The 72089-nt window shown below is 37.1% G+C and overlaps 1 protein-coding gene across 2 annotated transcripts; it reads left to right on the forward strand.

Moving 5' to 3' along the window:
- Positions 1 to 27546: 27546 nt before the first annotated feature.
- On the forward strand, positions 27547 to 56531 carry STIM2 (stromal interaction molecule 2). 2 transcript variants are annotated; one of them, XM_010576876.1, is made up of 12 exons: positions 27554 to 27674; positions 38879 to 38993; positions 46069 to 46180; positions 46840 to 46955; positions 48318 to 48495; positions 49411 to 49588; positions 50202 to 50369; positions 50578 to 50678; positions 50915 to 51153; positions 54794 to 54995; positions 55271 to 55419; positions 55808 to 56470. In XM_010576876.1, the coding sequence occupies exons 1-12, from the start codon at positions 27612 to 27614 to the stop codon at positions 55843 to 55845; spliced, it is 1659 nt and encodes a 552-aa protein (XP_010575178.1). In that variant the 5' UTR covers positions 27554 to 27611; the 3' UTR covers positions 55846 to 56470. The 2 variants fall into 2 exon arrangements, with proteins under 2 accessions (XP_010575180.1, XP_010575178.1); XM_010576878.1 differs by lacking the exon at positions 55271 to 55419 and having other exon boundaries at positions 27547 to 27674; positions 55808 to 56531.
- The last annotated feature ends 15558 nt before the right edge of the window (positions 56532 to 72089 follow it).

Below are 72089 nucleotides of genomic sequence, written 5' to 3' on the forward strand. Positions count from 1 at the left end.
TGGGATGGTTACTGGTGGGGTATAGGGCCCACAGAGGAGGGAAGCAGCCAGCCCCAGCAGCAGCTGTTGCTGCCCACACTGGATATTTCCAGCAGTGAGCCTCCTTCCTTCTCCTTGGCTTTTCTGCTTGGCTGTTGTTCATGCCAAGGCTATTGTTGTTATACTGGACTCTGAGAAGGCGGTGTCATTTGGGAGCTGGTGTTTCAGACCATACAAACTTCAAGATGTGGTGGGAACAGCATGCTTGGGTAGCAATTACTGTGTACAGTTTCCTGCTTCACCTACTCATTATTTTCATTTGTTGTTTAACAGTGTTGAGTTTGTAGGGCCCAGAGGTGTTAAAGTGCATACCCATGATGTTACTTGATCAGAAGCTTTAAGGATGGGATTCATTTCACATCTCTTGAGGTGTCAGCATCTAGGCTCCTTCTATAACAGAGTAAACTTGTTTTGCCATGAGTTAGAAAGCCCTGTTTGCGCACGTGGATCACACCACTAACTCTACTTGCTGTGTCAGTTAGATTTCTCTTGAGTGCGAAGAGGACACTTACTTCAGATACAGGGAAAAAATGTTGCTCTCCTGCCTTTATATGAGAACTGTTCTAGAAGCTGTGCCTCATCCTGTTTAAGGAGCCTTTAACCTGTTTGTATCTAAACTTAGATGCTTTTTAAGTCAGGTGTTTTTGCCATGTTTCTTTATGTGTTTAAGTTTTTTGAATGCTACAGAATGAATAATTACTGCTCAGGTTGGATATTAATTTGGTATTTATGTTCACAGTGCTTCTTAAGTGCACTTAAATTTTGTTTTCTATCTCATTTAGGTTTAAAATGTTGCAGGATTAGGTTTCAGCCAATCAGTAATACTACCTAGGAAGCTATAATTAATATGTTACTCAGGGGAGGTGGTGTTAACTCCTTCTCCCCATCTGTGATAGTCTTGTTAGCTGTAATTTATTACTTTCAGAAGGTTTGAGACTTCTTAGTAGATACTTATTTACTAGAGAAGATGATCTATGCTTGAATTCACTTCAGCTTTTGAACTGTTTTGCAGACTTCATCTGAATGGTTGGGTTGCAGTGTAAGGAGATTCATTTTTTTAGGATGTAATGTTTCATAATGTGGTTTGTAAGATTCTTTTAAATGTCTTATCTGTTGAGTCATGCTGTTGTATTTGTCTTGCCTTGCCACCTCCACCCCAACAAATCTTATGCATGTTTTGTATGTTCTGATTGTGTACCCCAACCTCCTTAACAGGCCTTCTCACCTCATTTGATTCACCACTTATTTTTTGCTCCAGTTTAAGAATGGAAAAGGAATACTGAAAAGCTGAATAGAGCCATTCTCTATTGCTAAACTTTTGATGCAGGAATTGTGTGGGTCTTGTAAAATGTTGGGTACAACAGCACATAACTGAAAGTGCCATGTAGGTTCCAGAAGGAATTCCCATGCTTTGCTAGATTTTTTTTTTTTTTTTTTTTGTGGCTATAGGGTGCTTAGCTGGTTTTACACCTATCTGCCTATGTTTATAAGGAGTACCAGAAGTAAAGAGTAGACTGCCATCAGTTAATGTAGTTCTGAAACTCTTAACAGGAATATTTTAGATCTGTAGATAAGACCGAAGCACAGCTATGGAAAAAGGAAAGAACAATTCCACCTCTGCATTAATTGCATCTGGGAACTTCAAGTAACACTTTGTACTTCATAGCAGAATGTTGTGCTAAATTAGAAATTGTGATATTCTCGCCCACAATTGTTCAGTATCATGCAACTGTGATTGGTTTAGTCACAAGCAGAATACTGGTCTGCCTACTCTGTCTTTGCAAGCTACCATAGCATTGGAGTTGCTCTTAGTGGTTCATTACTATTCATATGTGTTTTGCAGTAGGAAGGATGACAGCTGTGGGCAATGTCTTTTTTCTGATGGCATAGACTTGTCTTTGAAAGATATCAGAGAGATGGAGAAAACCCAAAATCTTCAAAAATGTTTGGTGGCATATAATTTGCAGCTTGTTAGGAGGCTGCAGTTGTCCTGTGTTGGAGGATCTTTCAGTAGTTGTTCAGAATATCTGATAGGATTGTACCTGAGTTTCTGTTCCCTTTTTGGACTAACATTGGAATCTGCAGAGAACTCTTACCTGTTATATCTGACTAATGCAAGTTGTAATAAATCAACATTTATGCTTAAGTTCTGTACTGTACTTCTAAGCACAGCTGAGTGTGTTTCATGTAATTAAGACTTCGAGAAATCTGCAGGGTAACTCTTTATATGCAAGTCTTTTAATAACTCAATAGTATATTTAGAAGCAGTGATTTGTCCAGTATAGAATGACTTATTCTGTCATGTAACTTTTTTTCTAATTAAATCCACCATCCCCCCCCTCCCCCCTCTTGGGCAACACTCTGGCTTTGGATGCCTGTCCAACATTACCTTCACTTTTGGTCACATCTGTTATTTACCTCCTCAGCTGAATATCCAACGGAACTTGCTAAGCAATGTGTTCAGAAGAAAAAAAAAATCCGAAAGTAGATTTCTGTGCAACTTTTGCTTTTATGTCGTTTATGAGGTGGTTCATTTCAGATAGGGGGTGAATGATATGAGGGTGAGTAGTTGAGAAATCCGGAGTTTGTTCCTAATTAATAAATATGATGCAAAGCCATTTATATTATTTAAGGCTTTATTACTGTCTGAATTAATTTTGACTTTTTGTGGGTTTTTTCCTAATGAATGAACGTCTGTATCTTTGCATTCAGAGTTGATGGTTGATCCAACGCTTAATGTTGGGAATGATTTTTGTGTTTAGTCTAACACACTTAATGTATGCAAAAGGACCTTTAATTGTGGTATTACAACTTTAACATCTCCTCTGAACTGGGACCTTGCTTGTGTATAGTGATGTTAGCAAATAACTGAATAGTCCAGGAATATGAAATACTCCATAATTAAAAGTAGTGTAGTCAGCTTTCAGCAAAAGGTGTGTCAAAATTAACTCCTCCATTCTGTCCATGCACCTGCTTGGCGTAATTTTTAATGTGCCAGCCAGCTGTCACTGCTGCCCAGCCAGGTTGTAGAAAGAAGAGAAGAAATAGGAAAATCTGAGGCAATAAGAGTAACTAATGAGAGGTTGCCAGTATGGCCTCATGGACGTTCAACAGAAGATGGATGCTGGCTGAACGTAGGTAGAGAAACTAAATAAAAGTTACCAGTGGAATGAGGGATGGGCCAGGGGAAAGCTCTGTCAAGGGAGGGTAGCAAAGACTGTGCATGTTGCACAATGCATTGCAAAAGTGCTGCATCTGTCTAGAAAAAAATACCTTGGCATTAATGGCATTTAGACATACAAGTCATCAGGATAGATGTGGTGACAGATTTCTTTTGTGTAGGGTTTAAACAGTTGCATATTCAGTTCCCAGCAGTACACAAGTTGGGGAAGCTGGGAAATGTTCCTTTGGATTATTCCTTGTCTCTCATTCTTTTGGTGTGTTTGTTCATGTAAGTAAACAATATTTTATCATAGCTGTTTAAGAAACAAGTATAAAACAAAACAAATGCTAAATTAAGACACATCTTTAATTATGTGGTTTATTTTTATGAGAGAAATGTGGTGATTCTGAATTTTTCCACTCTGAGGGTGCCTGGTATGTTACACTGTGTATTCTTTATTCCACTCACGGCATACTCTCTTGTATACTTTTGTTATGTGACTGGAGGTTGTTAGCTAATTCACTGATAAAGCACCTTTTGTTTTTAGGGTAGGATTTAGTAATTGTTTTACTCTCTTAAAAAACTTGGTTTAGCAGAATTTGTGTTAGTGTATGCATGAGAACTGATAGTCCAAAAATTAATAGTACTGAAATTATGTAGCAAGAAACCCTAAAGGCTTTTTTCACTTTTCTGTAAGTAATTTAGCCTTACTTGTGAGTACTTGGTTACTTCCAAAGACTTGGGTAACAGACAAGGAGGATTGTATGCATGTATCATATTCTTCTGTTACCTAACTTTTAAAAAGAATTAATGGAATCAAATTTTAGATGTGACTGCAGATCTTTACAGACCACTGAAATATTGTATTTGGAACAAAGTGATCTTGGGCAATATTTTTACTTCTTTTATAAAAGAGCAAACTTAATTACATTTCTACAGAGCATCTATCACTGTCATCTGTTATTCAGAACCCTTTTGCTAAAAATTCACTTCCTGATAGGATAGAGGATTCAATTTCTGTGGCATCAACTTTTACTAAAACATTGGTGTTTGCTTCTTTAAGAGAAAAGCTGTGTATATTATTCATGCTCTTGTAATGTGGAAATCCATGGAGGCTCTTTAGGGAATTGTAGTTTTTTTATGGAGATGGCTCTTTGAGACAACAATTGATGGTATTACTCACAAATATGCTTTTAGGTATATTGTGTGCTTCTCCCCCCTCATTGGTCCAGAAGCGTCTGGTTAAAACTTTGTTTAAGAACATAAGCGTTATCTTACTAAATCAGAGATGTAGCTTATTTAGCTTATTTATCTTGAAATAACAGTCTAACTGGGGCTTGAGAAAAGGCTTTTGTAAGAAATCTAGCAAATAGTTGCAGCACAGTGATTCAGTATAACTTTTCCTGACAGAATACATTTACTAGTTGCCTTATGTCCTGAAGTGTGAAGACTTGTTCCAGACTGCTTGATTTTTGTCTTGCCTATTATAAACATGGCTTTATGTTCCATCACAAATATCTCACTTTGAAAAAAGTTGGGTGTCTTGGACATGATGATTGGTAGAACTCATTGTCACAACTGTGTATTACACTATGTAAAGGCAGGCTGTGGTGTTGTTTTTTGTTTGTTTTTTGTAGCTAGTAGCTTTTCAAAATACTATCAATCAGAAGAAAAAAAAATCACTACTTGGTTTATTTTTCTCTACTTTGTTTTCTATCCTATGCCTTTTGCATATGAAGAACTCCCCTTTCTTCCTTTGGAATTATGCTCATTCTGTTTGGAGATGATCAGAACAGCACACAGTACTCAAGCAAGGAAGGTGTAATTACCTCTGCATTTCTCTGTTTAGTAACTTCTAATAGCTGCTTATCAAGTAAAGAACTTAACTGAGTTAACACCAATTAGCAATCTTTCTGGTAAGAAATTCTCTGCTAAAACATTCCAATGTGTATAATGACCTCAGGTGATTTACTGCACAGATCAGCAATGGTCAGTTTTTCTGTGCCTTCCCCTCTACATTTCCCTCTCTGCAGCTCAGGCTTGGATTTCTTTTCAAATTGTCATAGATGGCATTTGCTGTTAACACGCTTTACTTTGTCAACAGCAAAATTCAGTAGGAAGGAAGAAGATTGTTATGCTCAGTATAATTTCTGGATTTGAACTTGTAGCTATTCAGCATTGACAGGGAAAAAGGGAAGTCTCAGTTTTTGCTTTGGGTATAAACTGAGAAAGCCTCTGAATATAAAAGATTTGCTCCATACATTGTCTTTAGTATTTCTCTGCTGCATTTGTATCCTATCTCTGAAAAGTTGTCTTTTGTTTGGTTTTACATGTTGTACCATCTCTTCTATTGAGTACAACAGTTTATGAAAAAGATTTTGTAGGATTTACTGGCTGTTGAGTTTGTCTTTGGGTAAAATACTAGATTACCTTCAAGAAACAAAGTCAACATTTTCCAGACAGAGCTGAATGTAGCTGTTTTTCTCCTAGAACATATTTATGCAATATTTATTGTATCGATAAGGGAAGAGAATACTCAAGGCACTCTGGTAGGCTGAGTAAAAGGAAGGGGAAGTGTAATTTTTCCTTATTTGGTAAACATTTTCAGTTAAACAGCAAACAAATTGAGGACATTCTGTCAGGAACCTATTGGCTCCGTGTGAACAAGCATTCCTGTGGATCCAAACTGAGATGAACAAAGCAACATTTTCATCATTTCTGCTAATAAAATGTTTTACCTACCAAATGATGACTACTACCACCTTTTTTTGAGTAACTCCTATTAATAAGAAATATTTTGTTTACATGTTGTGTAAATTTACATATTGTGAATGTTTATGCACAAATCTTTGATAATGTTGCTTAGATTCTAGTGAGTTATGGTATGTCCAATTCAATATGTAATTATGGGAATGTTATTTCCTTTAGTTTCATTGCAATTTTTTGTCTCTCATGTTCCCTAACAGAAGGGGAAGTATCTTTAAAAAAAACCCAACCAAACAACCACCCCAGACCAACCACATATAAACATGTGTTTTCATCATGCAAAAAATGAAATTCTGTTTTTGCTTTTTGGGAAAACAAGAACAAATAGATAAAGCGAAATGCTTAGAAGTTTGTGGGTTTTTTGTTGTTACACTGTGATGTGGTTTAATGGAGGGAAGTTCTAGGTGGGATAAACAAGTGGCGAGACTTTGATGTACTTGTTTGTCTTTTTAGCAAGAATGTCCCTAACATCTTTCACCAGAAATAGTAATTTGGAATAAAGAATACAACCACCATTTCGGAGTTAAAAATAAGTGCATTGAGTTTGCATGGCAAGGTTTTGGTAGCGTGGGGACTACAGGGGTGGCTTCTGTGAGAAGCTGCTAGAAGCCTCCCCTATGTCCAACAGAGCCAATGCCAGCCGGCTCCAAGACAGACACACCACTGGCCAAGGCCGAGCCCATCAGCGATGGTGGCAGTACCTCTGGGATAATGTATTTAAGAAGGGGAAAAAACCTGTGGAATTGCAGCCAGAGAAGAGTGAGAATATGTGAGAGAAACAGCCCTCCGGACACCAAGGTCAGTGAAGCAGGAGGGGGAGGAGATGCTCCAGGTGCCGGAGCAGAGATTCCCCTGCAGCCCGTGGTGAAGACCATGGTGAGGCAGGCTGTCCCCCTGCAGCCCATGGAGCTACACGGTGGAGCAGATCTCCACCTGCAGCCCAGGGAGGACCCCATGCCAGAGCAGGTGCGTTCCTGAAGGAGGCTGTGACCCCGTGGGAAGCCCGTGCTGGAGCAGGCTCCTGGCAGGACCTGCAGATCTGTGGAGAGAGGAGCCCATGCTGGAGCAGGTTTTCTGGCAGGGCTTGTGAACCCCACAGGGGGACCCACGTTGGAGCAGGGTGTGCCTGAAGGACTGCAGCCCGTGGGAAGGACCCACGTTAGAGAAGTTTGTGAAGGACTGTCTCCTGTGGGAAGGACCCCATGCTGGAGCAGGGGGAGACTGAGGAGTCTTCCCCCTGAGGAGGAAGGAGCGGCAGAGACAATGTGTGATGAACTGGTCGCAACCCCCATTCCCTGTCCCCCTGCTCAGGAGAGCTTGAAAGGCAGGGCTTTTTAGTTCATGTACATCACTTAAACAGATGAACTACCACAGCAAGACAGCTTTAAGTATCACTCTGGCATTTCTGCCCTTGTGTTCATCAGCGTCTCTGATGGCATAAGGATGTTCCTGTATCAACAGTGTTGGCATGCTTATACCGATTTAAGATGATCTTCCTTTACAGTGAGCGGCAATCGTCTTTGTACATCTAGAAACTTGCCTTTGTCCCTGTGATGATATTTCCTTTGTTCTCCTCTCTGCAATGTTCTCTTTGAAGAAATAGTTGTCAGAAATTAAAAAAACAAAACAAAATTCTGTTCTTAACATTGCTTGGAGGAGTGTGTATGTGTGCAAAAATTACTTTGTCTGGTTCAGTGGAAGAACCACTAACTGATCAACAGTGTCTAGTTATGCATATCTGCCATTCTATTGGTGAAAAAATGAGTAACTAACCAGAATGAACCACTGTAACATTGCTGGCAGTGGGAAGGATAAAGAGCAATAAATTGTTGACGTTGTTTTTACAAAAAAAAAAGGTAGTTTTGGAAAGTGAAGTGATTTTTGAGAAGAAAGAGGGAAGTAGTGGTCTTTGTAATCAAGTAAGAGAACTGATAGATGGCTACACATGACAAATGATATTTATGGTTTAAAAAAAGGTTAGGAAGATGCAGTAAGATGATGAATTTGATATCAGAACATCAAAGCTATCTGTCAGTAGTTTGATAACACTCCTTTCACAGATAAGGAGATTGATGAGAAACTGGAATGAAAACCTTGTGACTGGAAATGAAACATGGAAGACATTGAGAGAAAACCTGGAAATGGAAGAACAATACAAGCAAAGTAGGGAATACCTACCTATGTGTGTGTGATGAGGTGGAGGGAGAACTGACACAAATGAGAAAAGCAGCAACCTAATTTATTGTAGGAACTGACAGCATTGAAAGCAGAAAGTAACAAGTTATAGTTGGTTTTCTACTAATTCTTAAATATTGAGCTTGTGTATAGTAGGAATAAGCATTGTGTGCTTCTCCTGTCACCTTGATTTACATTAAAATCCTTGTCAGTAGCCATAGCTGTCTAGCAGTATATGTAGTATCTCGTAAGCTCGTTTTTGTGCTAGATAACAAGTTCAGTGTTTGGAGTACTAAGTATTTCTGTAGCTTCTTCAAATCATGCTGTTTTCCTGGCTGTGAATTGAGCATGCAAAACCACAGGCTGGTGGTTCTAGCCATAGACTGCTCAGTGATGTGCTAAAAGTGATTATGTCCGCTTTTCAAGTCCTGCCTGAGGCATGTGCAAGCTGAGTTAAATTATTTGCACCCATACAGAAAATTTCAAGACTGACTTATGAAATCAGTTTTCTGTTGTCTTCCTGATTAGTTAATGATGTACCACAGAGGCTGCAGCTTCAGTTTGCGCTGGGCTTGTGCTGCAGTTTGTTCTTCTGTCTCATGCCCAGGCAAGGGACCCTGGGGTGGCTGGGCAGTGGAGCTTTGATCAGAGAAGGGAGGATGCTAATGAGAAGATAGGTTTTTGAGTCAGTTTGCAATCTCAGAGGTGACAGAAAGGCACGATGCAATGGACATGGCTGAATGTTTGGCCCGATTTCCTTGTTTCTGTTTGAAACCTCTGAGGTGTGGCTTCTATCTTCGTGTGGGTGGATGATTCTCTAGATGGCAGAAAGTGATTAATCAAACTAGAGTACGGAGTGCAGGCAGAGCTGGGCTGGCACTGTAAGGTTTGCATCAAGATGCTAGGGATGACTGAACAAATTCTGGACTCTGGCATCATTTCGAAGAAAAACCTAACATGAAACTGTTGCCCAGCTTTATTGTTTTTAAATTGCCGTCAGGCTTTATTTAAACAAGGTTGAAAACCATTCTCAAATTCTTCCTCCCTTGCGGGTTTGACTAGGCTACTGCAGGTGTTTTGCTTAAGTAGGTCAATGGGCCTGTGCTTAGTTATTGGTATATGAACTTGGCATATATTAATGTAGTTTATTATGTAGCAATACCTACAGGATTAAAAATAAAAATATTGGGAGAAAAGGTATGTCTTTAGAGGTCATTTATATCAAGATGTCCCTTTGAAAACTGTAGCTAAAATCCTGCTTGTCTTCATTTTAATTTATCTAGCAGCTTGCTTTTTGGTACTTTGGATATCTTTTATTTAGCAATTATGTACACACTTATTTGCCCTCATGAGTGTACTGTTTTTTGTACATATATAGAAGTATACAATTCTGGCAAATGCTGATCTAATTTGAAAAGTGCAAGTGGGTGTTTAAGCATATATATGAGATTATCTCCTTTTATGACAGCCCTCACCCTCTTGCTGTCTCTTTTTTGGAGTTGTTCCAAATTGGCCTGGGGTTAGAAAGCCCTTTCCAGCAAGAAAAGGGTCTGCTTGTGTTCACTCAAGGAGGTTTAAAAAAAAAAAAAAAAGTATATATATGATGTTGCATATTACAGAGAGTCGGCAGAAATTACTTGTTACTTGTCTTTAGAATAAACGGAACACTTGCTTTTAGAGTAAAAGTATGTGAAAATGCATGTTCTGGAGCTGGGTATTTCATTTGTCGCTTCGCTGGTCTGCATTTGTGGAAATTCTTCTGTTCATTTGACCTCTCGTGGAAAGGCACACTTAAATGATGGTGAAAGAAATTATTCTTTTCAAGGCAGGGCTTTGGTAGCAACATAGGGTTATGTTTTTAGTAATGTAGATCCCCCCCCCCCCAATCGTCTCTGCAGGTATTTGCAGAATTCTGTTGTCATTTGAAAGATTGTGCTTGGCTCTCAACTTTCCTGTTATTGAAGTTGGGTTGGGTTTTTTTGTTTGTTTTACAATTTCTGTAAGTTTTTGGCATTCTCTATTTGAAATACTAGATACTTAATTTTTGCCTTAGTCTAGTAGTCTTGCAATCTTGCCTATGGCTTTAAAATAGTGGTGCAATATTTACTTGAATTACCAAGCTAAAAGAATTCTATTAATCAGGTTTTGCTACAAGACATAATCCTTTGTAAGGGATCAGTAAATCAATAGCTCATGTGATCTCATATGAAACAAGGGAATTTAAAGAACTCCAGTGTTTAAGTTTGTTTATTAAAACTTGTGTTGAAATAATTACCCCTTTAAAAAACAAACAAACAAACAAAGAATCTTTTATACAGTGCAGAGATTAAATTTTACTGCCAGTAATTTACATTACCTGCTGACTTCTATATTCTTAAAACTTGTAGATTAAAAAAAAAAAAAAAGCCTGGTGAAATGTCCAATTGTTTACACCAGTAAATTTAGTAAACTGAAATAATGTTTGGTACACTGATTTTTACAGTTTGCTGCTTGAGACTGATCAAATACTGTTATTTAAAAATGCTAATAGCTTTACTCTGCTTACTAGGTAAGCTATTCCTGGCAAGTATTAGAGAAAGGGTTTTAGTTAATTGCATTAAAGCCCACCTTTCAATAAATAATGCTCGAGTTCAGTGTACAGTTACATGGAACAGCTGATTCTGTTCTAGAATAGGCTGTAATGAATTCTTGTTAAGAGTGTTCTGTTTAAACCCTGAGCTTGGTTCAGGGTTTGCACCTTCTGTAAGGTGCTGCCGCAGGTAGTTAAACACAAATGAGCTCTGAATTTTTCCTGTTGAGATAGAACTCCTTTCAGTTTATGAACTGAACTCTATTGGAATAGATGTGGGTATATTTTCAGGGTGTTGGTTGTATTAATTCTGCAGATGTCCTTAATTTCAATTTATCTGTTTTTGCTTCCTTCTCAGTTTTAGTGCATTTCATATATGCAATAATTTCTGTAGCTTTCCAATCAAAATATGGGTGAAGTCTCAGGTTAAAAATTCTTATTTTTTGTCAATATATTGCATGTTTTTTTGTAAGGTGTTTTTGTTACACTGCTCTAAGTAGATCAATAAAATTGAGGATTTACTATCTTATCTCCAGGGAGACGTTATAGCAGCCTTCCAGTACCTAAAGGGGGCCTGCAGGAAAGCTGGGGAGGGACTTTTTACAAGGGCATGTAGTGATAGGACAAGGGGTAATGGCTTTAAACTGAAAGAGGGTAGGTTTAGATTAGATGTAAGGAAGAAGTTCTTCACTGTGAGGGTGCTAAGGCAGTGGAACAGGTTGTTGCCCAGAGAATTTGTGGATGCCCCATCCCTGGCAGTGTTCAATGCCAGGCTGGATGGGGCTTTGAGCAACCTGGTCTGGTGGGAGGTGTCCCTGCCCATGGCAGGGGGATTGGAACCGGATGGTCTTTTAAAGGCCCCTTCCAACCCAAACTGTTCTATGATTATCTCCTTTTCTACCATTTCCACATCCTTCTTTTTCCCTTCCCCCTGCTGCTGACTGAAACTTAGCCAACAGCGTCTTGAATCTTATTTTTGATCAAGATTGCAGTTGTAGTGCAGTAACTTATGTAACACTTTTTCATAAATTACTTTTTCTGCTTGTAAAAACAGTGAAAGGATTTTGAAACAACCCTATCTTTTCTCTTCTTCCTTTCTCCTTTTGCATATAAAAATTGTTAACCCTTCTCAATCTTTAGCTTTAAACTTGTGTAAATGTCAATAAAGTCATTAAACCTTTTTTAGGTATTTGTCCCCAGAGAATATTAAATGTCTCAATTTTTATATTGCTGAAAAGAAAGGTGAGGCTTCTTACCAAAACAACACTGCAACTTACTGGATCTTTAGAAAACTAACAGTGTCAGAAAGTTGCTTTGCTTTAGCTATGGCACAAAGGTGTAGGCTTTTGCAATAGCTGTCTCACTTAAAAGTGCAGGTTGTCGTTTACCTGGGGCTAGACATGGCCACGCATAGTAGAATTTTAGCGTATTTGCCTTCATAAGCTTGTGCATACAAAATGTCTCCTAATATAAAAAGTAGTTCCATGAGAAATACAAGATGCAAAGCAATGTTATACAATGTATAGTGTAGTTTTAAAAAAACCCTCATGCTTGAACGAACATACCTATTCTAGTTATGATGAATTCTATCTTCTGAATGGTTATCACCTGATTTTTCAGGCCCTGGCCTTCTACAGGCATACCAGTTCTTGACATCCTGTTCTGTTTATTTTTTTTTTTTAAAATGCCTTAAGTTCTGCTGAAACTCGTATGTCTTCATTATATACAATGTATTGCTTTGAACTGATGTGATGGTAAAAACACACAGGTTTTGCAAAGGCATTCCTAAGTAGTTCATTTGTATGCATGAATACAAATATTCTTTACTATGGACATGTGAAGTACATATGCACATTTAAAGACCGTAAAACCTGTGCACAAATGTCAGTGCTGTAAGATGCAATTTGAGATTTGATCAGGATTTTCCAAAGGCTTCTTCAGGCTTGCCTTGTTCGTTCTTCTGTTTGTTATCACTAGATATTTACTTAGTACTTTGGGTTGTAAATGTGGTGGGTCAGCAACTTCTTCACAACAACATGCTTCCTAGGAATGTATGGCGAGCGTACAATTAACATTTCATAAGTAAGAATGACTACTAGCATTACATTTTTATTTGTATTTGTGAATTGGAGCCTTCAGTTTTGGGGGCAGTTGTTATTCTAGAATCTGCCTTTCAACAGAGATGATAGAGATGTGATTGAAAGGGACCACTGGAGGTCAAACTTGTGCTCTAAGCAAGAATGTCACCATCACAAGAACATGTGATCTATAGCGCTTTCTGGCTAAAACCTCTAAGAGTGGAGACTACGCATCTTCTGAGTAGGTTACCATAGTGCTGCAATGCCCTCCTAGCAAAAAAGGGTTTCCTGATGTCTAACCTGACCCTCACAGTGCATGATTTGACTGTTGCCCCGTGTTATATGGTCTGCCCCTACTGAGGAGGGTTTGCCATCTACTGTCAAGTAGTTAGTTGCAGGCTACTATTAGATCACCTTAGCCTCCTCTTGTCAAGACTAAACAAGCCCAGCTTTCTGAAAATCTGTGACTCCTTGAAATTATGTAGGATTGAAACTTCTGTTTTATTTTAATCTTAATAAAATTGAACAGGTTCATTGGGCACAAGATTTAGAAAGCAAAAGTCGTGAGAACATGTAGTATTAATGGATTCAAAATGAGCCTCCAAAACAAACAAACAAAAAAGGGTTGCATGCTGCAAGTATGTGTGTGTTCACGTGTATACATATGGTCAAACAATGCAACATTTTACTTAAAAAAAAAAAAAAAAAAAAGTCAATTGAATGTTGTAGATTATCTGTCGGCTTGTTGCAAAACTATAGTCTATAGAAGATATTTAATGTTTTGCTTCAGTCTCAGCGCTTCAAAATTTACATTTTTGAAGGAATTTTTCTGCCAGGAGATTATTTGTGTGTTAGACCATCACATATGAATAATAACCAGTAGGCTGTGGAGAGAAACCAGGTGCAATCACATATAGAAAGGTTCTTTCATTCAACTGAGTTTAAGATGACATGTGAGTGGAAAATAGAATAATTTATTACTCCAGTGAGAAAAAGATGGAGAGTTTTCACTTAAAACATTTAACAGCTTCAGACTGTTTCTTGAGAGTATTATCTTGCATGAGATAACGAATTAGTAGCTCACAGAGAAGTAAATTTGTAAACTTGTTTAAAAGAAAGTTTTCAAACTAAATTTCTGATATGCCTAGATGGAAGACCTTTTTCTTTAATGCCTTGACACTTCCTCCTTTAAATAAATCTTAAGATTTTAGATACCAAAATCAAATTTTAAAGAAAAGAAAGGAAGGAAAAATTGAGAACTTAATTGATAATTGCTAAGCTGGTAGGGTAGTGGGTCAGTAGCACAGTCTGTCTGGAGTAGACTGTAATGTTACCACAGGTAAAGGAAGTGAGAAAATAATTATGCAAGATAGCTGTCTGCTTACAATATGGTGAGGGTACTAAGCTTTCAATTTGTGATGCTACCACTTTGAAGTAACATATTAAAACCATGGTTTTCAAAGTTGGGTTCAATTCTCTTCTTGTAGTAGCCCTATCTTTGTCACATATATAAATATCGCCATTCTTTGATCTGTCTCAAGCATATGTCTAAGACTTTTGGTTCATGTTGCTTCCAGAGAGAATTTCTGAATAGGAGTGGAATTCTTCTGAGCATATCCTCCTAGTCTGAAAACTTTTGATTAGTTTTTGGATAATGTTAACTGAGTAAGTTTAAACATACTTGGGTTTTTTTTTGATTTTAGAGGCAACAGCACCTGGCTTTGATTTGTCATTGGTAGTAAAACTTCACTTGCCTGAAGAGAACTTCAGCAAAAGTTTTAAATGTCAGAAGAGTGTTTTTATGTTTACCTGTTTTCATGTTAACTGGAAACTTCCATGTGTTAACTTATATGTGTTAATTTAAATATTACTAAAGAAATGAAACTTAATGAAAGGAATTTTCTTTGTGTTTTAATAGAATAAGTAGAGAATGTAGCTCTGTGTTATGGTGAGGAAGGCGTAACTATTTTACCTATTTTCTGCTACTAACTGTACGTTGATTGTGCTCAGTATTCCTCAGAAATGTAGAGTAGGAAAACATTGTCCCCCTGCCCCCAGCAGATGACTTGGTATAAAAATTGCTTTAATATGGTTAAGACAAAACCAGATTTAAATCAAAGATTTATAACCTACAAATCACTGTGTTAATATACAAAAGATTAAAACATTTATGCTGGTTGATAGATGTGACTGACATGGAATAGTTGGGTTTTGGATGTTAGCTTTGTCAGATATTGCATTTAGGGTATGAGAATAGACCTTGGAGATAAAGCCTGTAGAATGTATGTTCCTTGCATTTGATTAAACCAAAGTGAAATTACAAAGTAGAATAGTTTCTACAAAACATGCTTCTCTGAGATGTTAATGAAGAACTTCAGATGTGTTTTATTGTCTATGGAGGCCAGAAACCAACAACAGGATGCCTAACAAAACAAGACAGAAACCCCAACATATTTGAAAGTAATCCTAATTTAGTAAAAGTGTTTTTTTTCTATATGTTGTATTTGTAACATATCTCTGTTTCTGTGGGAAACAGAAGGTCTCATGTGAAGTTAACTTCCTGGGGGTTTTGAAAATGGGATCTAATTGAATATATTGAAATAGAACTAATCTTTCATGGTTCTGGTTTACTTTTGCTTATGCTTAATGACAGGCAGGTGGCTTTTTTAACTTTTGGAAGTTGCTTCCTTTTTGATATTGAAAACGATGGACTGCCTGTATGTGTTGATATTTGATATATTAAGAAAAGGTAATGTAGCAGAAACACTTATGTCTGTTGGATTTTGGCTCTGTGCCTGTTTTCCTACTTCTGTCTGTTGCAGAGAGCAAATAGCAGCAGAAGCATCGGTAATTCTGTGCATGAGGTACCATGTTCTATTTGCAGTATGTGTCCAGCAGAGTTTAAAAAAATACCTAGGATATTATTTTCCATGCTTTAGCCTTTTCAAATCTGGTAGATACAAATCAATATTAGTGTTTAAAGTCTCATGTAAGACTCTTAAAATATATGCTGAAATTTTATGTTTAAATAAACCATATGTATATATATCATAAAGTACCTGTAATGACTCTCCTAAGTAAAAGTAGTCATTATCTAGAAAAAGCTTACTGCTCTTCATTTCATCTAGATTTTTCCCAATGTATGTTAGGAACATACATTGGGACTTAAACGAGGACTTAAGAGTAGATTATAGATCTCTTAACATTATTCGTTACCTTTAAAGATATCTTATACCAGTATTCTTTTGCAGTTGTTTGGAACCTGAATTATCACAGTGTTAAATTTTAAAAGATCTTTATACTTTCTTGTTCTTTCCTTTGTTCTTTCCATAAGTATCTTCCTGGCTGTTTAAACTGTCTTGTGCTGCCAATAATAAAAATTAAAAAAACCCCCAAACCTAAACAAAACAAAACCCCCCAAACACAAACTCACTTGGTTTTATGTAGCCAAGTGTCATAGTTTGTCAGCTTTGGGACAGATCATATTATGTTGCTTTTTTATAGTCCTGTGTATTGAATTCTTAATGCATGTTCTGGCTCATAGGTTTTGGAAACTAGTCAAAAAACTGGGGCTTGAATGAAGGGACTACATAAATTATAGCAGTATTTGGGACAGACATGCACTTAGACACCTTGAGCTTGCTGGTGTAAGTTTGTAGAGATGAGGTGTCTCTGAAGACCTACCGTTTATGGTGTGGGCTGACTGCAGTCAAAGAGGGCTCTGTCTAGAGCTTGTGACTTCTCTTGTCTTGGGGGGGCTTGTGGGGAGAACCTTGGAGAAAGGACAAATTCTGAGCTTGCCGGCAGTGGTGTTAGAAACTGTTTTGTCAAATCTTGTGGAGTGTTTTATTTGTGTTTGCTATTACTCCAACTCCTGCTATAGTGTTAGAAAAGTCTGTTTTAGGCTTTATAGGCCACAAAAATCTACTTGAAAAAATGCAGATTGCCTCAAGTAGAGAGTTCAATGTTGTATTTGAAGTCCAGCCATGACGTCAACTTGTTGCAGGTAAAGATGTATGTAATTTTTCCACTTGATAGTTGTTAATTGCAACAAGTTGTCTAGGACACGGCCTTGTCCTATGCCTCCTAGTAGAGAAAGCAAAGATCTAAAAAATGGAGCTGGAGTTTTCCGCTCGAGTAATGTAGCTGTTGTTCCACTGCATTAATTCCATTTTTCAGTTTATTGCTTGCCTACTGTGTTGCTGGCTAGATTCAGTTGTAACTGAACTTGCGCCTTCGCTGTCACAAGTGTTTGTGCAGGTGTATAGAGAACCAATTCAGGCAGAATCAGTTTCCTGATCCTTCCTGCAGCATGATTGCACAAATGTGCTTATGTTGGTACAAGGAAGGGGATAATACAGGGACAGGAACAAATGGCGGGGGCACAAATGATTAGGAATCCTTTTAGCATTAGTCTTTGGCTTATTCTGCTTTAGAGCATATGTGAAACTTTTGCCTTGGCTCTTCCTTGCATCCTGAATATGGTCATGCTGTTGAGGAGCAACTGACGGTATTTGAAGCTGTACAAGTAGTAGTTGGCAATGTGTGTTGTTCAGGCAAATGTAGAGTATTCAGGGACCTTACTGGGGTTTTTTTGTATGTGATTTCTTGAGATTTGTCTAGAGGTGGAATACTACTACTTTAAACTTGTATGCAAACGGTATTTAACTCCTTTTGATGGGAAGAGCCACGTGTTTGTACTATGAATTTTATTTTATTGTTTTTTTTAAAACAGAATCAATCTGAGCTAATTTTCTCTAACATTAATTACATGGCATTTGAGGTTTTGGAGTTCTTGTCTAATTGAACTGTTTCCTCTTTTTCTGTTCTGCATGATGCCAGTGCATGACTTTATGCACAGAGTGTGAGTGTTCAGTGTGTGCTCATTGTAAGAACTGGGTTCTATTTTGACCACTTTAACAACTAAGGAATACATATTGGAAAATTACACCATTTGCTACTATTTTTATGGGCCCAGAAATACATTTATCAAAACGGTATCAACCAAGATGTATCTAAGATATGTGCAACTATGGTTTATTCTAACATTCTGATTATTGTAAATATCACTATCTGTGTTAAGTTTGAGCAATAGCATAATGATATGTTATTTCCAAAGATGTGTGACTATCTCATTTTTTTACATTCTGAAAACATTTTTTTTAAAAAAGGGCTCTTTAGATCTTATTTGCATCAAATAAGCCAAGGTGAACTGGGACACTGTCAGTAGATTTATCAGCCCAGTTTATGACTTGGTGAAATTCATCATGAGAAAAATATTTAGCAACATATTAGTAGGAGCAAAACTGCCAGTTGTGCAATCTGGAGTTGGATGTGAGTGCTAACTGCAGAGCAGTTCATGTAAGCTTCTGGAAGTAGGATAGTCCTTAACTAGCCAGCAATCTGCACTACTGAATCTTCACATAAGCTAATAGGGCTATTTAAAGAAACTGATATTTATACATCCTTAAAATTACTGACAGGTTGAATGGTGCTAAAGGAAGTGTTTCATTATGGTGTTATTGTTTAAATAAAATCTATGCACTCAGTGCCTTTGTATTTCTGAAAGTATAAACATATAGGCTGACAACTTTAAGACTCAAATGCTAGAATCTTAACAGATTGTATTTTAAAAAAAAAGTGCTGTGATGTTAAGCTTCTTTATTGTAAGTACAATGTTACATCTTTTTTTAATTTAGCTTTCAGTTGTATAATTCTGATGTGTTCTCTTAAAGTATAAATACATCCTGACAACATGTTGTTACAGGAACTCTGAGGGAACTGATGATGCTACAGATGGTGCTCACAGAGGATTAAATTTGATTCCTTGGTTAGAACAGTTAATAATATATGTACTAGATCAGATGGTGTAGAAGACCGAAGTAATTCAGTAATGTCAGCAATGTCATGCTTACATGCCTGATTCATGGATATAGAATATGATTATGAATCACATGTGAAAACAAATATATCAGAGGAAAAACTGGTGTGATTAAAAGTATAAGTTTAAAGATACATAGTTTTATATGAAAATAATTAATATTACTTTAACACTAATTTATAATTTTAGCATGTTTCAGTTTATTTGTCTGTAAGTGTAAGGATTTAGGTCTTAAAAGATGCTTTTTTTAATCTTAAAACCACATCTGTAAAACTTTTTATGCCTTTTACTAAACTTTTAAAAAATTATATAAGGTGGTAAAATCCTTACCCTCCCCTCCCCTTGTTCATTCTAAGAAGTTGTGAACTACCTTTTCAGCATGAAAAAGTTTGTAAAATTTTAAATTACTAGCCATACTATCATGGTGGTTGTATTCTGCAGATCACTGTCTTCCAGGAGTTTAGTGGCTCATGTTCTGCTTAGCTCTTGAGCCGTATCTGAATAGAAATTGGTACACTGTATATTGCCTATATATTTTCACCAGGAGGCTAAAGATCAGGCATCCATATTAATGTGAAGCAGAGGTGTTAATAAGGATGGAATTCTAAGCAAGAAAATGAGGTTTTATTTAAAAAACAGTTACTAGGAAGTTTGCTTCAGAAATCACTTGGACATATTGTCAGACATTTGAAAGGTCACCTGTAAATTGCTTTTCTGATTTCCTGACCAAATTAAGAAAGTGGATTAAATGCTATGGTACTGTTCTTCCTTAAGAGCTGACAAATTCTTGGCCAGATTAAAGTGTATGATCAGGGAGACACTGCAACTTTTCCAGCTTCCTGCTCTTAGGAAAGGGAGAAAATTGTTAGAACAGCAGTAAAGAACTAGTCAGACCTAAAATATATAAAAAGCTTAGAAGTGTGGTGTTATATGTGCTTAGATGTATGTTATGCATTAATAGTCACTGGATATATATGAATACACATTGGTAGTTTATTTCATCAGCTTAATTAAAATTCTGTTGACGAATGAACTCAAATAGTAAGTTCACAGTCCTGTTTCTTTGACAGCTGTAACTTCTAAACATGTATGGGATATAAGATAAAAATGCCGACTGTCTTGTTAATTTTGTCTGAGTTAAGGGTGTGTTTTTATTCCAGGTGAAGTTAGGAATTTAGGTCATCCTTGAACCTATGTAAGTTTGTTTTTTCTGGGAGCTATTCTAATTTTGGATGTTAATAATTACTGTAATGTGCAAAGATTAAATCATACGTTCTTAAAGGTGTGTTAAATAGTCTTTACTACCAAATCAAGATACATAGATGAAAACTTAGATTTAAACTGCATTAAATATTTCTTTTTTTTGGTCTTGTTGTACTAATAAGTAAAGTGGGACAGACTTTCCTATCACTGAGAGTAGGTATCGGACATCTGACATCTTTTTTTTTAACTGAACAATCATATGTGTTTGTAAGTTTGTACAGTAAGTATTGTTAAAGTACAAGTAAGGTTGGAAGGAGATAAAATGGAGAATTTTCGATGGCTTTCATAAGATGCTTCTCCCAGTTTCCTCTCATCTTGCTTTGTTAGGGTTGGCAGGAGTTCCTCTTCTAAATCAGTCTGCATTGACCATTGTATACAATAATTGTCCAACTTCCTCTTCCCTTCAAACTGTGTCATTGCTCAGGGAGGGTGTGGGAAAGAGATGGAAAAGCCATGAATCCGTCTTCTTGATTTTTGTTTAGTCAGACAGAGCAGTGTTATAATTTAATAATTAATTTCCTAACAGTCTAAATGAAGTGTTTATGCTGATATTTTGGCTTGTCAGAATAATCCTTGACACGATTAATGTATTCAAACCCCTTTTTGCAATTTCCTTTTTAAACAAGCATTACTGATTTGCTATAGTTGCCTTTAATGTAGTTAAATTAATGCAAAATTAGATTTGACATCAAATTTAATTCTCTAGAGAATTCCTTTTGTATCTTTTCCTTTGAGTAAACATTTTTATTGCTACGAAGTTCTTAAATAGTTTTCTAAGATCACGTATGATGTTTTGAATGTCTTAACAGGTGATCAGAAAGTTAAGTGTCTGCTGTTCTACAGTTTGTTTTGAAGCTTTTTATCTAGTAAAGATTGGAAAAGCTTTAATCAAAACCTGTCTTAAGACTTGATTTTGCTAATGGTATTATTTGACTGAATTTCTGCTTTAAATAATGAACTGTGATTTCACTGATTTTTTTTCTTCCTATGTATAAAAAATGAAATTTAAGTTAGAATTAGACAGCTTTTTTGTGGGTGTGGAGAAAGTAGAGATGAGCTAATGGTGATTTAAGGAAAAATCAAAGCCTTGCTTGCCTCATCAAGTTTCAAGTTTCTATGTGGGGGGAAAAAGGATTGTTGATTTGCATGTATTTAAAAGATACTGAAATAGCAGAATAAATGGACACTTGTCAATAGTGACAAAACCAGGTTTGGATCTCTCATGCAAAGATCACTTATATACATATTGAAGTGGTAATATTTATTTTAAGGTTTTTTGAAATGTCATCTTTTTTTGCTGAAGGATGTTGAGTGGATTTTGAAAGAAATATGGCAGCTTCATGGAGCTGAACTGCAAGTAGTTGTTTGGGGTTGTTTTTTTGGGGGGTGGGGTGGGGGGGTGTTAGGTTTGTGGGGTTTTTTTTGTTTGGTTTGGTTTGGGTTTTTTTTAAACTGAAGTGTTACCAGTCACTAAGCATTACACATGTATTCAGAAACAAGTGCTTCAGATAGTGGACTTTGTAGTCAGGAGTTTCATCTATGAGTCTCATCTGCTGTTCTTGCACGAGTTTATAAACAGTTTCAGAAGTTACCTGAATTTCTTATATGGAGTAGTGGAAAAGCCTAATGTGAAACTTCACATTTTAAAATTCTTTGAAGACAACAATATCCTGAATCTACTTTCTGATTGCACCCCTTTGCCTGCTGTCATTAGTATTATGACATTTTCCTCTTCAGGAAGCTAATTTAAGTAACATTGGTGTTGTGATTAGAAGATAAGTGTATTCTGCCCCTTTTGTCAAAATTTTGTCTGTTTTTTTAAATGTTTTTAGTGGAAAGATGTGCTGCAGTGATGAACTTTATTTTTCACTCTAATCATTTAAATAAATGTCACAAATGACATTGTCAAGTTAACTGTTATATCCTGCTCGGCCTACTTGCCATATGGAGGAGTTTAATTATTAAGAGTAGGAGTGATTTGCTTTGGGAGCTTTTAATTGAAAGATTAAACAGAGCTCACTCTGAGGCTGTCTCTTCAAGTATTTGAAGATTTTAATGACACCTTATGTAAGGATTTAAGATAAAAGCAACTTGTTTGTTGCCTTTACTACGAGTAGCTGTTTTGAACTTCTGGTGAAATTCTTGAGAACGCTTGCTTTTCAGTGATTTCAGTAATCCCTACTGTACCTGACACTCAGATTTGTACTCAGGTCTTTAATAATCGTTGTTCTTGTACAGTTTTTTTTTGCCTTGAAAGGAATCACATTGAATTAATGAAGAAACTGTGATGTATTAAAGTACAGTGTAAAACTAAAGCACAAAAGAAATGTAAGGAAACAGAAATCCCAGTTAGACGAAGACGCATTTCGCGGGGGGGGTGGGGTGGGGTATTGTGGCCACCTGCTTTGGCTCTGGAAAATGCAAAGAAATCCTATTTCTGTCATCATGGCTTGCTGAAATATAATTATTTTAAGCTGAGAGTCTGTACTTAGGAAGCTGACACTTGTGTATAGTGCTTGCCTTTTCTGTGAGGCTTCCCTTTATCCCAGATGGCTTCTTAGGAATGAGGAATCATAAAACTAGCAGAACATGGTACACTCCTGAATTCATTAGAAAAAGACAGTCATGGAAACACTGGGGGCTTCCATAGGACTGCCATATGTTAGTGTAAAAAAATGCTCTCTCTTCCTGGTGAACACTGAACATCTTCACAGGACAAATATGATGTGTAGTAGCCAGTCTCTCCAAATAACTCCCAACTGCAAAGTTGCTCTGAGTGAACTAATGGGGAAATTTAAAGGCATTTAAATTTTAAATTTGGAGGTGTGTATCTTGTTCCAGGTACCTCTGAAAATCATAAAGGTTTTGTGTGTCCCTGTATTCTTAAAAAGGCTCTTTGAGGCATCAAAAAGACTTAAGGGCTCAGGCATTTTGGAGGCCTGATTGGAACTGCAAACGCCTGGCTAGGGTCCCCTTGCCACAGGCTTTGGCACAGTCGTAACTCTTACGCTCCAGTGTCCATATGCAAAATGATGTGTGTGCAAGAGAACAGCAGGATTATTAGCTACTTGTTGGTCTGTCAGTCCTTTTCATTCTGAAGTCTGTTACACTCACAACAGTTTAGGGAAAAGTAAGTGCAGGATAGAAAGACTGTGTGAGGTGCATATACCCTTTTGCTTTGGAACAATTTCTAATGGTGTATTCCTAAAATAAATTTCAGGGGCTTTGCTGACATGAGTGCTGGAAGAGATAGCTGTAACTAATTTTCCTTACTGGCTTGTGTTGACAGTGGCGCTTTAACTCCTATTGCCTTCAGGAAATGGGATGAAAAAGCCATGATTCTAAAGTTTGGGAGAATTGCAAGCTGAAGTTTTTCTTGTAGTCTTGCCTTATCTTAGCCTCGTTGAAAAAGAGGGGGAGGGAAAAGATGGGGAAGGGGGGGTGCGCGGTAAAACAGTGCTAAGTGTTAACTTTCCTCTTATCTGTAAATACAAAGTTTCCTGTATACCAGGTTGAATACCTCTGTACTCGGTTCATTATCAAACTGTCTCCTGTAGGACTGGTCTGAACCCGTGGCTTTGTGCGGACTGGTGAAGACTACCTTCTCCTCTTGCCTCAGAGCTCAGGGGCAGTTACTGAGCCATAAATTTGACATTTCATTTTTTAGTAACAGATTCCCTCCTTATTACAACCAGAAGTTCTGAAACTTCCTCACTTCTGAGCAACATGAAAAACTGGGCTGTAAAATAACTCCTGCCTAGAGTGGCATATGGTGTGCTTGTATGCCTCTTGTCCACCTAATCTAAACTGTATCTCTCTTCTTTGCTTTGCTAATTCTTCTGTGCTGTTTGTTAAAGGAAGAGTCAAATTCTAAGATATCAGGTTCACTCCCTGAGTGAACTTGGTGGTATCCTCTGTGTGCTCTTTCCTGTGATGATGATTTTGGACTAAGGGTATTTATGACAAGACACCAGACTAGGACAGAAATTGGTCCAGACGTGCAATTAGGTTTGTCCTTAAAGTACAGTAGAATGTTTGGAATCCCAGAACACCTTCAATAGGGTGGATTCAAAGTGGAAAATTAATCAACTAGTCTTATAATTTGTTGTGGGGCCTCAGGCCTACATTTATGGTGCTTGCTGTATCTTGAGACTTTTCCTCTTGGCTTTTATCTTAATTAACTGGATGATTGAGAAGTTTCTAACCATACTTCATCTAGTGTTAATTTGAATTGTTTCTGCCATGCAAATGAGGCAGAATACTGCATGTTAGAATCTTCTGCAGAGCTGCAGATGATTAAATTTCCGTCGGCTGTTTTTTAGATTTGGTACGGCTTCATAGGTGTGCTTGTGAAAGGCTTTTCACTTATTCTTTAGGCTGTGGCTTTGTAATTTGTTTTTGTTTTGAGATTGTTCTCTGAAAAGGGGGCTGACAAGTGACATCAGTCTGGGAGTGTTTAATTTTACCATATGAAAATAAGCTTGAAGGTAAACCTGGATTCTGTTTAGAGTGGGTTAATTTTTATTTCAGTCGAGATGTGGTCCTATTCCATGTTTCTCAGTCCCAAAAGGAGCAATTGGAATGCTATAATCTCTTAAGGGAGAGATCAAGTGTTCCTGGAGCCAGTGCATGGGACATTTGAAGCAAAAGCAGCCTGTTTACTTCTCTCAAGAAGAGCTGTAGCTCTTAAAAGTGCCTTCATGCTTAAATAACCAAAAAAGGCATATTTAAGATAAATAAGTACTCTGATTAATAAACTGATCAGCCTCAGTTTTGAGAAAATGTACTCTGAGAAAACCTTTTTTTATTTGAAAAGCTGGGCTTTCAGCTGAACAAAATGGAAAACATTTGAGTGGGTGCTTGCAAACCGAACACTATTTATGTGACGTGTTTTCTTCTATGTAAGAAAAGAACTAAGTAGAAATTAAACAAGTTGGATGTGTTTGAGGGACCTGTTTATCTGTTCTGAAAATTATGCTTTCTTTTAACTTAAAGCATAGTATAGATTTAATCTTGCAGTACAAAGATGGTTCATCTGATATATGATTGTATTTAAGTAGTGTCCTATTTTTTGTTCATGGCTATTGGAATTTAATTATTAGCAGAACTTTGAGGTGATTCATTACTATTGCAAGGGAAGCCTTTCTACACCAAGCACTCTGTATTACAGGCATAAGTCCTTTAATCACCCAATGACAGTAACTTTTTCATTGCAAGGCAAAAATCTAAAGCCTGTGTATTATGCAAATTAAACCTTCTCTAATGAAAAAAGATGGACAAATAAAATAGATCTTTTTTTTTTATTTAAAAAAATTACTCAGTTTCACTTGTTTTCAGGAAATATTAGTTGAATTACAAAGCTGAAAATTGTTTGTGGTTGGCCTAGTTTAATGTTCAGTAATTTGTCTTTATGATTTATATGAAGTAGTTCTAAAATAAGCATCTCTCAGTTCTGGGAGAGTACCAGTGAGGTTTGTTGTTTTGGGGTTTGTTTTTTGTTTGTTTGTTTTGTTTTTGTTTTTTTAATTGATACATGGGCATAGGTAACAGGTAACTGTTAACTTCTGTAAAATAAAACTGGTGTATAAAATAAGAATGCATTGACTCATGTCTAGCTGTAGGGGTCAGTCCTGTTAATATGTCTGAGATTCCAGCTATGCCATGGTTGCTACTGTCATACTTCTGCTTTGTAGCCTTATGCAAGCTGAGTCTTATCAGCATCCATTATTTTTGATTATTTTAAAATTTATAATAGACAGTGTCCTGGTTTCAGCTGGGATAGAGTTAATTGTCTTCCTAGTAGCTGGTACGGTGCTATGTTTTGAGTTCAGTATGTGAAGAATGTTGATAACACTGATGTTTTCAGTTGTTGCTCAGTAGTGTTTAGACTAAAGTCAAGGATTTTTCAGCTTCTCATGCCCAGCCAGCGAGAAAGCTGGAGGGGCACAAGAAGTTGGCACAGGACAGAGCCAGGGCACCTGAGCCAAACTGGCCAACGATGTATTCCATACCACGGGACGTCCCATCTAGTTTAGGAACTGGGGAGTGGGGGGCAGGGATTCGCGGCTCGGGGACTGGCTGGGTGTTGGTTGGTGGGTGGTGAGCAATTGCCCTGCGCATCATTTGTACATTCCAATCCTTTTATTACTACTGTTGTCATTTTATTAGTGTTATCATTCTCATTATTAGTTTCTTCTTTTCTGTTCTATTAAGCCGTTCTTATCTCAACCCACGAGTTTTACTTCTTTTCCCGATTTTATCCCCCATCCCACTGGATGGGGGGGGAGTGAGTGAGCGGCTGCGTGGTGCTTAGTTGCTGGCTGGGGTTAAACCACGACAGACAGAAAAGCAGGATCATGTCAACTCCATTGGTATGGAAGTAGTAAAATGATAAATTTATTTTTCTGTGCAAACTCTTGATCCTATCTGTTTCTCCATGTGCTGCTTCCTTTTCAGTACTTACATAAATGAGCCTTTAATAAATTCTGTAGTAACATGAAAGCTTAATCCTTTGATAGACTAGAAGAAGCAATTACTTATATGCTGCCTCAATTTGTATTTGCATTGAAATGATTAAAGTGGAGTGTACCAGTTTATGGGACTAGTCAGTGCATTTTTTTATAGTGGCTATTACAGTGGGAATTCACTATCTTATTAAAGCTGAACTTTCAAAAAATTATTTCTGTATCCTTTTCCACCTTCTTTTCTTTGATGGTGTTTGGGACATCAGAATTAATGAAATAGCTAGCTATAAGTTAATGCTAAGGTCTGTGAAAGACCAGTCTTAATGATGGTTGATCATATGCATCATAGAATTTTGGAGTGTTTGGCATGTGCCTTGTGGAAGGGAAAGAAGAACAGAGTTATAACAATCTGATGTGGTGGAAGCAGAGCCACCAGATTTGCACCAATCATGAGCTTCAGTCACAAATGCAAGTGAAAACGTGCTGGTTTTGACCTGGAATCCTGCTCCACAGTGACTCTGCTGTTTTTGATAAGAGCATACAGGACTGAGATATCATGTACTATTATTAGTTGAAATTTCTTTGTGGTGTGCTTTCTTCTCTTGCAGTTGTCCTTGAATATTTTGCATTCAGTAGTACTATCTACTTTGAATTTGATCTGCAGTGTGGTTACCATCCCTTTGTTTATGAAGCTATGATTGTAGGACATGATAATTCTTTTTCTCTTCCTCCACTCCTCTCTGTTTAGCCCAGGCTTTCAGAAAGGAAATTGGAAAACAAAGTGACTTTAATTTCTGTTGCAGTAATACATTTCTAAGGGTGGATGATATACAGAAGAAGAGGTGGAGATAGCAGTTACAGGGGTGGGAAAAAAAAATCCCAAGAGTCAAACTATTCCAGCCTATTCTTTGGGCTTCCTTCCTGGATTTCCCCCTCCCCTGCCTCCCTTCACTTTTTTGGTAAGAGTTATTATTTTACAGCTAAATTTCACATCTATGACCTGGTGGCTATGTGTAGTGAAGTACATGTACATGTACAGAAACTTAAGCCCTTTCTCTTGCTTGGGAGCTTTATATCATAGGGTGACAGTAGCTAATATTTGTGTTTTGTTTTTTCTGCCCTCCTCTTTCCCCGTCCCGCTTTAGATCCCTGCAGTTCACTCAGCCCACCGTGCTTTACTGAGGAAGATCGATTCAGCCTAGAAGCTCTCCGCATGATCCATAAGCAAATGGATGATGACAAAGATGGTGGTATTGAAGTAGATGAAAGTGATGAGGTAGGAGTAAAAAGCCTTCGCTTCTGTATATATGAGGTCTGTCGTTTTTTTCCCGTTTTATATAGCAGCTTTTTATGTTCCAGCACTTGAGTAGTCATTGATGGTTTTCTTAATTCAGCCCTTCCCACAGCCAAATGTGGAAGGAAAGTCTGAATTCTAGAATTGTCTGAAATGGAATATTGTTGTCCATTGTTCTAGCCTAAAGGAAAGTTTTATATGACTTGTATAAAAGCTGATATTTTTGTGATTAGTGTAAGAGGTAGGCAAATGGTGTTGGTTTAGCTTGCAGTGAGGTGACCAAGAGTTGATGTGACCTGCCACCTGGAATTTTAGGGTTTTTTGCTCCAAGGCTTTCTTGCTTAAGGCATTGGTGGGCTTTTCTGTTTACCTTAGATCTGTTCCAGGCACTTCATGGTGCACAACAATACCTGTTATAGACAGCAGTCTAGAAAGCTTTCTTATGTGTTTTTGCTTACATTTTACAGGCAAGTAGCAAGCACCTCCTGCTGTAGGTTAATGGTAGATTAAGTCCTATGAACTAAAGAAGGTTATTCAGACCTGCCTTGAAGATTTTTGTGATTGTGCTTGAATGGGTTTGATAGGCAGGCTCGTGGTGGTCCTGGCAAAGGACTTGCCCTTGCACTTATTGAACTTCACCATTGGGATTCTCAAAATTACTGGGTAAGAATGGAAATACCCGTGTAGTTTCATTGTTCTTGCTTCTTTTGCTTTCTGGCAGTTGTCAGGTACAGGCTTGAGAAAGGAAGGGGAGTGAAGATGTCCCCTCATCTCCTGTCCCCTAAAAATGAGGGTATTGCCATGTGGTTCTGAAGCCCATTCTCACTGGAGGTGAGTGGGAGAAGAATCTAGCCCTGATTTCTCTTCCCTTTTTTGTAACATCTCAGGGAAGATTGTTCTCCCTGAATGAATTAAGTTGTGAATTATCATTGTCAAGTTTAATGTGATGCTACTTACTTTTCTGTGTGACTATGTACAAACAGCATCAACAGTGATTGATGCTTGGTTGATACAAGTTTTCTGAAGGAATACAGTACAGTGGAGAGAATGGTCCAGAATAAAATCATGTACTTTTTAACTTTGGAGGAGAAAAATCTGCTCTGTACCTTAGGGAGTGTCATGCAAGGTAGTTCAGGCACTGGAAATAGTCTAGCTCTTGTTATTGCAGAATGTTTGGTTAGTGCCATTAATGATTGGGACAGGCACAATCCAGTCTGCAAACTGAAACTTTAGTGATGGGAGTATGAGCTTTCTCAGGAGCTTCTCAGCACTGTGTGATTCTCTTGACTTGTGCTGCGTTTGTTATACATGAAAGTTAAGAAAGTTAAAAGAAAATACTGAAATATTTATGCGTTGGAAACTTTTTAGTAGTATTCAAAAGATCTGTCCTGGTATCCAGTGGACCATCTTTATATCTGACCTTAAGTTTCTTCCTGCTCCAGAGAAATGTTGAGATAAACCCAAGCAACAGAAGCTACTCTTAAAACCTGTTAAAATGACTGAAATTAGAACAGTTCATGAGGGATGCTGTTATAGCTGGGGTAATAAGAAATGAGTGAAACTATATATTCAAACTACTTACTCTGCATAAAATAAGAAGACTGAAATCTAGCCCTTTTTTCTGCTAGTTCATTTTTAATTATTGAAGAAATATTTAATAAACCCCCCAAAATTAGCTTTTTGCTACATATAGTTTCCATGCAAATCAGTGATGAATATGTATTTGCATAGAGGACTTTCTTCTAAGACATTAAAAGCAAACCTGAAATTAATTAGAAATGCAGTGTAGTTGCAAGTTCAACTAGTAATCTGTATGTTCTTGTTGCAGCACTGTTACTGGATCTTTACCATAATCTTAAAAGATCTGACATTTTAACAACTTAGTTATGTAATTACCTGATTACAGTAGGTCTGAATATATACTAAATATGTCCTAATATACACTATTTCAAAACCAGGTTATTTATTTTTTTCCTGTCACGGTGGGTAAATTAAGAATGTGGGTGATTAAGAATGAAGACTGATAATTAAAAAAATACTTTATTAGAATTAAAGCTTACATGAAATACAGTGATTTTACTTAACAGCAGGGTAATGGATTTCCTGTTTCATGCTGCATGGTTTTTGCTTGCAAGACTCCTGGAAGAGCAGTATATTGAGTATGTTGATTAGATATTCATTGGCTTTTTATTTGGCAGGAAAAATGTGACAAAGTACATTAACTTTCTGCTGTTTTATCAGCACTAAAACAATGTTACAAATTACAAGTGTATATTTACACCAAGGAAGGAAGTTCTTGTAAATAAGTTATTTTGAGAGGGGAAGGTAACAAGAGCTAAAGATGTTGAACTATGTATTTTAAGTATTTTAATTTGCTAATCCAGTTGAGAACTCCCAACAGCGATTGCAGACATTTCATCTGAAGGCTACAATTCTTCCTAATTTTCCTCATGCCCTGTTTTATGTTGTAGTTTGTTTTTCCTCTGTAAAATGAAGTCTCTCAGAAAATCATTCTGTAGAGAAAGAGTTTCTCTAGGATACAAGAAAACTTGAACTTTTATAAGAAACTTTTTACTTCCTCAGAAATTGTCTGATGCTGCAAGCCTTTTGGATTTACCTTGTGTGGACTGGAAAGAAGCTTGTATTTGACCTTGATGAAATTGATGTGGGGAAACTTGATCTAAATTTTTAGCACAGGATTTATTAGTCATAGAAACACATGAGTGATTTGTTGAAGTCTTCTAAGGTAGATAGAGGGGCTCTAGTCTGAGCATGGGCTGGTTAGATATTTTTTTCCTTATTCTTTGGTCTGTTACCTAAGTTAGACTAGATGGTATAACTTAAGAGATTTATAAAGATGAAAAAGCTTGAACTTCTAAATTCACTAGAATATAATTTTCTAAATCTAGTTATTATAAAATTCTTGGGGAAAAGAGCTTTTGTCATAGCTACTCATATGTTTGAAATTTTTTTTTTTGCATTCAGGATTCACGTAACTTTCTAATACTTGCCCTGAATTTTCAACATAGAATTATGCACTTCAAAACAAGAAGCATAACTTAAAGGAAAAAAAAAAAAAGGTTTAGGTAATAAATTTGTGTCATACTTTAGAGTAGAGTATGCTTTATTGTGCAGTTACTAATTTCTGTAAAGTAGGCTATTACAGTGTGAAAACCAGAGAGCGTGTATGGTACAGCAGAGAAGAAGAAAAAGGAGGGATGTGGAGAAAGACTATACGTACCATTAGGGCAGGCTAATATGAATTTTCCTATCAAATCTAGCTCCTGCTATTATTACTTTATTATTAACATACAGAAGATTGCAATTGTTTAAACTGATTTAAAGAGGTAGGCTGTAAAAGGGTAACTGAAAGGGAGGGTGTATTACTAACCGAGGTTTTAGTCATGTGTTGTGGGAGGCTATCTGCCTCAGGAAGCATCTGTTGCACCACGTGTACATGATTTGTTTTAATGATGAAGAGGCACAAGCAGTAAGACAGACTTATATGTTTACTATTTACATAGGTTTTTCCTGGTTCAAAAGAACCTCTATATGTAGATCCTACATCAAGTCATTTCCTCAAGGAATCTCTCTGTAGAAATAGAATAAGTTGATGTTTTTGAAATATTAATATCTTACTGTGTGCCTAATGTCACACAAAGCTAATGGCATGAATTTACAGCTTTGTGGGGATCTTTGGATAGATCACTTAATATCTTGGGTATTTTGTTTGAGGTTTTTTTTGAGTGCACTTGCATAATTACTTAACAAAAAAACCTAACCCAGCAAACCCCACACAAAACCACCAAAAAAAAAAAAAAAAAGACAAAAAATACTGTGTGGAGAGGAATAGACTGCAGTATTGAAAGCATGAAATGATTAGAGAAGGGCTTTTAACATTAGAGTCAAAGTAGTTGGAACCTCAGGGTTGATATGCAGAAGTGCCTGACTTCAACATGCTGTCTGGAGGCAAGAATCAAAAAGAATCTAGCTTTAGTGGCCTAAACCAGGGAGGATAATTGTCTTCTATACAGTGATTAAAGCGGAAGAAGTTGCTAGTATGATCTGATAAGGAATAGCAATAGTTATATAGCACTTTGGCTATAATAAGTTTGACAGGCAGATTATTTGACAGCCCAAGATCTTCCTTTGAAGTGACTATCTCTGAATGGATGGGCTCTGTGAAGCTATTGTTTGAGGGCTTGAGGTCATATTAGCACCCAGGATGCAAATAATCCAAGAGAGGTGGAACAAACATAATGTCTTTGAGAGAATATGCTGTGTTTTTTGGGAGAAGATGAAGAGGTGGAGTCTAAAAAAGAAAAAAAGTCAAAGGAAGAATCCAGAAAGGAATAAAAATGGAGAAGATACAGAGGTCAGGTGTAAACTACTCAGTTAAAAATAAATAATTTATAGAACCGGGGTAAGCTCAGAAACATATGCTTCAGTATACCCTCCCTTTAGTGCTAATTTGTGATTAAAGGCTTTGTAATAAAGGAGAACCAGTTCATGCTCTTATTACTTATTATTATAATGTAATTAATATGCTAGTGATATTCTCGGTTGTTTATGCTTCCTTTCTTTTAGCAATTAAAATGGTACGTGCATCTATACATCACAATCTATTGTACAAGCTTGCTAAATTAAAATATTATGCATTAGTATGACTATTTTAGGAGAATCTGGAGAAATGAAATTTAACATGTAACTTTTCAATGTGAAATTATTTTCTGAATTACTGCTGAAATAGAGCTGCCTATTCAATTTGTGTAAAGATGAGTTGGTGAAAGAAGTCTGTGGATATAAAAAATGAAAGAAACATGATTTACTAGTTTGGACCAGAGACCTATTCATTTCAATAGTCTGTTCTGGACAGTAGTGAGTACTAAATACTTTGGGCAGAATTGCAAGAAATTCCATGAGAGGAAATCCTGAAGAGCTAGATGCCAAGATAGTGTGGTGCCCCCATTTTAAGTATGTATATTTTGGATATTAGGAGCATAAAGTGTAAGGTGAAAAAACACTTTCAGAATTTAACATTAAACTTGGGATGACTCTAAGTGAATAGCCCTTCTGTATTCTGGAAGGAAAGCGAATTTATGTGCAGAATTTCTCTTCCTTTGGATTGTTACATCTTGCAGGGAGTAAAGATTTAGCAGAAGATTTTGGAGGTGGGGGAGAAGTACAGCTATGTGGAACAGATGTTAAAAAAAAGGATGACATAGTTCATAAGCTTGGTCTCCGTTTAGTGCATCTTGTGGCCTTGTTAAACTTCAGGAGCCTACCCCAGGTGTTACAATTCCAGTCGGCAGAGGTTCTGCTATGGACTGAGCTCTTGCTTCATTTTGTTGTCTGCAAATGTACACTCAGCAAGATGTTAAATGTCCTTTAAAGTTTCTGTAGTATTCTGGTTTCATCTTCATCATTTGTATAATAAAGGTCCTTAAACTGGTGTTATTTCCGTAAACTAGTTTATACTTCAGTGTTAGCTGGTTAGGCAAAATTCTGCATGATAGAGAATACCTGCTGCGGTGGTTCAGAAACTGAAAACATAACTGTTTTGCATAATACTGGGATGTCTCTGAGTGTGTTTTTCATCTCACTGTGCAAGAACATTGTGTTTCGAACACGGATCTTTCAAACGGGTATTTTGAGCTTCCTAACCAGTATAGCAACCCTTTCCCCCCCAAGCTATTGGGTTACTTTGATTCCCTTAGTTCATTGTAGATCTGTTAATAGAGGTCTTTTTTGCATTGAATTTTATCATTCAACTGCTAATGTATTTGTCCCCAGGCAGAGTGTCTTTTAGCCTCCTGAAGTATTTTGAGCAACTCTGAGCATGTCTACCCAGTCTGGCTTTTTCAGAGCAGGATAGGTAGAAGTCAGGTCTTGCCTGAAAACATTATGACCATGTTAGTCTACAGCTGTGCCTCTGCAAAGAGTCCTGTAGAGAGGCAGCCTGTGTTATCATGGGTACAGTTGCATAGAAACCTGTTCCAATGTGATTTGGATCAGCTGTACCTCATGCCTTGCCTCCTTGGAGGTACTTAAGCTAATATGTAGCTCTCTGCACCTGTTTGTGCAGCACTGCAGGCATTTAGTCCTGTTACAATGAAATGCCTGCTTCTAACTTGGCTTTGAAGAGATTGCAAAGTTTGCTTTGCACTAGAAGTATATCCAGTAGTAGTAGCTACAATTTTGTTTTGAGCTGCGGTAATCTTTTTTCAATAGAATTTGTAGATTACTTAAAATATACTCGGTAACACTTTCATGGCTATGTCCTACATTTTCCTACTAATGTTTTTATTATGCTTAAATGAATTTTCTTATTTTACAGTGTAACATCTGTAGAAGCCGTTTCTACAGGTTAGGTAGTTGTGAACTCTGTCATACCTGAATCGTAGTATGTTGCCTTTAAAAAGCACACTTGCCGTCATAACTTAGTCAAATAAATGCGACACATTGCAGTAGCTGCAACGAGTCTGGTAGCGGTAGACAGGAGGGAATGTACTAAAAGGCTAACAGTGACCAGCTGTATCTGGAGCTAGGATTATAGGAGAACTGAAGTTGCAACTTTTGCAGATTTTTTTTTTTGAAAGAATAAAACTGAAGGAGATAACACTGTTTAAGGAATAGGTGCTCAAGGAAGACAGTAACACTTAGCCACTAATTGCTCTTAAAGTAAACTTGTCAGTTAGAGAGTCTATTTTAGGTTGGTGAAACTGAAAATCATAAACTTGAGTCTTCACCCAGAACAAAATATAAACATAGCACATGAGTACTACCTTCTGCAGTTAGTGAGTGTGGTTAATTTTACTTTTCAACTGGCATTTGCAAAAGTATGCAATTTTTCATTTGCTCTTCAAGGAGCAAGCATCTCTTACAATGTCCATATTTTAACATATTTTAACTTTTTGTATTGTTGCATGTGGCTTTGGTTTATAAGTGCTATCTCCATGTCAAACAGGTATTGGGTATTAGTGTGTCGTTTTTCCCCCTTTTGTAAGGGTTGGAGTTGGTCTTTTGGTGGTTCTCGCTTCAGGTTAGTTTTTGATTATGAGTTGACTGGATTTTGGTGAATGTTACGGTACTAAAGGCTTTCTGAAGAAGGAGGAAGGTTGTGGTGTACCAGGCCTTGTAACTCTTCTCCAAGGCTCCACAAGTCCTGTCGCCTCCAGGGAGGAGAAAGTTTCCTCTCCACCTATTACACTGCTGAACCTTGGTCTTTGGGATGTGAATCTTTGTAGAGGCACAGTTGTTATGGTACTTTTGGGATCAAAACTCCAATTTCAAGTCTAGGTGTGGTATTTTTTTTACTCTTTACTTGTTTTTGAAGTAACTACTTTGACAAATGATTTTTTTATTTCCCACAGAGTTTTTAGGTAACTTATCTGCTGCTTTCCTGGTTTGAACTTTGTACTCTTAAAAAGGCCTTCTCTCTCTTGAGTAATTATGTTGGCTAAGATAATCCTTAGATGTTTTTTATTAGAGTTTATTCTTTTAACCTCCCTATTTAGAGTTATTTTTCTAACCTTTTCTTTGTATACTTAATGACCAGGGCAACAGAAGAGAGATTAGCTGCCATGACAAGGAACAGAAAAATCCTCTCTTTTTACCAGATTTGTTCTGTTTTTATGGCTTTCTTCAATTTAGAACACAATTCCTTTTCTTAAAGGAGAACTTCCATATTAGGCCACTTTTGAAACAAAGATCTTTTAAACAAAAGAAAGAAGTTTGATGTCATATATCTCTTCATTAGTAAATACATTCATTCTTTGAAATGTGACTGCCTCTTTCTAGCTATGCACACTGTAACTTTAGGGTTGTGACCTCAACAAGGTTCTCTAACACTGGATGGAAGTCATTGTGGTTATTCTCACAGGATCTGGGAGCAATATGGGTAGGATTGAACAGCAGAAGAGGGGCTCTTTTTTTTTTTTTTTTCCTTGAAGAAATTCTCATAAATGCATAAACTCTCCCCCTGAGGAGTAACTGCATACTGTTTAGAAATGCAGACTGCTTACAAAGTGTGTGTGTTGACAGTCCCTTTTTAAAAAAGGGACTTAGTCAAATACTCTAAACAGTCTCTTAGTATAAATCAGATCTTTTCCACTGTTGCCATCTTCTCCCGGGAAATCTTGTGCTTTGAACTTGGATTTATTTTCTGTATTTGTGATGAAATTTGAAATCAGGCTTTTTATTTTTTATCTCAATTTGTTAGCATAGCTGGTTGTGTTCCAGCAGTGTGTTGAGAACCTGGATTCATACGTTAACTCTTGCTCCCTCTGCGGGCTCCATAGCAGAACGACATGAAATGCTGCAAGTTTTCCATAAACTGTTGTTTGCATTGCTTATCTGGGTGTTAAAGTAACCTGTGTCTGTCCCATTTTTTAAATCAGAACGCTTTCTTATAGTACCTTTATAGTGCTTTGGCATGAGATGTAACACCTTGAAGCTTTTCTGCTTACCAGTTGGCATCTTCCTTCTCTTTATTCCTAACCCTCTATGTAATATTGTTAACAGCCATTCACATTTTCCTTGACAGCACCTGTAACTGGTCAAATGTCCTTAAGTAAAGTATTTTACAACGGTTGCTGACAACTAGCAGTACAGATAGAAGCAAGTTTGTTTCTTACGAATAAAACTGATCTGAGGTATGAGTTTTAGCTGAGGAGATCCAAAGTATGCTGAAACCTTTACATACAGCATATATTCCATTCTGCTCCTCTTCAGAAGTGTGATCAGCCTACAATGTTTGTTTTTAAAACAAATGTCCATGCCTGACATTTGGAATCTCCAAGGGCAGTGCATCATCAATTGCTAGAAGTGTGAAGAGTGTTAACGTGTACATTAACCCCCATATGAAGGGAGATGGTCTTTACAGGGAGGGACCAATAATACATTTTTTGCTGGCTTTTTAGTACATTTTTCACAAGTTTCCAAAAGACATGCTGGGGACAGTAGTTGACAGTAGGTATTTGCAGTCTGAAGGGGAAAGGTGAGGTGGGCAAACATCAGTTTTTTCCTGCTGCTCCAGCTGTGAGACTGTACTTTAATCTGGAAGGGCTCAGAGACATTAGTGAATAAGAAGATTTTTTGTTTTCTTACTGTTTGATTCCTTTTCTTCAGTTTACCCTTTAATAAACATGGAGTGGGAATGAATGAGACAATACGCCTTTGCACGTTGCATGTTAGCTGTGGAAATTGCCAGCTTCATGGCAGTTGTGCCAATTTGGGAAGTACTCAGAGTTCACACTTGGGTCTATGGAATATGCAACAGAGGTGTTATACTGCAGATGTTTTTATGTTTGCATATAGTTACAGCAATCAGTCCTTTTCTGTGCTTATTGTCCCTTTTTACAGTTGCTGGTCCATGGTGTTTCAGAAGTCCTGTAATTGCCTCTGCCCCAACAGGCTGCTATTTTCAATTGTTCTCACATATTTCATAAATTTCTCCTATATTTCTCATGTATATACACGTGTGTAGATATATCTGTATTTATGCCCTTTAATATACATAGGGAAGAGGAGTTAAAAATGCTTGTGCAGTTTGTATGGTCTAAATGGAACTGTTTTAGCAATCAAAAGGCTTTAGAAAGCTAATATCTGACAATCAAAAAAGTTTCAAAGTGGTAGATGAATGAGAGAGAGTTTGCATCCAATCTGTATTTGGAACCAAAAGACATGTATAGCTTTATGATCGGATTAGGGAAGGCAACTAGTACTTTATCCCAAGTCTAACAGTTAGAGGAGAAACTTGGATACCTTCCCATATTTTTAGATTCCCTTTCTTCCTGGTAAGAATGAAGTTTTTAGTAAGGGGAAATTGATAAATGTTAGTTCTCCCTTGCATATTTCTGCTATTATACACTGTCTCTTTTTATTAAGAGTAAATATTATGGTTGAACATTGACTACTTTCTCCTGCAGTCTCTTGAATGACATAATCTGTAGATTTGTTAGGAATGGTGCCTATGTGGGAAGCTCTGCAGATAAGTTACTACTAGGAGTAAATTTTAAGAAGTGGGATCTTTGCAGTGCATCGCTAGCTTGGTTGTCTTCCTCACCTCTGCTTGAAGTGGTGATGACATACAACCAGCTACATAAAAAGCTGTTTTTTGAGTTAGCTGTCATGACTATCTATAGCTGTTTTAGTTTGAGCGGCTTTATCCTTCAGGAACTGAAGAAAGCGAGCAATCTACTGTGGAAGATTACTTAGCTCATGTTAGTTTTCTGGCACTAGTACTAAGGTCTCCACCCACAGAGACTGCTCATGCTGTGCTTTTAGGGACTGATAACTATGGAAGGTTTCCACTGTTAATGGGAGTTGGTTTGCTAACCAGTATTCCAACTTTTCTAGGCCTGTGTGAAATGAAAATAAAATGGGTTTTACAGTTCCATGCTTTTTTTTCTTGTATGTATTTGGAGAACCCATTTGTAGTGACTCATTGAAATACTGATACAACACTGCTATAAGTGACGTGATTGCAGGATCTTCCTTTTCATCATGTTTACTAAAAGGCAAGGTGTTGTATTTTGACATAGGCTTTCCATTAATTACTGAGAATGAAACAGCTTTGTGTAATGCTTCTGTGCTTGGAGTGTAACCACTGAGGAATGATTAGCAAGAGGGAAATTGACCCTGAGATGAATTCTGTTTTTTAATTTGATGAAATAGAAGTAACATTTTTGTTGTCTAATCAAATGACTTTAGTAATACTTAGTCAATACCTTTCTCTCATCCCTCAAACAGTTGCGTTTAACTGGTATAGCAGGATTCAGGTATTACTAATCCATAAAGGACTGGCACGTTTTCAAATCTTACATGGTCTTATCTTCAAGTAGGTGAAGTTGGTTAAACGTCTTCAGAATAGAGAAGTATGCAGTGTGACGTGTGGTGCATTCTTGTAATCACTGTAAATCTAAGGCGTACTAATAATGTTGTTAAACCTAGTATACTAGCAACTGCTCCTTCAGTTTTTCTAGGGTTTTATCATTGTGAAAATAAAATCCTGTAAGAGTGTTTAACTTGCTTTCTGAGTCTTTGATGTAGTCAACTTACATGAGTTGTGTGCTGCTTGCATGGGGAAGAGATGGTAAAGATTCTCCTCTGCCCAATTTCCTTGTAGTTTCTGTTTAGAAGTTGTTATTTTGGCACTGAAGATGATGTTTTTCCCTTTTCTTCAGTTTCTAAGGGAAGATATGCACTACAAGGATGCCTCTAATAAACATAGTCACCTGCACAGAGAAGACAAACATATCACCATTGAAGATCTGTGGAAACGCTGGAAAACGTCTGAAGGTAGGTAAAGAGGAACAGCTGTGGTTATTGAAATGGACATAATTCAACAATTTTTCCACCAAGGAGTTTAGAGTAGTAAATGGATGACCTCGTAAAGAATATTCATGAATCTGTTTTGGTACTGTTATTTATAGGCATATGTAAACCTGACTAAAAACTCATTCAGTCCAGCTAGTGTTAATTTCCTCTTGAGTGCTGGGTGTGTTGTAAGTAAACTAAGCTAGCTTACACACTCATCCATATGAGGTTGTAATTTATGAAGGTGGCTGTTGCAAGTGCTGAATTCCAGATAAGCATATTTTTAATTTAGTAAGCCCTAACAATTGCTGTCAAGCTATTTTTAAACATTTATTATACATTGTAGTAAGTGGAAAGTCCACTGTGCTTCCACTTTGATGTAAATTTTCTTTGGGCTACAAAGAGCTAGAATTCGTAGTCCAAAGCATTTTGTAATATCTTTTTAAACTTGGGATACAGGGAAATGGACTGACAACCCAACACCGCCATTGCTCCCCCACTTTGATTTGAATGAAATAAATAAGTTGAGCCAAATATTCCAAATATCAAAAGACAGTACTTAATAAGCAGTACAGTGTTTATTGCCAACTATGTTCCAGGATGTAGTGATTAAAAACGAAATTCCTAGAGGTCTGGAATGTTAGAGTTGTTAGGAGAAAAATAGTTAACTTTTGGGATTTTTTTCCACACCATTCAGAAAGTGTTGTGCTAATGGTGAGCATATAGAGATCTAGAAGTTGGTATTAGTCAAACAGCTAAAAGTAGGAACAAAAGAGGAGTGAAACTAGGAACACACCATTGGTTCATTCTGCTAATGTAGGAAGTCATATAAGTGCAGTCTGAAGTAATACATTGGTTAAATGTTTGCTGTGTAGTAAGTATGTACGTTTTAACCAGTGATTTTTAGCCTCATCTCTTCAAATATTCTGTAAATACTTATTCACTAAAGATCTCGTTCAATGAAAGTATTGCAACTAAATTAACAGAGAAAATTATCTTCCTACAGTTGTTCCTCTAAGTAACTCTTCAAAAATTTGGGCTATAGTGGTATCAGAAGTATCTCATTTGTCTGTTGTGTATATCTTTGTTCCAGGTTTCTTGAATGTTGTGAGCAGTGTGAGTAAGACTAAAAAGATTTTGAGAGGAATGTCTGGTCTTATTGTGTCTGCTTATAATGGCTTTACAGTGCACCCTGTTGAGGAAACTGAAGTTGCACCACAGGGAAGGCCCTTAGAGTGAGACTCCCAAGTGGTGTTAACAGTCGTCTGGTGACTGTTAGAAAGCATGAAGCCCCTCAAAGAATAAACTACTTTCATTTACTATTAGTTAACATGGAAAATACTGTTTTTCCTTACTAGACTTTTTAGGAATTTTGCTTTATTTTTTTTCTTATGTGCTGCTAGCTTATAGTGCCAGTTTAATGCAATTTGACAGCATTAAACAAGAGGGTGGAAGGTAGTGTAAATGATGGTATCAGTAATTTGAAACTTTGTTAAGTAGTCTGTTGAGGTATCTGCATGAGAATTACAAGCTCTAAATAGTGCCCTTGACAGTGCCCATTAGCGCTTATGCAGAAATGTCTTCTGGATTTATTGCTGCTTAGTTTATGCTGAGTAGAATTGCCCATTCCTTCCCATAAAGCTTGCTTGTTTGCCTTAAGTATTTGTCAAATAGCTTAAAGTTGCTTTCAGTTTAAGATATTGGTGATGTGGACAGATGAGATTTGAGGGAAGAAATTGAAAACACGGTTTATGGTATAGTAAGTGTGTTATTGCTGTTTGTCTCCTTTTAGGATTAAGAAAAAGAGGTTATTTTTAAGTAGTTGCTTGAGCAGAATCTTGTACAGTGAATGGAACCCTGAGGATTGGCTCCATTCAAAGGTTTGAATATTGCCTAATAAAATAAGAGAAGCAGCTTCAGAATATTGCTTTTTAATATTTCTGGCACTTGGCAGGCTTTTGGTATCTCTACCTGGTGCAGAATACTTAAGGCATTGTCTGTACTGGTGCAAATTAAAAGGAATTTCAAGGCTGCTGTAGGTTTTACCTTCATGGAAGGAATCATATCTTAGCTTAAATCAGCATCTAGCCTATTGTTGCTGTGTTGCCACACAGTTTCAATGTTAGTACAAAACAAGACTGTCAATTTAGTTTAATTGATGTTACTTACACTTTTTGCGATCTTTTAAATTTTTTAATATCATCATCTAATTCTACAGAGAGCTCCATTTAGAGGAATGGCTAGGAACTAGCATAGGTGTTTAAAGCATAGAAAAACATTGCTTTCTGAAAGTCCTCAGGCTTCTATTATTGTGTGTGCCTGTTCTTTAAATGCCAGTATATGCTTGTTGTATGGTATTTGCTTTGACTGTCTCCTTTTTAACTAAGCAGTATTTATACACCTACAGAGCCTTTCAGCTATTCTAAAGTCAAGCTTAGTCAAGTTATTGTTGGGTTAAAATCCAAGGTGCATCTTCAGTATTTTTTTTACAAGGGCCTTGAAGAAGTGGTAGTTGTGAGTGCAGTAAAGGGGACAGATGAACATTTGTTTTGATGTCTGAATACTAGTCTTTGTACAATTATCTTTGAAAGTTCTGTGTCTCAAGGGTGTCTGTCTTCTCTTTTTTTTTTGCCCCTCTAATGGGCTGAGATCATATCAATTTGCTGTCTGAAGAGAGGTGTGTAGGTATTTAGTCTCAATAGTAAGGGAGTCTGTAAAATCAGTGCAGCTGGGTCTTCAACTGGGTAATTCTCTGACCTGTCTTGGTGAATAGGTAGGGTGCTGCATTCTCTGTGATGTAGCATTGTCCCTTGGGACTTGATTTTGTAGCAAAGTAAAACCGTATTGGTCAAACCTGGTGTTCATGAATGCTTTACTATTGTCAGGCTAACCTGAGTCATACCAAAACTAGTTTTTACGAACTGCCTTAAAAAAAAGTAGTTTTTCTCTACTGTTATGGCATATTTGACCTTTAATGTATAGTATATCCTGTAGACTGCCCTATAATACAAAAAAGCTTCTCCCCTGCCTTGTGTATTTTTTTTTTTTAACTCTTTTTCCTTCTTTGTGGAAAGTAGAAGGTGACCTGAAGTGTGGTACCTTATTTATTAGGGGAAGAAGGTAAAAAATGGCTTTATGTTTGTAGGTGAGATCATCTGTTGTGTTCTGAGGTAATGTTGCACAAGTCTTCTTGCAGCAAGTGGGACTAAACTGCATACCTCAAAGATGTTATGGTCGCCTCGCACTTTCTTAATCATTTGCTGTCTCAGGTTTTAAAAATCCGGATATTGGAAATACATGCCAGCAGCGCTTGGCTAAGGATGAGTTACATAATGCTGCATGCTGTTCCAGGCAAGACCAGTACAGTGCTGCAGACTGGCCCTTCTGCGTGAGAGGAAACAAGAGTTGTAATCTTAAACTGTTGAAAAGATAGTCAGGGTTACTCCTCTCTTTTGCTTTTTCATGCTATTTAAACACCTACTGGTGGCAGCATATTTCATGCTGATGTTGCTGCTGAAGGTCCTGCTAAAACAAAACTAACTTATGAATCCTTGTGTGTGCTTGATACAGAACAATCTTGTGTTTTTTCTGTATTCCCTGGTCAGCCTGTTCTCAACTTTAAGCCTAATATATTGCTGTCATTCACTCCTTGCCATGAAATACTCTTATTGAATGTAATTTGATTTCTGAAAGGAGTAGGAAGCCCATAGGAGTACTGAGGCTGACCGTGTAATGTTGTTTTACTTCGTGCCTCCCTGCCCTGAAGCAGTGTACAAATTTAACATGAAAAAATGATACATAGCCTGATCTTCTAATCAGCCATTAATGTGGCTTAGCAAGGAGCAACTTTCATATAGGGCCAATTTGAAGCTACTTCTGCTGTCTTCAGCTACCTCCAGGCATGTTGTAATAGCAGTTTAACAACAACAACAACAAAAAAGTACACCCCCTCCCCCCCAACTTATGATCTGAAATAGAACAGCTGATGCAAGTCTAGAGACTTGAGTGCTGCACTGGGGTATAAACACTGTGGCTTCTACACCTGCCTGCCCAAGGCATGTTGCTGACATCCTCTCTCTCTCAAGATATCTATTTGTGAAAATACATGTGAGGGAAGGATGTTATGGTTACTCCTTAATACTATATGCATTTAACTTAAAGTAATTCTCAGTTGCTACTCCACTGTCTGAAGCACTGTATTCTTTTGGGGTGATTAAAATAAGGAAAAGTTACAACCTCAGTTAATTAGTAGGAGCTTGCACATGCTGATTGGCAATGCTGATCGAGATGAATTTCAGCTGGCCTGCTTGCTTTTCAGTACACCTGGTGTATATCACTTGTCTTGTGTAATATTTCAGTAGGCTATAACTGCTTCTGCTGAAGAAAGGCTAGTTTGCTTCTCAGTACTGTATGCTGCTGTAGAATAAACATATATGTTGGTCATAAGGTCTTATTGGAGACAAGTTAAGCAATGCATCTTACCAATATATAGCATATAGAAGATATCAACACAAAGAAACAGTCTGAATGTTTTCACTAATATAAATCAATATTCCAGGGCTCCACTGTGATGCTGTAGGAAAGGGAGGACAGGGTAGTTTAGGGTCTGGTTCCACCTGGAAAAGTTGGGGATTTGCAGGCACTGACACTGGAATTCCACTAATCCAGAATTAGTTTACATAATAAATCTAGATTTCTTGTGAAATATGTGCATGGGCAGAGATTCAGACCATGAAATGCCAGAATAAGACTTGACTGTATATATTGATTATGCTTAGCTTCAATGGCAAGTGGTCCTTTCAAAGGACACAACAAACACCGAAAGGTAATTGTTACCTGTTTACATGAAAGTTACTGTCAGTGTAAGAATACAGAAAGGACAAGTTCTGATTCTAGTTCAGGATAGACTTCAGTTGCTTCTTTTCACAGTTTCTGTACTAATGGAAGTATCTGATACAGTCATAGATAAGAAATAGCACAGTGTTTTTTCCTAAATATAACTGGTTTGTTTGGGGAAATTTCTGTGATATTCTATGAAGGAAACATCACACCAGTCTAACCAGTAGAAGAGACTTGATTGGCTCTGCTGTAAACAACTTCAATATGTACCTCCTTTGTTAACATGATAATATGTTTAAAATTACTACTGAAGTATAAAAAAGTACAAATTTACATAAAATTTGACAGAGAGTGTGACTGCAAAATACTTTCAACAGTAGAAGTGAAAATTCTCAATGTTCTTTTTTTTTCTTTTCTTTCTCCCCCTCAATTTATAAATTCAGTGAATTGTGTGGCTTCCGAAATTGCATGTTCTGTACTGTCAGTAATAAAGTCTGTAGTGTGTAGTAGCTATTTTAGGTGACTTTCTTCCTATGTCACATAAAAACAATGCTTTTGCTTTGGACCAGTTTATGGACATATTTCTGAAATGCAGTTAAGGTGATATTTTTCTGGATGATCTTGCCACCCTTTTGAGATGATTAGAATGACTTGTAAATCTGATCACTTATTTTTCACAAAACAGTTAAGAGTCTTTGCAGCATGAAAATGATCTGTTTACAAATAGAGCCCAGACATTTTGCGTAAAAACTTAGAGTAGTATGATAAAACTGAGTCTGTGGCAAGATCAATACCTGGAAAACAGTTTGTGGCTGAAAAGCAGAGGAAGAAATGGGACAGCGTGCTGGGAAGGAGGTGTAGCCATTCATACGGGTGGAATACAAGTGGTTTGTACTGTGAGTTTATTTTTTAAAGCTGTAAGTGGGTCTGTGAAATGTGTTCTGTCTCCGGTTATCTAGAAGGATGAAAATCTGAAATGTGTAAGCTTATTTTTCAGCTACGCTAGTGTAGACAAGAGACCTAGAAGTCCTTATTTCAGTTTCAGTGTGAACTGAAATATGAATTTGAACTCATAAAAAATTCCGTTTCCTGCAGCTTACCTATCAAGCTTTCAGCAGCTCTTTCTAAAGGGTCTTTGTCAGAATTCACCACTGCGAATGTGTCCTTGTGATAAGGTTGCTAAAGAAATCTCTGACCAGCATTGTCACATACACGCAAGTAGTTTTAGATAGAGAAATGTTTAAAGGCTGGGGGGGGGTTGTGTGTGTGTGTGTGAATTGTTCATGCAAAGGTATATCTGTCCAGAAGGAGGCTGTTGCTTTATTTCTTTCATGTACAAACAAAATTCTGCAGACTTCATAAATGGAGAGAACAATTTCACTTCAACTTTGTCAGTGTGAAGCTGTAAGCTGTAGCAGCTGGCCTGTAAGGGCCAGAAATGTGATTTTTTTGTTTGTTTTTTTTGTAAAATCTATGGGTAGTAATTCCTTATTTTCTTAGAGCACGGGTAGCTATGAAAGTTTATATAGACTGTTGCTGTTATACAGGAAAATTGTTAATTATTCTCTACATGTGTTTATTTTAAATAATTTTTCTTAGTGGGAAGATTATTGCATGTAATACAGCTGGTTGGGGCATATTTGAGAGAAATTTAATTGTTTTCTTGTTAAATTTCTTCTGTCTGAATGAAAATACTGAAAATCTCCTCTCTTCTCTGCTCCCATTTTGTGGTTAGTAGGCATGAGCTTCTATGAAGATTCTTGTGAAAACAAGTTCTTAAGGCATCACCCTGGGAAAGATCTTGGTACATTGCCTTAAAAGGCTACAACACCTGCTGACGTGTTTAGTTCTGCAAGGGTAGCAAGGACAAAAGGATTGAGGCTGAGATCAGTTTAAGTAGATAACAGTCACAAGATGCTGTCCTGATTTAAACTAAAGCAAAACACTAAATTATTCTGTGGAATTTTTAATAAAGAAATGTTTCTATTGGTTCCATGCTTGTTTGTTTATAATTTGCTTAAACTTCCTCTGAGAAGCATATAATGAAAAAGGCAAAATGCCAGAAACACCTTGGTGAATGTTACTTCTAGTTTCTCTGCAATTATATTTGGCTAAACCCTCTTGCTCACTGTAACCTGCTTTTCTATTGCTTGTCTTCTATGTCTTGCTATTGATTTTTACAAAAATTAAAGGTAACTAAACTGACTTTTTATTCCAGTTCATAACTGGACTCAAGAAGACACTCTTCAGTGGCTGTCAGAATTTGTTGAACTGCCCCAATATGAAAAGAATTTTAGAGACAGCAATGTCAATGGAACAACACTTCCCAGGTGAAAGTTTCTTCTGGCTTAGTTTCAAATGCTTCCCTGTAGGTTGCTGCTTTAGTCTGTGTGTGGGAACAACTATGTTGAACCTAACGTCTAACAAGATATGGTCAAATGCAAAAAAAGAGAAGCGTGCTTGCAGTTTTGAAGAGCTGGCTGCATTTTTTCCTGCCAAAATATTTCAAAATATAAATGCTTCTTGCCACTCCTTTCATCTTAGTTTTGTTTCTTGCTTTTATAAATGATCGCATAATTCTTTATGGTAGTCAACTTTCTTTGAACAACTTCCAATCTATTGTAGGGATATACATCAAAAACTATCTGCAGAACCCCTTTTCTAGACCATAACTACTAAGTTTGAGTATTGCATGTACTTCAGAGAGTTGTTGTCACAAGTCTGCAAATACACCACTACCTTTAACTATGTCAAATGGATTTATTTCATGATTATTCCAGAAAGAAAAGAATAGGAAATGATTTGATGTTCTTCATTTGCCACATGCTGATATGTTGTTTTTTATAGCACTGCTGTCATTGTATTGTATCTCTCACTCTAATCGCCTAACTATATAACTGTGGGAAATGCTATTGATGTATTTCTTTCCATAGACTGGTTTTGAATATAGCTTGTGGAATAGGTAACATTTCGTCTTTATCATTAACAGGATAGCAGTTAATGAACATGCTTTCATGATATCTCACTTGAAAATAATTGACCGGAGCCATAGACAGAAGCTTCAGCTTAAAGCCTTGGATGTTGTTTTATTTGGACCTCTCACACGTTAGTAACTTTTTGGAGTTTTTTCTCCTCTCTTACCTGTAAGAATTTTAACAGAGAATATTTTCAGTGATACTTGATACTGTAGGTAGGACAGCTTATTTATTTTGTGGATGTACTGATGGATTGCTTTGCATGTGTTGTGGCACTGGGCAATGAATTGAAAAAGGTTATCAAGATGCTGCGATCCATGTCTGTGTGTAAGATTACATAGAAATTTTAGTATAACCCCACTTGACAGATGGATGTTGCCTTTTGTGTCACAAGATGTGCCCTCTAAATGTTTTTGACTGTTTAAATTACACTTATAGCTAACGTTATATTCAATTCCTAACTAGCTTGGACAGTGTAAGCTGGGATGCTGAAATGAGAGGGGATGACCTTCCCCAAGGAAGAAGAAAGGAGATGGTGGTGCAAATCCAATACTAGTGTCTATTGTTTAGACCTGAGTTTAAGTGCAGTTAAATTTAATGTGGGAGTTCCACATCTGACCTATTTTAGCATATGCAGACCCTTCCTTACCACATCACCAATGGTCTGCATGCTTGCTTGTACACAGTTAAAGATCTGTTGCATGTTGGATATTCCTGAACTACAAGGCCCTTTCAGAGCTTGGTGGTCATTTTGGAGAGTAGTAAATGGCTTTGTGAAAGTCAGGCCAGATTTGAGCTGGCCTGACTGAGTTGAGTTAGCCTGACAGAACTGAGCTGGAATTTTTAGGGGGAAAAAAAAAGTGCTTTTTGTTTGTATTATACCTTTAATGCTAGCAGAAACTATCTTTTGAAAGTTTGTTTTAGAAAGGAGCAAGTGGCTATAAAAGTTGTACTAACAAAGAACTGTATGTGAATCTTGGATATGATACTTTGACAATCCAGCTTTTGCTTTTACAAAGTACTGCTATTAGCTAGTTACCCTTTTAAAATCTACTTTATTTTGTACAAGTGTATTTTTAACTCGGCATAGGGTATTCCAGAGGGTGCAGACTGGGGAGAACTTAAACATAACTGAAGTTCCTACTGGCCTGATAAAGTGTAATTGGGGAAGCCCTCTCAACTCATTTAAAGAAAGATAAAGACTATGTACTGTAAAAGCTTAGTAAGCTTTCCTCAATCTAATGTATGTTTTAGTATAGATTAAGTAGGTTGTATTAGTGCAGAGTTGCTTATGTTGTATGGAGAATGCTCTGGGATCCATCTGAAAGGTTGAAAGGTATTTGTTGGAGATGGTTTGAGATAAATGAGATGGAATTCTGTTTAGCATCAGGTTCTGTCACCTTTTAGGCTGTGGGGGTGAAAAAAAAACCAAGTCCATACTCTGTTGTCTGTATCAGTGAACTAGTTAATGATAGTGTTATTCTCTGCGCAGGTCCCCCTCACAACTGGATGAAGGATTTTATATTAACAGTCTCTATAGTTATTGGTTTTGGAGGCTGCTGGTTTGCATATACACAGAACAGAACCTCAAGAGAACATATCACAAAAATGATGAAGGACTTGGAAAGTCTCCAAACAGCAGAGCAAAGTCTTCTTGACTTGCAGGAAAGGTATAAAAACAAAAAAAGTTAATGTTTAGTTGTCCTTTTGTTTTGAGGTTAAATACAAATGCAGATCCTTTACAGTCATAAATTATTTGCATTAAGCTGCCTTCGGATTTTGTTCATTTTGCATAGACATTGTCATTTCAGTGATGATGAGTTTTGGGGTAGAAATTGCTCCCGGATATTTTAGCAGGCAATACGAACTTGGGGATGAAGGTAGAGAATAGAGGTTCAACCTTCTTTACCTACAGATTTAGAAGTATTTACTGTTATTTTCATATAATTACAGTTTACTTTGGAATACTTACATACATGGAAATGAGACTATTTCTCCTGTTTTTAAGCTCTCAAGATTGAGACAGACCTGGACTGATTACTTTCTGTTGCTTATTTAACAGTGTGAGAGTTGATGGTCTTCTCTGGTGCACCTGTAACTCAGTTGTCTATAAAGACTTGTACTTTGATCTTACTACACCTTTAATGAAGGTTCACATAAAAGTTTGCATATTTTGTCTGATGTGGACATCACGTTGTGTGATGTAATTGCTGCTGATTAATGAAGCTTGCACAGTCTTTATTATCACAGAATGGTTAAGGTTAGAAGGGGCTTCTGGAGGTCGTCTTGTCCAGCCTCACCTGCTCAAGCAGGATCAGTTAGGACAGGTTGCCCAGTACCATGTCCAGGTGACTTCTGAATATGTCCAAGGATGGAGACTCTACCACTTCCCTGGGCAACCTGTGCCAGTGCTTTGTCACCCTCACGGTGAAAAAAGTGTTTCGTGATGTTCAGATGGAACCTGTTGTTTTGGTTTGTGCCCACTGCCTCTTGCCCTGTTGCTGGACACACTTTCTTCTCCTGAGGGCTGCAACTTTTAACAAATATGCTGTGTATTTTTCTCATATTTTTTTTCAATTGTGAAGGCTTGAGAAGGCACAAGAAGAGAATAGAAATGTTGCAGTGGAAAAGCAAAATCTAGAGCGCAAAATGATGGATGAGATTAATGACGCAAAACGGGAAGCTCATCGCCTAAGGGAGTTGAGGGAGGGAGCTGAATGTGAGCTCAGCAGGCTCAAATATGCAGAGGAAGAGCTAGTACAGGTATCTGCAAACTGTTTATAATTTTAGTGTTGACTTTAAATTGGTCCTGGTTTTATTAGATCCTTAGGAGTGTTTAAAGCAGAATTTCTCTAATGCTAGATTTTAATGGAAAAAAGAATTCTAAGAGCACTTAATGATTGTCTGTTAACCATGCCATTATCTAGTAAAATAATCCTGAAACTATAAAAAAAATTATACTTTGTATATTAGCTCATCATAATGTTGTTGGATTCATGGAACAAAATATATACAAAAAGCCTTTTTTTCTCTCTTGTTATCAGATGAGAGATAGCAGCTTTGTCTCTTGTGAGTAGCAATAGGTTGGATTTATTGTACTAAATAAAAATACTGTCTTACAAAAATATTTAAGCTTCAAGTTAGGGACTATATATCATAGGAGAAAAAAATCTGAGTATAATATAGTATATGGAAATTCGTATGCTGTATTTCATAAGTGCCAGATCTGCCTTCCTAACAGCAATTGGCACACACCAAAGCTCTGTAAAGCCTTAGTGTGTTGCTGTGGGGTATAAAGGTGCTTATATTTCACTTTCTTCTGCTGTCAGTTCTAATGATACTCTTGGTGACACTTTTATTTCTTCTTGATTGCTAGGTTCGCATGGCTTTAAAAAAGGCTGAGAAGGAGTTCGAGCTGAGAAGTAATTGGTCTGTTCCCGAAGCTTTGCAGAAGTGGCTTCAGTTAACACATGAAGTTGAAGTACAGTATTACAATATCAAAAGACAGCATGCAGAAATGCAATTAGCAATCGCCAAAGATGAGGTAATAACTCTTACTCTTCAGCTACTTAAAGACCTTCCTGATCTGTTGCTAGATATATGAAATAGTAAATACAAATTATTCAGATAAGCATTTGAATTTTTTTTTCCTCTGAGTTGTTGTTTGCTACCTGTCAATATTGCTAATGTTTTGTCACCTGTGTTAAGTATATATCCTAGTTTTATGCATTTCATTTTATCTTGCTTTTTAGGCAGAAAAGATAAAAAAGAAGAGAAGCACTGTATTTGGAACATTACATGTTGCACACAGCTCCTCCCTAGATGAAGTGGACCATAAAATCCTTGAAGCAAAGTAAGAGTTATTACCAGGATGTGTATTCATTTGTGATTATTAATTCCTGGAACAATGGAATTTTTAGTATCTTAAGTGTTTTTGCACTTTTAAATAAAACAGTTTAAAAGATATTAAAGTACAAATATTTGGACAGTCCTCATGGATCTTCTGGTGTGCTGGAATGACTGCACTTGTGTTGCTTTGCTGTATCATTAAGAACAGTGTATGTAATTTTAATGTGTGCTTTTCTTCAGGAAAGCACTCTCTGAGTTGACAACGTGTTTGCGAGAGCGTCTTTATCGATGGCAACAGATTGAGAAGATTTGCGGTTTTCAAATAGCACACAATTCTGGGCTACCAAGCTTGACCTCCTCTCTCTACTCTGATCACAGCTGGGTAGTTATGCCTCGAGTTTCCATTCCTCCTTACCCAATTGCAGGGGGAGTTGATGACTTAGATGAAGATACTCCTCCAATAGTTTCACAGTTTCATGGTAAGTGGTGAGCTCAGTAAAAAGAAAGGGGAAAAGTTGTGGAGGCATGGGATTTTAAAGTCAGGTGGGAGAAGAGTGCTGAAATCAAACAGGATTGGATCAAAGTCAAAAGGACAAAAGTTCTATCTAGCATTTCAGGTGCATTTTTTGGGACTTGCATAAACTGAAAACTGGGTTTTGCAATAGAGATAACATGAAGAAAAAGCCTTTATTCCATTTCAATGGGGGAGTGGGGGGCAAATCCAGCTGAGGTTTTGAAAGTCTGCTTGTCATGCTTGGATTGCCACTTAGACAAAAATTTATAATGAGTAATGCTGAATTTCTGTTAGCCCATTTATTCTTTCAGATGGAAGGGATGGAGTTAGTCTAGGGTCCCTTGAGCTGCTAGGAAGATCACACCCTTTGAGAGGCTGCATGCTACATAGCTTTTCAAACATTCTTTAGTGGCTGGAACAAAATCATGTTGTTGTCCAAGGGAAGCTTTCAGGCAGAATGTTTGTGTTTGGGTACAGTGGGTTGTTTGAGTGTGAGGCAGAGAGGCCAAGTGCTGGAGGGAGGGAAATCCAGCTTTGGTTAAACTATGATCAAAAGATACACACTGGGGATTCGGACCACCCTCATATCTTGAGTCATTGTGTCAGTATAAGAGCCTGTTTCGTGGAAGTTGTGATTAACTGGACTCTAGAGGCAAATCAAAAAGATGAGCTCCCATGTAGCTATTTAAACAAGCAATAACAAGCTGAGGAATGAGTAGGGAAGAAAACTTTGTCATATATGTACATTTTTCTTCCAGAGCTGGGATTCTTAGAAGAAATTAGAACTGTATTTTTAAACAGCACAAGGAGAATGGTCACCACTTTGCTGGCTTCATTTAGTGTGCCTTGGGCACACGTTTTTCTTCTGAATGTACCAACCTTTTCTCTACAGGCCACATTGAAAAGTTCATTAATCCCCTTGCAACACTACTTACTGCAAGTTCTGATCACTTTTAAAGAATAGTGTCTCTCTAGTTGTCTTCACTGTGAAGGCTTTGATTTAAACCTTAGCAACAAATTTCTTGGATGGCCCAGTAAAATGTGGATGCCTAGAGTTAAACTTCCAAGTCTGTATGGAGAAACCTGTGGTCTGATTTAAAAATGAAGAGCTCCATTTATTAGCACAACTTTCCAGATGGTCTAAAATGACAAAACACTTGGATATGTATATAAGACTTCAGACTTTTTTTTTTAGCCACTCTTCTCATTCAGGTCTTGCATAGAAATGAAGCCAGAGAGCAAAGTGCAGCTGGTTCAGAGGAAGTAAAATTAGAGAAGGGCTTGTACAGTTTGTAAGAGCATACTTAATTGAAACTTTACTGTATGTTTTTGCAATTATGGTTTAATTATTTTGTTAGAGTTCAGTTCATTTGGAAGTATTTAGCTAATGGATGTTGTCTCAGTAGTGAGTTATCTGAATCTTAGTAACGTTACAAAAACTTTAAGTGTATTTTTCTGAATTTTGGGAAGGCATGAGAGCCTGATTTTGTTAAAGTGATCACATAGCTTCTCCTTTATTTACTAGCTTTTAAAATTTCTACTTGGTAAAAAAAACCTGGAAACGCTTTGGCATGGGGAAGGAGAGGGAAAATATGCTAAATGATCTGTTGTTGAAACCAGTTCAGGAGTCAAATTATTGTAGGTTAGTTTGATAACTGCTACATTATTCCCAACTTTTAGACAAAAATGACAAATGCACACGAGGAAGGAGAAGCAAAATGGCTTGTGTCATGAGGCTTCAGGCAAAATGCAGTGTGCAGAAGCAAAACGCAGTGTGCAGACAGGTCAGTTATGAGCAAGACTGTTTCAGTCTTTGGACCTATACTGAACTACCTGGGCTGTTACCTTGCCCCAGCAACCTTTGATCTTTTAAGATTGACAAAATTTGAAGTCTGCCAGACAGGCTTCTTTGTGCCGCAGCAGTTGGGATGATAGGCTAAAATGGTGTGAAGTAATAGATCTGTTTAATCAATTCTGAGCTGAAGAACAAAAGGTGATAAAGAAGTAGAGGTATGAGACTGGAACAAAGTCATTACAAGAAGGTGATAGTGAAACTTCTACTTTTCCACTGACTGGTTAGGATTCAGCTGATTTTTAGTGAGTTTCATTTGTACTAGAAAATTCTAGATGTTAAATTGTCATAGCTGAATCCTTCATAATCCTGTGTATATACACTTACAAGGAACTAAAATGCTTGTAACTTCTCTCAAAATTCACTGATGGTGCAATCCTGTTCTTTTTTTACACTAGTGAGTAGGATGGCATCTGATTTACCTGTACACATAGTACAAATTTGCTAAAGGGATTCTTATTCTCTTATCTCAGTTCACATTTACTTTTTTAGGAATATTTTTGTAATGACACTAGCTTATTTTTGAGCTGCCAACACCTCCTTTCAGGTCAGTAGGGAGTTAATCAAAAGTAAAACCAAAAGTTTGAGTTACATGACAACTGTCATGTTGGAACTTGTAAACCTTTCTTTTCTGCTCAGCCTGGTAGGAAACAAAGTCTTAAGTGTTGGGGAAGGTGCAGCTACTTGCTCTTTTGTGAAAGTTGTGATTTCTTGCACTAAAAGCAGAATGACAACTCAACCTTTTCTGAGATTCCGGGAAGGGAAACTGTAATTTACCTGATGCTAAACTGGCATCTCAAAAAACAAAATGCATTTTGTCAGGCTAGACATCCTTGTCTACAAAAATAATTGAATTTTTTTAGTGTGTTGTGTTTGGTAAACATTTTGAACATCAGTAAGGGTATGGTCTGTCTTGCCTAAGCAGTGATATATTCTGTGGGGCAGTTTGAGGAGGGGTATGAGAAGTCCTGAGGCTCATAACAGCTAGCCTGAAAACAGGTCTGTAGATGTATTTCCATAGAAGTATTGCTGCCTAATCATCTTTTGAAGGAGGAATTGGATTAGGAACATTTCAGTTTGTTACTTCCTGTTAGACACTTCCCTGGTCAAGTCTTGTGTTGCTGTCTCCACCCATTCTTAGTATTTTTGTTTCTGGAAATTCATAGTTAGCCTGGCAAAAGAATGTGTTATCAAATAGGAAATTCTTGAGCTTAAAATGAGGTTCTATTATATATTTTCTGCATGTTATATAAATGAAATTGGTCTTCTCTGTGTAATGTAACTTTCAAATAATGCAGTGTATCTCAGTTGGCTTTTTGGTTAGGTAGACCTACATTGCAAAACTTCTACATATTCTTTTAAGCTCCAAATCTCCACACAAGTAAAATACAGGATATTGTGTAACATACTAATTTCAGCACTGCTATTTTTAGTTTATAAAGGGTTGGGAGTTTCAGTAGAATCTTTCTCTTTGTTCTCAAGAGAGCATAGCGAGCCAGAGCTTTGGTGCACATCGAGTAATATTTGGCCCGCACAAAACTGCTGCAGTTGCATTTTGGTTAGCTGCTTCATCTAACTGTAGGATGTATAAAAAGTGATGCCAGTCTTTCTTCCCCCTAAACAGTCAAGCAATGTCAAAGCTGTTTAAGAATCACTGTAGCTGAAGCAGATACCTGCTATTTAGTCTTCAGAGTAGATATTGTTAACATCAACGTCACTTGGAGAGTTTTGGTTTTCTTTTTCTTTGCCTCAGGGTCGATTGTAAAACCTCCCAGCACACTGGCAAGAAGCAGTAGCTTGTGTCGATCGAGACGCAATGTTGTGCCATCATCTCCACAGTCTCAGCATGCTTTGCACTCCCCTGACCCTGACATCCTTTCTGTGTCGAGCTGCCCAGCTCTTTATCGAACTGAAGAGGAGGAGGAAGCCATTTACTTCTCTGCTGATAAACAATGGTACGGAGATTAGCAAACAGCACTTGGAACTCTGATAGGATTATTTGAGACTAACAGTTTAGAATTAGAGGTTGAACCAAGCCAAAAGTTAAAGTAATCTGTAGGATAACATAAATTAATATAGTCCACATGGAACAGAGAGAGTTCTTGTCTGGTATGTGTATGTAAATAGCTAGCATGTCATATACAGTTAAGTAATGTTACAGTCCAGGGTGCACTGAACTAACCCTGATTCTCCATTACAATATGTTACTGGCTTTTACATCTGAAACTAGGATCAAAAGCAATGTCAGCTACTGGGCGAAGAGAAGATGGATGGTAACACAATTCTTACAGCATGTTGAGCGTGTACCTACTCTTGTTACATGGCCTCATAGGAAAAGGTTAAATTCCTTTTGGAAGGAGCAAATGAGCTTGTTGAAAGGTAGGGACACTTGTCCTGAAGAAACTTTTTGTATATGATAGGCTTAAATTTCCTTCTTTCATTTCATAACTTTTCTGACTTCACGTGCCAGAAAGATAGTTTTTGTTCTTTGAAGTGAGATACAAATGACTGATTCTGGGCAGATGCTGCTGCTGCCCACAAAAACCAAGATTGCACAGACTAATTATCTTAAGTTTAGATAATAAAATGATGTCCTGCAAGTTGTAACTTAATGTTTAACTTAATGTTTTTTGTTAATTAACTACTAAGGAAAAGTGTGGGTGGTGCTTTTAGACTAATGCTATTGATTCTAAATTAATTTCCTTTTTAACTCCATGAAGGAAATGGTAGTTTCATTATGTTTTCTCCTCTTTCTGCTCTGACTCAGGGAAGTACAGGAAACAGGTTCGGAATGTGACTCCTTAAATTCATCCACTGGAAGGAAGCAGTCTCCTCCAGCAAGTCTTGAGATGTACCAGACACTTTCTCCTCAGAAAGCATCCCCAGAAGAATTCTCACTGGAGGAATCATCTACAGGAGACTCCTCTTCTCTAACTGCAGATATTTCTAGGGGCTCTCCTGACTGTGTAGGCATGGCAGAAACTAAGAGCATGATCTTTAGTCCTGCAAGCAAAGTTTATAATGGAATCCTGGAGAAGTCCTGCAGCATGAACCAGCTTTCAACTGGGATCCTAGTCCCAAAGCCTCGGCACACCTCGTGTTCTTCAGCCAGCAGTGATAGTAAACCCAGCCATGAAGCTGCTTCTGTCCCTAGGATAAGTAGCATCCCACAGGACCTGTACCAAAATGGTGAAAAAAACAAAAAGCCATCGAAAATAAAAAGCTTCTTTAAGAAGAAGTGTAAGTGAGGTGGGCAGAAGAAACCTATAGTAATATTACAAGAACTCTATTTTTTAAATCTTTAGGAATGTAATTCCATTTGAGCATTCCAAACTGGATGCCCTAATGGAATGCTCTGTAGGTCAACTATATTTAACTGACTGTACTGTCAAAGGTCGTGCCAGCTGTCAATGAGAAATCATTAAAAAGTTCAGACAGTTTACATTCATTTCTGCCTATTTATTTCTTTTTTTTAGTTTGTCTTTTTTAGTGTTGTTTTTTTTTAATTTTGTTTTGTTGTTGTTTCCCCCCCCCCCCCCCCCCAATTTATTCATAAATCATTTTTAAGCCACTTTGGACTTCTAAGCTTTAATGGACTAGTAAGCCTTCCTGGGCTTGCCAAAGTTTCTTGTTTACCGGAGCATCTTCCTATCTTTCCGTAGAGCTAGGACATTTATCTACTGGACTTTAAGAAAAATAAAAGAAGTAGAACTAATTGAATTGCACTACTGTTTTACAGACTGGAAAAGTCTCTCTGCAAGTGAAACTGAAAGACTTGTATTTGACTGAGAAGATGAATCTTTTCACTTTTAGATCTTTTGGGGTTTTTAAGTAGAACTTAGGATTTCTAATTGACTTGATTTCTGGAAATGGAAATGCCATGCTTTTACTATGGGAAGCTTTGTTAGATGCATTTATTATTAGAATGGTTCAAGTCCTGCTGTAAAGATCATGTTTTTCCCAGGACTTTCACTGTGATTTTACTTCACTGCAGGCTGTATGACAAAAAAAAAAAAAAAAAAAAAAAAAAGGAAAAAACTAATTTAACAAGAGAAAAGGCTCTTGATTCCTTATGCAAGTGATGGATATGAAACTTGACTGAGGACTGAAAATATTCACCCTCTTAAAATGAGGAGGGGGGATAGTAGCTTTTGTTTACAGACTGACAGACAATGGACGTTTGGTTTGTGAAAGTTTGTACTGTGGTGAAGATAATAAATTGGAAACATTATTGTGCTTGGGAATGTTCCAATTTTAGCTGATGCTTGTTTCAGACACGTTTCAGAGGTCCTGTTAATCGAAAGCTGTTGTAGGCTACATTGCTTATGCTTACTGCTATGTATAAGTTATATTTTTTTGGATTAGCTATTAATGTCTTAATGTCCTCTTTTTGTAAGATTTCATACACTTTATTTTTGTATAGTTTGAAGATTTAGCTGTTCAGACATGTCTGAAGTAAATGGTATAATTTTATAATGCATACTGTTATACTAACTCATAATTTTAGATATAAAGGTAGATATAAAGGTGAGACTTGACATGCTTCAGATAAAAGCAATTTTTATGTTAAGCTTTTGCTTTTGTAGGGAGAGATGAAATTACTACGAGGTAACAAGGAAGCCTTCTTAGGGCAACAGTAGCTAGTTGTTCAAAAACATCTTTTTATTTATTTTAAACAGTTGGAGACAACCAATGTACTGCTTGAGCAACAGTGCCTTTTATTCAGTTTGTTTGAAAATATTAATACTGAGCAGGAATTTCTTTTGAGGTACATTCCAAAGAAATACTTCTTGCTCTGGTGAACACAAGCAATTTACCCAGTGATGACTAAATAGTTTCAGCTCTTCCACAGGGGTGTTCTAGTTGCCTCAGTAACAGGTGCCACTGCCAGGGACCTGTGATTAGGGACTCACTTCTTGCCAATATGTACATGCTGTACTGTATGAAAGAATTAAATCACTGACTGCCTGAATTTTTTTCTAGTAAGGAACCTTCAAAACCTGTAGGTAATTGAAATCAAGTGATACATGTATTTTCTATCATTTTCTATTTAGGTTCCACTGTACATAACCGATGTGTTAGTTCTGTCCTGAAGAAGTGGTGGTGATGTTAACAGAAGCATTTACTGTGGCTAGTGAAATGGTTAGAAGAGGAAGGTTAGAAAATGGGATGGAGACCTTACATGTGAAAGTACCTTAAAACTCCTGGTACATTGATTAATTCCTTAAGAGAACAGGAATCCAGAGTTTTGCTGTCTAACAAAGAATGAGTGTATGTCATCTATACAGAAAAGCATAGGAGGAATCCCCTGTTTGGTAAAGTTTGGAGAAGAGAAAAATTGGTCGAATAGAAAATAATGAGAATGTGATATTCCATTATTCTCTGAATCATCAGATTGAACAGCTATAGCTGCAAAAAAAAGTCATCACAAGGTAATGGTCTCTTTGAACAAAGATTGTACACTCTGTACATGGTAGACAAAAAAAGCAGTGATGCAGAAAGACTTGTGCCAGAGAACCACCTCAATGCTGAGCCTTCAGAGTTGTAGTTAAAAGCCTGATGAAGTACTTGAACATGTACAAAGGGAAAAAATACATAAAAGTAAGGAACTTATTTTGCCTCACAAACAGCATGGAGAAGACTGCTAACAGAAAATGTTCAGTTTTGATGTCTGCACTTGAGAAGGCAATAGCAATAATTGAGTTTAAAGTAAGATCTGGGGCTGGATAGTAGATCTTGCAGTGTGAGGTTTGAGGAACTCTGCTCTATCGTTACCAAAGAAGATGAAGCAGCATTTTGATACTGGAGAGTAAATATTTACACATGGAAAAAAATATCTGGTACTGAGAAGTGGGAGGACAGCACTTCTTAATCCTGGCATCAAAGTCAGGCAAGCTCAAATACTGAGAAGCCAAAACAGACTAAGTCAGTTTTCTGTAGTAAGTATAATTAAAAATTGAAATAGAGGTGATGTTGGACTCTTCATTGGCTGTGAGTTTAAGTGTTAAGTATCTTTTTAAAATACAAAATTTAACTGTCTTCTGGAAAAAAATGTTATGGTATTGTACAAACAAATCAGATGAGATTATCATAGTGATAGATTTTGGCTTCAAAATGGCAAATCTTTGGAGAACAGACTGCTCTTAATACTAAGTTTATCACCAGCTGTCCTGTAACCTTATAGCTGCTGCTTACTAAGTATTATAGAACTAAAAGCTTAAGTTAACATGATCAGAAGTGGTGAGTATTGTATGTTGGAGCACAAGGTGTACTTTCAAGTTCATGGAGTTGGTTTGGTTTTTTTGGTTTGGTTTGGTTTTGTTTTGTTATTTTAATAGACCTCTTGCACATCTTCCCACCTGAATTTGTACACGATCTAAGTGACTTGCATTGCTCCTACTATGGCTACTGTAGAAATGCTCATCTTCAAACTGTTAGCATCCTTTTGCTAAGGTGTGTTGAGAGCGCTGACCCTCACTGGCAAACATAAAGTCCAGTCTTAATGTTGCAGTACCTGGCATATGTCAACATCTCAGAAATGAGACGATGTGCTTTAAAAGGTCCTCCGTTTTTCTCCGTTTGCTTAATGGTGTAACTTGAACTGGCTGGCAGTCAGTGAGTCTAGCCAGCATTCCAACCACTAGGATTTCTGTAAGACATGTCAGTCATTCAAGACAATCATCTAGTGTCATCATCCTTAAATGGCTGAGGACTTCCTAAGCTCTGAACTCAGAATGGTTGTGATCAGAGGGTTGGGGTTTGGGGTTTTTTTTGAGCTTTTACAGCTAAAATCCATGTTCTATTTTAAATTCTCCAGTATTTCTCAGAAGATGAGGATCTTTGCTTGCTTAAATATTTTGTTAGAGTCCTTTGTCAGGAAAGCAGCCCCTTTGTGGAAGCTGCCTAAGAGGTTACCATTTAAGTCTTTCACCTGTAAAAGGAACAAGTGTCAAGTGTGTGGTTCTATATATAAATAAGAAGGAAAAAACCCCCAATTCTTCTAAAACTGAACAAACCCAAACCTTTCCACAATTCTTACTAAAGCTATGTGACACTTCTTTCTTAATAGCATAACAATTTTAGGAAAGGCATTTCTGGTTGCCATGGGGAATGCTTTTGACCAGCTTACACTGTCGACTTTGAGATTAAAACAGTTGATTCTTTTTCCCTGCTCAGTGATGGAATTTAAAATTGCTTATTGGCAGTTCTAGGCATATGTCAACTTTTCTTTCCCCACTTCACTGGTACCTAGGTAGCAGATTACCCACCACTTTCTGATGGGCAGTTTGCCAAAAGAGGGAAGATTCTCCATCATAGTCAAGGTAATAATGTTATAGTAAGAATACAGTTCCTCATTTGGAAGCCTTGAAGGTGGTAAAGCCAAGGATACTTGGCTTCAGTTTTCTTATGATATTTATGGATGCCAGCTTGAGTTAGGCATTAACTTATGACAGACTGAAAGCCTAAAAAGGTAAAATTAATTAGAAATTGAAGCTTTCAAGAGTTTGCCCTTTTGCTTCCCAATAAATGGGAAAACAGCATGCACAGGAGAGAGATGAGCTCTAATTAGCATTTCTCATACTACCAGCTTTTAGAGCTTCAGGATAGTTTCATTCCATTTCCAAGATATGTTGCTAGAGAGGGATTACTACCTTAATTTTATAATGCATGCAAAGAAGCATTTAGTTTTCATTTACTTACAAGCAGGGGAGAAGAATGTAAATAAACTGAATGCTTAATTTTGGAAAAAAAAAAAAAAAATTTTTTTAAAGCCAAATAGAGGAATTACTGGTTCTTGGACCTCTATTATTTGCTTATATCCTTGTACAATATGTTAAGTAGGGTGAACACTGTTTTCTAATCTGTTCCAGTTGCACTGACTGAAGTGATGGATTACTATCTCATGTTTGAAACACTGCTTGCTCTGAGTTGCTGTAAGCATTTTAATCCTGGATATTGCATCTTCATTGAATAGTGGTTAAGTCTACTAAGGCTGTTTGATTCTTAAGTGCTGGTAAACTTTTCTACTAGTGACTAAACACAGATGTTGGTATAACCAATAACAAAAAAGGCTTTTGCCAGTAGAGTTTGACTGCCTGACAGCGTGTAAATGTTTAGGTAACCATTCTTTGAGGCTTCAGTAGCAGTTCAACAGTGTCATACATGTTTCCAATAGATAGCTTTCCCTTCCAGCCCTGTAGAGATGGAGCTGATCTGAAACTCCACTTAGTCCTGTCTTGCCTAAACAAAATGCACTGATTCATATAAATTGTAGCAATATTAACCTTTAAACTGTTACTCCCGTTGCTCTTGCATCTGACATTACTTAAGCAAGATGACAGTATTTATCTGTCCACTTCAGTCTTTCAGAAATAAAAGGGATTTGTGTTACTTTTTTGTCCTCTACAACTTTGAAACTCAATTTTACCAGATTTTGTGTGTGTGTGGTGTATTTAATGCTTCACTGAAATGAAAGTGGGAAGGTTGGTCTCTGCTTAGGTGTTAAGGAAAGCACATTTGAGCAGGGTAAAAAAGAAATTCCTATGCTCATTGCAGAGGGTGAAGAAGAGTTCAGAGATATTTTATCTGCTCCGCAGTCAGAAGACTAAGGAATGCTTACAGCTTACATTGCTGGAGATGAGAGGTACATTCAGTCTCAAAAGTTTTTATATCAGTAACTCTTTATCCAAGAAAAAAACCTTTCTTCTTTAGATGTACTCTGAAGGGCATTACCTTCATATTCCTATTCAGTTTTTGGCCCAGCATTAAATTTAGTAGTTACAGCACTAACTTATATGATTGCCAGACCTCAGAGCAGTTTCATGTAGTGATTTCAGTAGCATGTCTTAAAGTCAATTTTGGCTTGATATGTGCTAAAGATATCTGAATTAAGACTTTCTCCTTTACATTCCTTTTATTTTAACTCAACTCAGTTCTTTGTGAACCCTCTACTGTTAAAAAAATAAACAGGTACTGATAGTTGATTCATGTTTAGAATACAGTATTTTTTTTCAGCTGAGAATTACTAATAGATAAGTGGTAGATAGTTGCTTTTTAAAGACTAGATCATGGTTGGATATTGTAAAAACACTGCTGCACCTCAGTTGAAGTAGGTACATCATTGACTGGTGCAATTTGTGTATGAGCGGTAAAGTTATCCTTAAATTCTCCTTTGTTTTTTATTTGTATCTTAACTTGATGCTGCACAATTATTTTCAGACTTGAATTCATTTAAAATTAAGGTCAGTATGTCCAGCCCTATAAAAGTCAGTCTTCAGTTGTCAGCCATCAGTCCTTTGTTACTGAAACAAATTAAAATCTTGAATATTTGTACTAGCTTATTAGCTTGTTAGGTGGTAGAATGGGTTCCTGGAAGTCTTCAGGTGGAAAGCAGAGAACTTCTGAAGTCAACCATGTAACCTGTGTTCTTTATCATCTTTCAAAACCATCTCCCAATAAGATGGAGTCTCCCCAGGGGAATGTAGATGTACTTACTGCTCGGAACTTTGTAGTTAGTTATATTTGGCTATCTAATTCTAATAAGTTGCATGTGCGCTATGCTTGCTTGCTTTTCAATAGCTGACAAAAACTATAGGAGATCTTGGGGGTTTGTTTAAAAAAAATTGCTGTTTAAAAAAAAAAAAAAGACTGGCAAGAGAAATCAGAGAAATCTGTCAGTCTGTGAACTGAGTAGAACCAACAAAGATCCCAGCTTTTTGTCTAAAAATTGTTTAAATAGTTCTTAATTAAATGAATTGGGTAGCATGTGTATTTTCACATTGCTCTCCTCCAAGCAACAAAAATAATTAAAATACCCTACATTTCAGCAAGGCTATTTGGGAGATGTCTTGCCCTGTTTTTATTTTTAATTTAAGTAACACTGAATTGTAGTGAGTGTTCAGCATATTAATGCCTGACTTAAAAGATTAGCAGAAATTGAATGACTTGCATTGTTTTGTTTAATTACAGCTTTATAAAAATGTAGATACTTGCATAAAGCCTGTCATTGGATCTAGGTATGTTTCAATGACATAGCAAGAAGAGGACCAAGACAAGTAAATATGTGCACAATTTAAATCTTATTTAAGATGCTTTACTGTTCTGGGAAGAGATGTTGTTCTCCATGCAGATTCTGCTCTTCCTCTATTTGCTCTTAGCTCTGTTTCTTTTCATTAGTTGAACGAAAATAAGAAACAAAGCCCTCAGACTGACTAGTTTCTGTCTCTCTAATAAATACACACTGTACTTGGCTTTTAACCTCACCTACTGCATGTTGTTAATGCTGTACACAAATGCAGTTGGAGTATTTCTTTGATGTTGTACAGCATGATGCATTTCATTCCCCTTTCTAGTTTATCTCCCATTAGCTATATATTGTTTTACAACTGGAAAAAACTGAGTTTTTGGGAATTGAGTCTGTTTGCATATAAAAATCTTTTTTTTTTTCTGTGAGTCTTATGAGAAATGTCCTGCTTGGAGAGTCTCAGACAGTATTTTCTTGTGTTTATTCATGTTACTTTATTTTATAAGTGGATATTGATTTCTGATGTGTTGTTACACTTAATGTTGAATAAATCTGACTTCCATTTTGAAAAGTGAAACTGTGTTAGTGAAAATGTTATGTAATGTTAATTCATCTTAGACTGCTCCCAGGGTATATAAACTTTGGTTTTTATTTATTTATTTAACTTGAGATAAATTTTCTTCATTCTGCTTAGGATTCTGGCCAATATTTCTTTGCTTCATACTATTATTAAATCTTGACAGCAGTATTACTGGGAAGGGAAAGGTGGAGACAGTTTTGTTTGGCAGCTAGGGTGCTACAGTTAGGCTTGGAAATCCTGAGTCTTACGGCTTTTGCTTGAAAGAGCCTTTCTGAGTTTAAGTTGTTTCATATTTTGAAGATTTTTGGATTTTTTTTTTTCTTCTGAACAAGGTGAAATGCCTTTCCAAATGACTGTTGGAATAATGCATAGCCTTGTGATTTTGAGCATAAGGATTAGTTTGAGAACCTGTGGCGCTCTACCAAAAAAAAAAAAAAAAATCCTTGCTGTTGTTTAATATTCCTTTTAACTTGTAGCAACTCTGAGAAGGAAGAAGCACTATCTATACATCAAGAAGAGCTTTTTAAAAGTGGCTTCTCTTGTAACCAAAAGTCCCAGCTATGTGGAATTGATGAGATTGCAGTGAGATAAATGAGTGAGTGACTATACAGATGTGGACCATGGGATCAGTGTGAATCATGTTTAGAAAACTTACAGTGCAAAATAAATCAGTTTTTCCTGGATAAAAATAGGATATTGGTAATTGAACCCACATATAAATTATTTTCAATTGTGTAGCTGTCTAATAAGCCCTCTGCAGAGGAAATAACTTGGTGTGAGTTGTTTCACTTGAATTTGTCCTTAGTGTTCTTGATTAAACAGTGTTAACAGTTTATCAGTGGAAAAAACATACAGGCTGGTAAAGCCAAAATCAGCTCTGCATCTTCAGAAAGCTAAATACCTTTCTGTTGGGGACCTACTATTAATTTTTTCTGCTAATTTCGATTGAGCTATTATAGCATAGCTTGTAAGAAATGTCTTGGTTTACTGCAAGACTTGGCACCCAAGCAAGCAGAACACAGAGCATTCTGATCCCATAGGATATTACTGAGCTTTGGTTAATTAACAACTTCAGCAAGCTGGTATTCAGTCACTGAAGTCAGCTTTTGGGTTTGGGTTTGTTTGGGTTTTTTTTCCCCCCCTAGATGATGCTTTTGATTACTATTGAATCAAAGTCCATTTCCTTACCCTGCCAAATTTAGGCTTTTAAACTGACAACTTTACCAGTTCCACTGGGTGATGGCATTGCCTGTGAAATTCTATAGCATCCTGCTTGCCCTTGACGAGATGGAGAATGTGGAATGGGGTTGAAATGGGACAGTCTCTGGTAAGGCCCTTTGGGCATTGAGCTCTTCCTAGGGATAGAGTGCTCCTGGTTAAGCCAGTTATGGGTCAGCTTCATAAAGGTCTCTCATACTCCCTGTTCTTTTTGAGTGTCTTGTAAGTATGTGTTAAGTATCTGCTAACATGGCTGTACAGCAACATATATTTCTTTATTCAAGGAGTTCATCTGTATTTGAAGTAAAGTTTAGCTGAGTTCCCTATCAGTTTAATGCTGCAGTACTTGTCGGCTTCAGTCCTGTTTCTCTTCTCCTGTACTTAAAATTACCACTTTTTCCCCAGTGTTTCCAAGTGGCAGTTAAATGGTGAACTCATGAATCTAAAATATAAATATAGTTAAGTTCTGAAGGCCAGCGTTTGTCTGTATTCTAAGAGGTCTTTCAGCTAGTGGCTGATAATATTCTGGAAGTAATTTCTGAACCTCATGCTGCATTTCCATTTGTTCTGTATACTACCTACATCTTATAAAGCTACTCATTCTCCAGTTTTTCTCATTGGTTTTATACAGAGGAGGCTTAGCAATAGGAAAATATTCCAGAAATTGTAAGTCACAATAACAGCATTTAGGTAAAGAAAGAGCCTGGGGATAGGGGCAGGAGACAGAGTATACACCGTTACTTGTTTGTACTCTGAAATGCAAGAGTCTGGAAGAATGATTGGAAAGATGAAATATATATGAGGGAAGTTCAAATGCAGACTGTGTAATTGCTGAAGCATTTCCCCCCCGCCCCCCCCCATGAAATATACCCTGGTTTTGAGGTGTAGAGATAAAATTCTAAAGAGGATTGTGAATGAAAATACTGCTTTGTGGAAAAAAAAAATCTGTTCTGCTTTCTGCTCAACCTGTAGAATGTATTAATCTTTTTGTAGCAATTTTAGATAAAATAGTTTGAGAAAGATAGATAAATAAAACATCAGAAATAACATTCTATCTCCAATGGCATAGCTAATGTTACCTGCCAGGAATGCTCCAAGATAGATGACTACCCTAAATCTCTACAAGAAAAAAACCACAACCCAGCCTCCAAGCCCTGTGGTCTTTTAAGTGTTTTCTTTTTTTAGTATGCTGTTGCCTAGTTAGAGCATATAACAGCCTGGATAACCATAGTTTACATTGCCAGATATTTTGATTAATTTCTGTCTAGGGTGGAAACAGCAGCAGAGACATAAAAAAGAAACACTGTAAGTTTTGATGAAATTTGATAATGTATCACCAGTACCTAACAAGCAAAGGTCTTCTGAATGCAGGCTTTTTCTAATGAGGTTCATGACACTTTAAAAAGTCCTTGCATTCATACTTCTAGGCATTGCTGAATTGTTCAGCCAAAGGTGTGCTTTAACTGTGTAGTTTTGGCTTTGATGTTTGTCTTCAGATCTGTAAACAGCAAAACCTCCAAATTTAATATGTAGAAGTAAAAAAAAACCCCAAGCCCCAAAACCTCAGTTGAGAAACTTCAAATAGGAAAGAATACATCCTCTTAAGACAAGTTTTCTAGTGTAAAATAGCTAAATATAACAATTAGTTGTATATCAGTGATCTTGATTTCTTTTGATAAGTGGCTCAACCCATCACTCCAAGCGTCTACCTCAACATGAAGTTACATTTTGTAGTAAGTCAGACTACTTTTTGTCTTGTGTAATGCAAAAAAAAGTTTCTGCAGTGCAATTTATGCCCTGAAGTGTACCTCTGCAATCTCCATTGTTTAAATCAGGCCTGGGATATCTCTGCTGCTTTGCTGTTGTCAATGTATCTCCTCATGTTACAGGCAAACCTAAGTTTTGTGGCAAGTTCAAAGTTTTTTTTTAATTGGAATTTTGTTTTGTCGAGCCTGGAATACTTCATTCCTGGCAGGACTGGCCAGAGCTACTGGGCATTGCTAGGGATCACGTGTCTGAGGCAACTGCTGTAGCTACTCAGTGCCATTGCTAATATTAGCCATAGACAAGTATACTAGGTGAGGCTCTGCAGGGCGTGGGGAAAATTCTCATTCACCAAAATATTGAGGCTTTTTCTATCTAAATCATGCCAATATAAATTAAGAAAGAGCCTTGAATGAGCTCTAGTTACTGCAGTCTTGAATCAGATTATTTTCTTGAAAAGAAAAAAATTAGTATTACTTTGTCCTTCAACTTTCCAAAGAAGTGTGAGTAAAGGAAAACATAGTTCCTCTTGCAAAGGGCTACAAAAGAAAGTGTTCACGACACAGCAGCCAAGAGTTAAGAAACTAGAAGCAATAGTATGCTTGCATAGCTGATGGGAACAGTGAAGGCACCTCAAGTTCCATGTTAGATTTATTGGTATTTAACTTCATTAAAGATGGGAAAGATGGAATATGTATAAACAAGTGTAGAAGAGTGATTAGATTATCAGTTTTGATAAATGTATGTTAGAAATGTCAACTACTTTATCCCTAGAATGCTCTAAATGTAATTTAGAACTTGAGAAAGAGACTTGACAGCCCAATGTAGAATTTGGTGTTGAGCTGCTAATCAACTTGAACATGCACAATGTCAGGATTGGAATTGGGTGTGTAGAAAATGCAGTGATAAAGACATTTAAAGTATGGCCAGTTGTGCAAGGTAATCATTAGCTGCCATGATGCTAATATCTCTTATAAGAGCTATCTTTGCTCTTTTTGAATCAATCAATAATTGAGAGCTGTAGTGTACTCTTCAGCATTAGAGCAAGCTAAAGAGAAAACCAAACCAGGCTCCTCCACATGTCTGAAGAGATTCCTGCTGTTCAGAGCCCTCATTAATAACACTGAATTATCTAGAGATCCTGTAATTTAAAAATAAAGGTCCTGCATGAGTCCTGTGAAGGGGAACTGCAAAAAAGCAGAAACTCCTGCTGGCATTTTCTCAGCTAAAGACCATGTACTTTCCCATGCCTGCTTCCTGAGTGTGTAACAGAGAATACAGTTCTGCTGCTTATGCTCTCCCTGTTTCATCTAGAGCTATTAAAATTAAGTGTGAGATCCTCAATAACAGGTACTCATTCATTCCTTTCTTTAGATTCTCTTAGATATAGCCTGTGCCAAACTCAGGAGGAATATTTGCCCCATGCTGCTTACCTGCCATACACATCTGTAGGTAAAAGGTGGTGTATTTTGGTTCAGATGATCATCTTGTCTTTTTGGCTTCTGCCAGATCTTTCAGTATTCCTGTGGAACCAAACTGTTCTGAGATTTGTGTGGAAATAATTCCGCCTTCCTTGGCACTAATTTGCTGCAATTGCAAAGGCTATTTTGGATTTGCATCTACTGTAGTTAAGAATTCTCAAGGGTCCTATTTTCCAGGGGAGCTCAGACAAACCTATTATCAAAGATCTGTGATTGATTTTTGTTGCATTACAACCAAACATTAATTTTCTTCTTTTGTTCCGGAGGGAGGAGGCGGCGTATGTTTTCCATTCCTTTAAAGATGCTCTTCATCTCCGAGCACTGTGTAAGCTGGCATATGTTAAATTCTGAACATCAATGGAGAAAGCAGCACTGTAATTCACACATTTTGATTTGACAGCTAGGTCGCAAATATGCTAACTTTCAACTTGTTGGTTATTATTGCTGCTCCTTTTCACAAGGGAAAATTAGTATGCACATTAGAGGATGACTTCTCTACAAAGAATTATATAAACTAGGCAGGCGGCTCAATTTCTTAGCTGTTTGTGAAAAAGCCTTTTATTTCTTACTTTATTCCCTGTCTGGGAGACGTCAAACATTAATTTGAACAGAAAGGCTTGGAAATTAAACAAATAGTTCCCTCGCTTTCAGCAGAGTTCAGGCTGCATTTAAACACTAGCTACTTCCTCTTTTTTTTTCTTTTTTTTTTTTTCTTCAGGGTCTTGCACTGGTGAATCACTGTTTTAGTGTTGTGTTCATGATGCATCACATTCACAATTTGCCTACTGCAGACTTTAGGGAAATCTGTGTGTCCTACCAGTGGATGCTTTTCCATGCAAGAAAAGAGGGAGGGCATTGTAGCAGCAAAGGACATTTGCTTTGATTGATACTCTACTGTAGGGTATAGTTGGAGCAATGAAGAATTTGGGGGAGGGAGAATAATAGAAAAGGCAGGAATTCAAAGATCACACCGGTATTACTTTTCAGTGTGGAAATAATTCTGTTGGATTGTGAATCTTTAATCGGAAGCCTCCTTGAATTTTTATAGCTTACTAGTATGGACACCAGAAAGATTTACCAACACCTGTAGTTTTTAAGTTGGTTTAAAATAGTATCCTATAACTTTGAAACACTTAAATAGTGCTCCATCAACTTGCCAACTTGAAATTATAGCTCATGCAAGTAACCATGGGCGTTTCTTCCAAATTAAGTGTCTTCCAATAAGATTATTACTAATGTTTCTATTACATTTCTGCCCCCATCTCTGGTAGTATGATATGGTCAGCTAAAACTAGCAAATTCTTGCTAAGTCGTGCTGGAAGTACAACCAAAACCTTAATTACTGAGTTTTTATTTAAACTTTCCCTCCATAGCACTGTAGAATTGGATTGTAGAAATACATAGAAAATGACTGTTGAGTATGAGACTGCACTTGGTGTCTTTATAGCATAAGAATATAACTTGCTATTACATATACTATGCACTATTGCAAATCATTTACCTGTCATAGTGAAAATGAGGTAGTGTGGTGTTCTTTATTTCTGTTTTTCAGGGACAAAACAGCAGTAATGTCTTGCTCACAACTGTGAAAAAGTTTGCTTCATGAACCTTTCTTTACACAGCCCTCTTCATCTTATGTGGTGATGGCTGCTCTGGAAGTACTCTACAAAACTACAGGTCTTTCAAAGCTGCTTTTAATGAACCAGTAGGACTTTGTTCTTTTCTGTTTCAGCAGCCAGATAAAGCAGCCCCAGATGTGCTTTCCCAGTGCACTCCAAGTTAGTATTTGATTGCTCTGCCTAGACTGCTACTGATTGTGCTTTGTATGTTTTGAGGGCCTTACCTGGCAGGACCCAACCCAGAGCAGCTCGGCCAGGTTCAGTCTGAATGAAATAGCTACTACCTAGCAAGGCAATCTTCACAGTAATGAGACAGGAAAAAAACCCCAACCCTTCCTTAGAAGAAAAATGACATTGCTTAAAACTTAACTTCAGCTAACTGTGTGTATATGTTTTTATACATACATACATACATATAAAATAAATATATGGCTAAGGATCCATATGAATTCCCACTGACACCTTAGAGCAACAAATCTTTCAAGTGAAAAAATCTGTTGTTTTGTCTGTTGTCACTTTGAAGTGAAAGTTTTCTGTTGTTTTCTGGTGCTTCAGAGGTGAGTATCGACAAAGATAATACCTTTGGATCTTTGCTTTAATGTCTACAAATAGATAACATAGTACATTTAGTTAAGCTTCAGACAGGCAGTTGAAATTTAGTTCTTATTGTCACTTATTTGCTTTGTGACTTTTAATTAGACATTTTGATTGTTCTGTAAAATAAAGGCAATAGTGACTGGCTTCCTGCAAGGGATTGAATGAATGTTAAGCTTCTGTTAATTGAAAGTACTACTCTGAGTTGTAGATATTATTAGTAATTCACCAGATTAAGGGATAAAACTCTTCTGAGAGCTAAGCATTTTCTCTTGCAAAGAGAAGTATTGATTTTCCAAGCTACATTAAACTCTGCTCTGTCTTTCAGGATACTCTAACCTATTCATTTTCAGAGGTGGGGGGCAGGGGAAGTGAGTGGCAAGTAAAATGAAAAGCCAGGGAAGAGTATGATATAAAAAGCAGGTTTGACCTTCTTTCATCTTAAACAGGGAGTTTCATAAAGTGACATGATGGGGGGAAGATAAAGACTTCATATACTGAGAATGTAAAGTGTAAGTGGCACAGAACCATCACAAAGACTTTCAGCAGTGCTCTATATGTATTTCACATCTGTGTTGCTAGTTATTCTAAAAACCTTTATAAATTAATGGAGTAGACACAAATAGGAGAGAGGAATGTTCAAGCTTATCCTGTCATTGCTGCTTATTAGCTGAAGGCATTGACATATGTACTCTGCTAAAGCATAGTCCCTGTTTTTGGAGTTTGTGTTTCCTTTCCTGAAAAAAATTCTTGCAACTTGACTTTATTGGAACTCAACATGCTCAGCAAGCCCACCTAGTGTTTCAAAAGTATCCTGAGATTTTATTCTGGGTGAGATGACTGACGGCTTAACCTGCTGGTGGATTGCAGTTAGCGTATGTTTCCTGTGAATGTCTAACAATCTGATCTCTTCCCATACGTTGATTTTGAAACATACTGGAGAACAGTCCATTTCCTTTTTAATTTTTTTTTTAAATTTTTGATTTTCACCTTAGTTGCCAGAACATGGGTCATAGAATCATGGAACTTTTAGGATAGAAGCACTGAACATTGTCTAATCTAATACCCCTACTGAAGGCAGGGTCACCTACAGCAGGTTGCTCAGTCCTGTGTTCAGTTTCATTTTGAGTATCTCCACAGATGGAGACTCCGCGATTTCTCTCTGGGCAGCCTGTACCAGTGTGTGATCAGCCTAAGTGTAAAACCAGTATTTTCTTTGAATGGAAATTCCTATTTGAATTTATGGCCATTACCTTGTGTCCTTTCACTGTGTATCACTGTGAAGAGTCTGACTTAGTCTTGCTATCATCAGGTATTGATACACATTGATAAGGTTTCCCTGAGCCTTCTGTTCTCCAACCTAAACAATCTCAGCTCTCTGAGCCACTCTTCAGATGTTCCTGTCCTGCAGTCATCTTCACGGCCCTGTGCTGGAACTGTTGCAGTTTGTCCATCTCTCTCTTGTACTGGGGAGTGCAGGACTTGTCACAGCACTTACGGTGTGTATCAACACTGGAAGTATCATCTCCCTCTGCCTGCTGACAAGGCTCTTCCTAGTGCATCCAGGAAGACTGTTGATCTTTGTTTCAAGGGTAGAGTGCTGATTCATGTTCAATTTCTTGTTCACCAGGATCCTGTGGCCCTTCTCTGCAGAGCTGCTTTCCTTCCAGTTGCCCCCCTGCCTGTGTTAGTGTGTGGTGTTGTTATTTCTCCTCAAATACAGGACTTGAAATTTCCCATTCCTGAACTTCATGAGGTTGCTGTTGGCT

Source organism: Haliaeetus leucocephalus, unplaced genomic scaffold (genome assembly GCF_000737465.1).
Source record: "Haliaeetus leucocephalus isolate CR32 unplaced genomic scaffold, Haliaeetus_leucocephalus-4.0 Scaffold545, whole genome shotgun sequence".
NCBI lineage: Eukaryota > Metazoa > Chordata > Aves > Accipitriformes > Accipitridae > Haliaeetus > Haliaeetus leucocephalus.

Coding starts and splice junctions, on each gene's coding strand:
- STIM2 (XM_010576878.1), top strand. CDS start 27,612: ATGATCCATAAGCAAATGGATGATGACAAAGATGGTGGTATTGAAGTA. Junction 27,675..38,878: donor AAGTAGATGAAAGTGATGAG/GTAGGAGTAAAA, acceptor CCTTTTCTTCAG/TTTCTAAGGGAAGATATGCA. Junction 50,679..50,914: donor CATAAAATCCTTGAAGCAAA/GTAAGAGTTATT, acceptor GCTTTTCTTCAG/GAAAGCACTCTCTGAGTTGA.